General features: G+C 52.7%; 2 protein-coding genes across 3 annotated transcripts; both read right to left on the bottom strand.

The window, feature by feature from the left end:
• Positions 1 to 14341: 14341 nt before the first annotated feature.
• Positions 14342 to 33301, bottom strand: FBXL18 (F-box and leucine rich repeat protein 18; the record flags this gene model as incomplete). Its single annotated transcript, XM_084270906.1, is given in 7 exon segments — positions 14342 to 14515; positions 26152 to 26370; positions 29183 to 30723; positions 31599 to 31799; positions 33011 to 33183; positions 33186 to 33225; positions 33227 to 33301. Coding segments are annotated over 7 exon segments (2406 nt in total). The 3' UTR covers positions 14342 to 14358.
• A 5263-nt stretch (positions 33302 to 38564) lies between these two features.
• ACTB (actin beta) lies at positions 38565 to 43345 on the bottom strand. Of its 2 annotated transcripts, XM_084271099.1 has the most exons (6): positions 43254 to 43345; positions 41661 to 41789; positions 41119 to 41358; positions 40151 to 40589; positions 39631 to 39812; positions 38565 to 39301 (listed from the first exon to the last, which is right to left on the bottom strand). In XM_084271099.1, exons 2-6 carry the CDS (start codon positions 41781 to 41783, stop codon positions 39158 to 39160), a joined length of 1128 nt encoding a protein of 375 aa, XP_084127225.1. In that variant the 5' UTR covers positions 41784 to 41789; positions 43254 to 43345; the 3' UTR covers positions 38565 to 39157. The 2 variants fall into 2 exon arrangements, with proteins under 2 accessions (XP_084127225.1, XP_084127226.1); XM_084271100.1 differs by lacking the exons at positions 41661 to 41789; positions 43254 to 43345 and adding an exon at positions 40949 to 40995 and having other exon boundaries at positions 41119 to 41209.
• Between the last annotated feature and the right edge of the window lie 10951 nt (positions 43346 to 54296).

Here is a 54296-nt window from a genome sequence, read left to right as displayed (position 1 = left end):
AGGAATGCAGCAGCTCTGGCCCCAGGACCTGAAGGGCTTCTCCATCGGGGAGGAAAAATGAGGCCTCTGGAGATGCTGGTGTACCAGCCCCTGCCAAGGCTCCCAGCCTGGGGTGGGACAGCGAGGGTGCCCAGAGCTGCCTCATCACCCCTGTCCCTGCACGGCCCTGAGGAGCTGGGTGCACAGCAGAGCACCCTGAGACCAGCAGGATGGGAGAGGGAAGAAGAGTTTTTATACCAACCCCAGATACTTCCACCCCAGGTGATGGGCAAGGGTCAGGGAGGGAGACAGGGGAAAAGTGGGAGCTGGGATTCCAGAGAGACAGGAAGACAGACAAGAGGGAGGAAGATGAGCACGGCTGAGCCACCCATGGTTGTCAGCCCGTTTTGGGGGGGGTGGGGGCAGCAGGGAGGTTAGTGATCACCAGCTCTGAAACCAGGCAAACTATTTCCACATGCCAATAAAACCCCGAGCACGGAGAGTTCACAGGGCTCAGGGGGCCCCACGCTGCCTCTGGAACAAAACAAGAGAGCTGGGATGTCACCCAGGTAGGAGCTGGTGCGTGGAAGGGAGCACAGTGATGGCATCTGGCCTTTCCTTCCTCATCATCCTCCTCCCCTTCCTGCCTGCCACAGCTCATCCCTCCCACTCTGCATCAAAGGGATGCACGGAACAGCAACTGGGCAAGGATGGACCTTGCCTGCCACATGGCTCTGAGAGCCCAGCACCTCAAACATCTCCCCTGCAGCTCTGGTCGGCTTCCACATCCCTTCACAGAGGCTGTGACAGCCCCAGCTCACCCCGCGCTGCCACGGGGACGTTCTCCAAGCCACAGCCGAGAGATCCACTCCCACCTGTGTCCCACCACACAGTGACCTTGGCTGAGCCTTCAGCTCCCTCACGGCTTAGTCAGGGCAGCCGTGAAGCCCAGTGTGGTGGCCGGGGCCCTGCCAGAGGAAAGCAGCTGCCTCCTGAGCCGCTGTAAATCACCGCATCCAGCCCCGGCTCCCTGGCTGTAAATCTGCCGGAGCAGGAACCGAAGCAGCTTATCAGCAGAGGCCACATCCCGCCCCAGCCCAGCTCGGCCCTCGTGCTGGCCATGTGGGTGTCCCCCCCTCCCCGCCCTCCGACACCTCCCCAGGAAGCGGATGCCCGGTGAATATTAACAGCGGCGGCGGCGCTGGCAGCCCGTGAGCCCCGCAGCGAACACCCTGCGTGTGCCCCGCAGCGACCACCCTGCGTGTGCCCCACAGCGACCACCCCGCGTGTGCCCAGCAGTGACCACCCCGCGTGTGCCCCGCAGCGAACACCCCGCGTGTGCCCCACAGCGAACACCCCGCGTGTGCCCAGCAGTGACCACCCTGCGTGGGCCCCGCAGCAACCACCCTGCGTGTCCCCAGCTCCCCCCCACCTCCCACGCCCGGGGACATCAGCACATCCACAGAGCTGCCTCCCAGAGCTGAGCCCTGCGGGGAGACGGGGGGATGCCAGGGATGGGTGGCAGCTCCAGGACATGAACTGAGCGAACCCTCGGCACGTCCCTGAGCCCTCAGCATGCCTGTGCTGCCCCCCAGACCCGGGGTCGTGTCTGTCCCCACACCTACATACCCCTGGCCTGCAGACAGAGCTGGATTCCCGTGCTTGGCCCAGTGCAGGGTCCATGCTGTAAGCCCACCTGCCAACGCAGCTCCATGCAGACCCAGGGACCGCTGCCTCCCATCGCTCAGGGGCTGGACTGCACGCTGTGTGTTGGCCATCGGGAGCAGCTGGCTCTTACTGCAGACATCCAGTGGCCATGGGAAGGTGGTACAGACCCAGAAGGTCCATACAGACCCTCCTTGGTGAGGGAGGTGTGCAGAAGATCCAACCACCCCCAGCCCAGAGCGTCGGAGGCGGCACCTGAAGGACCTGGAGGATTTGGGTAGGTGGCGTTAGCAAGACATGGGTGGTGTCAGAGCACAGGAGGGTAAATCGTGTCCCCATCTCTGGGAGAGGGGACAGCAACTCAAGGGAGACATGAAACACCGCTGGGCCAATGCCAGTAGCAAACTGAAGCTCTAAAACCCATTTAGAGAGACACAGTCTAAAGCAAAACTGTACATGGGACCCTCACTTTGCCCCCTGCACCCAAGGAGAGTAAGATTGCATTGGATTTCTCCAGCATCACTTGGATTTCTTGAAGGAGGAAGATCAGCCCTGGGATCACAGCTAACCCTGACACAAAAGAAATGCCTGTGGCAGCTGCAGGAGGAGAGATGGCTTCCCCTGGGAACTGTGGCCCTGAGCAGCAGCATCACACTGAAGAAGTGGCCACCAGCAGCACGATGGGAAAGGCAACACATTTGGCAAGGACAAATTTTGGGTCTAAGGTGGCAGGCTGCATGGAAAATAGTGAGGCAGAGGTGGACCCAGGTGTGTGGGGACATCTCAGTGGAGCTGAGAGCCACTGGTGAGTGAAAAGGGAAATGGAATTTTAAGTCTGAGAAGCGGTTTCTGCAGAGGCAGAGGAACACCAGCACTGGCAGGCCAGGCAATGGGGGAACTTCACCCAAAAGGTACCTAATCCAAGGGGAGCGATACCTTGAGAAGGACAGAGGACCTCATCCAGGACAGTGTTGATCCAAGGAGGAGGGTACTAATTGGTGTAACTTAAGGGTGGGAGTTTGAAGTCTGCTCCCAACCACTGGAGCAGGGAGACGCTGGCACAACCCTGCATAGGAAAGGCAGGTGAAACACCCAGCTGCTCAAAACAGAGCAGGATCCATTCCCTGACACAGTCACCAGCAATAACAGGAGATGACAGTCAAACCAGAGCTGTAACCCTGCTGTAAATGAAGAGAGACACGTCCTGATTAAAAGAACTGGGCACCTAGTTAAAGCCTGATTGCAATAGGCTGCTCACACATTTGCTGACCAGCTGAGCCGTGCTCCTGCAGAGCTTGTAGGGCAGGGGTAGGATTACACTGGAAATGGGAACATTCCTCAAAATCATACTCCCTGATCCTGAGGGAGTCAGTCACCCTCCCCATGGAAAACGAGCCCGCAGAAGCCAACGGGACAGGGAAGAAAATGGTACCAAGAGGTTTGGAGTTTGGAGGAACCACTGCAAAGCACGTCCTAGGGTGGGAAGAAATGCTACCCTGGGGTTCAAAAGGATAAAGCCTGGTGCAAACATCAGAGCTTCTACAGGAGGCTGGTGAAAGCCCATCCTGCTCCCACCCCTCTCCATGGTCCTCACTTCCCACCCAGACCAGCTTAGTGATGTGTTGTACCCAACATCTGCAACCCAGGGAAGAGCTGGGAGGCTGGAGACAGAAAAAGCCCCTTTGTCACGCTTGGGACTGTTGGCTACCATCATGGACATGGCTTGAGGAACTCAACCAGGCTGCTCCAAGCCCACAGGCTTCTGTGAGAAAAGCTCCTGCCCCAGAAAGGGCCTCAGGAAGCCACCCAGTTCCATCCACACCATGGCAGGGCCTGATGCCCCCCAGGCTTTGCCAGCCGGGAAGCGCTGGCACAAAGCCGTGCTGGGCAGAGCTGTCCTGCATGGCCACTGCCCCCCATGAGGGACTGGAAACCACAGCATTAAACTGGGTGTTCCCAGCACCCCTGGTAGCACAGGACCTGCTTGGAAGGGTTGTTCCAGCCTGGAGGCCAGATTTACCAGAAACAAATCCAAGCAGAGCAGCAGCAGCCACGGGGCTGTTTGTACCTTCTGCCAGGAAACGTTGGGGCCTCCAGCACCAGAGGGGCAACAACTCATTTCTTCCTCTCTCCTTCCTTTTCCCTAGTAAATGAAGAGTAACAATAGTGAGCTCTCCTTGGCTTTATCCTCCCTCACCAGAGCAGATTCAATTAGCAGCTTCCCTGGGTGGCAGAGGTGGGATTTACTCCCAGAATGGGATGCGTTAAGGTGGGGGGGCAGCTGGAAATCCCCCTCCCCTCCTCTTTTCCACCTCACTTCCTCATTAACAGGTTTGGGAGCACAGCCTGAGGCTTGGTTAAAGCAGCCTGAATACACGCTCACCTTCCTTTTCATTGCAAGGTGGGTACCATCACCCATCCAGGGGATGCTCTCGAAGTCCAAGCATCCCCCAAAACCCTGGCAGTACCCATGAGCTGGGCACAAGCTGCTTCATTGCTGGAGTTAGCAGCTGGTGATGCTGACAAAGCACCCCAAAACACCCCAGGCCCAAAGTGATACAGGTGGGAAGCTGGAACCTTTACAGGTCCTGGATGGAAAGGGTGAGTCCACAGTGCAGGATGGGGCTGCAACCTCGTGACACCCGAAGTACCCAGCGAGCATCCGCACCCCAGCACCGCGCTCCACACAGGGGCAGCCATCAGCCCACCCAGAGGGCCCAAACCCACCAGCCACCCCATTTCCACCCACCTTATCACCCTCCTGATGCTCTGGGGAAGGTTTTCACACCACTCCCCAGAGCTGAGCTCTCAGCAGAGCTGCGGTGTCCACACAGAGACCGGGTAGGAGAGCTCATGATGCTCCACAGCGAGCCCTCGGCATCCCAGGATTTCGATTTGATTCCCTTCTAAAGGGGCTGTCTGTGCTCCAGAACAGCTTGTTTGTGTAATTGCCAGAAAAAAAAATTAAAAAAAAGAAGAAAAAAAGCCCCAAACCCAGCCTGCCACAACGAGTAATTAGCTGCTCCTGCCTCGGCCCCTGTAAACAAATGTATTTGTAACCAATTTGCAAGCACTTTGCATAAGGGGCCCAGAACACTCGTGCCTGTTTGATGCATTTTGACATTAATTTGATAATAGCAGCTTAACAAGGAGCCCAGGCTCCCCTGCTATAAACACACTGCACTTCCACTTCCTTTTATCTGCACAGGGAGAGGAGGTGGTTGTTCCCCCAGCTGCTGTAACCGCCAGCCCAGCCTGGCAGGAACACCCTTTGTGTCCTTTGGTGTGTCCAAGGCTTTTTTGGGTGGGTTTTTTAGTCCTTCCCTTCCCTCCTCCTGGAGAAAGTAAAAGGGTTTATTAGTTGTATTTTTAATTCCTGCTCATTGGGGGAAAGGAGAGGAGAGGACATCAGTGGGACTCAGATAATGCAGCTTCCAGGAGACAGGGATGAGAGATGTGTTTGTTCTGAAAGACTTCTCCATCCAGCCATGCTTCGTAGGGGAGAGAAAGTTCTGCTCCTCTTTTTCAACCATGTGGCTCTCCCACTCCATGCAAACCCTTAGTGACACACCAGGAAGCAAATTCTAGCTTGTTGGAATGGGAATGGGATACTGGAGTCTACTCTGATGCCAACCAGGAAGCCACCCTGGCCCCAGCCCCAAAGGGTGGCACTACAGGACCACCCCACTCCCAAGCTCTGCTGGATGGGACAGGTCACGTTACCACAAGAACCACCCCATCCCACAGGGGCAGCACAAAAAAGGGCTGAGCCACAGGAACCAAACCAAGGTTACAGCTTGTCTATGCCCTGACAACACCATTCCTCCTCTCCTTTTCACTGCCCCAAGACTTCCCACCTATCCTGAGGTCAGAACCTTGCTCACACCCAGGGTCTCAACTCATCCTCCACCTCTGTCTCGCCTGTCAGCCCTCAGGGAGAGGCCATCTCTGGGGGCTTGGAAGCAGCAAGCACAAAATTAGTACCTTAGAAATCATTGGCTGTGTCCTGTGGTCACAGATGAAGCCTCTGAGAGATGAAGGAATTTGGCCTCTCTCCTCCATAGTCCCTTCTCCCCTGCCTCCACCTTGGAGCCAATGATGCACAAACTGTTCCCAAACGGATCCAGGGACTGAGAAACAGACCTGAAGGATCCCTCCTCATGCTATCCCAGGCCTAGAGACCTCCCAGACAAGGTCCCAGCAGGGGGAAGAACAAGTGTTCACAGCAGTAGGCTCAAAGCAAAGGTCTGGGAGGTGTTTGAGACAGCAGCTCTGCAGACCTGACCCTCTGAGATGCTCTCCACCAAGATGCACCAGATGCTGAAGAGCAGCTGGTATGATATAAGAGTTGTGGAAAACTGATCAGCTGGACCAGCAGCACCCATCCAGGCTTCCTGCTTTGACCTGCAGTGCTCCAGTGCCCAGCAGCAAGAGACTCTGCAAAGTGAGGAGAGGACCGGATCTCCAGGCAGGAGAGAACTGGATCATCTGCCCCATTTAAGTGTCCTCCCCAAACCCTGTAGGACAGTTATCCCCCAGCTCCTTTCCACAGCTAGAGATACTGTTAAAGATCCTTCACCCCTACCTCCTTGACTAATCTCCAGGACTTCTTCACACCCTAAGCACATCAGCCCCCATGATGATGCTCCTCCCTGCAGAGCTGCTGCCTTCCCAGCAGGCTGATATATGTGACCCAGTGAGCCCAGTTAAACCAGGCAGCAAAAAGCCAGTTGGGCAGAAAATGGAGGCAGAGAGGTGGGGAAGGGAGCAGGGGACAAGGGACAGCCACTGCCCTGCACTGCAGCACTTCAGAGGGGGGATCATTAATGGCCCAGAGCTGCACGTACAAGGTCTCCGGTCCCGTTCACTCAGCAGGCAGAGGCAGGCACAGCCTTGTTCTCCACCAGCACGTCCCACCCTCCCCCCTTCACACAGAGGGGTCTGGAGAGCAACAAGGATTTGGGAACTGTCTTCTGCACACCCACATGCTGCCATGAGCCCAGAGCCCTCTGACAGGCCAGGGACTATGGAGCATCCCTGGAGGTGTGGGGCTCCAGCCCCACAGCCCCATCAGGAGGTGGGCAGGAGAGAGCACACCCACAGACAAGCCAGCAGCCTTCCCAATCTTCTTTTTCCTTCCCTGTAAACATGCCCTGGGTTGCCATGATCTCATCTGAGGAGCTCGCCCAGAAGTGCCTCTTGCCTCCTCTCCCTGACCCTCTCCTCATAGAGATCAATACTTCATTTGCCCAAACAATGGCTGTACAGGTGAGGGCAGAACCAGGAACGCACCCAGACAGCCAAGCAGTCCCAGATCTCTCCCCCACCAAGCTGAGCTCTCCACCACTCAACCCTTTCTGGACCTCTGCTCCAGTTCCCCCCTTCCTAGAAACCACGTCACGTTCCTCCTTCCCAACAGATAAGCTGCAGAGGGCATCAGATCAGTACCCAACGGGAAGGGGGTTGCTCTGCCTGGGCCTTCCCAAGGTTTCCTCCCACTGGTACCCTATCAACTGCGGCCCTTTCAGCCCTTTCCCCCTTTGGGATGGTTAATGCCAAAACCCAAGGCAAGCCCCAGTGATAAGTCAGAGGCTTTGCAGAGTCCAAAAGCACATTCTTTCCTCAGCCTCCTCCCTGCTTATCTCTTTCCTCCCTCCCCCAAAAGCACGTTTAGATAAAAGTTATTGGAACAATAAAATCCATAACTTAAACACAAGCACAAGAGAGATGCAGGGAGGGTCTCTGCTCCGTGCCCTGCTGAGCAGACCTGCCAGAACAGGGAAAAAAAAACAGTGCCCATAATCCCCTCTGAAATAGAGCCTTGGGTCACTGTGGGGAGAGGCTGCAGCACACACAGCTCTCTGTCAGTCCCACCACAAGTCACACACAGACTCACCTGTTCAAAACTGACCACGCAGCAGTTTTGAGTGATCTCCTAGTGCTTTGCTTACCTGGGCTAAGCTGATTTAAGCACACAGGTACCTGAGTCGTGCTGCTTTCCATCCATCTGTTCCCAAAGCCCAGCTTCTCCCTGTATCACTATCCTGCACCTTTGAAACAGCAACAGACAGCTCAACAGGACACGTGTTTTGCCCAGCACTGACCACCCTTTGCACATGAGCAAGCCCCAGGGCCAGTGCTGCCCCAGCTGTGCTGTGCACAGGGCTGTGGTCCAGCACATCCATCCCACTCCCCTCCACCCCTTCTGTATTTGGTGGCAAAGCCCTTTCAGTCACCATGGCAGAGCCCCAGAGCCAAGGACCCTGTGGCTGCCAGGGGGGGTTAATGCCTGTGCAGTGTTCTCCACCACGGCAGCTCCCCCCTTCCCCAGCCTCAGACACCCCAGCCCAGCTACACTCATGGTGGCATTCGCAGGGTTTTGGCTGCCCCAGCTCATGTTTAACCAGACCCTCGATTCCTTCAGGTGATCACAGCAGAGGAGCAGGTCCAAGCAGTGCAGGTCCAGACCACTGCCCGAGGCGCAGAGAGGTCGGAGCAAGGCTGGGGGTGCAGCCTGCGGTTCCTCAGAGTGACAATTCTTCTGCATGTCGCTTTGGTTCACTTACCTACAACCCTGGGAGAGCAGTGGTGTCATCCCACAGCATGATGGCTCGGGCAGTGAGTGCTTGGGCATTTCCTAAGGACAGAGTAGCTCCTCCTTTAAAGTGCAGCTGAGCCTGCAAGCACCAAGGTGCTCAGAGTGGCACCCACCAAGGGCGGACAAAGCAGGGAAAGGGCTGTAAATCCCATTAGCACATCTGCAGCCCCCAGTCCAGACTGGGGACCCTCCCAGGCACGTCCCTGCCCATACACACCTGGCTGCAGCAGCAAGCCTCACACTGCTCATAGTTAGGATGCGACACCAAAGCGTGTCTCCAAGGAGGATGGCTCCAGGCTTTGGGTTTAAGAGGAAAAGAGAAGTGTGAGGCAAGGAGAGAGGCCGGGTTCCAACTCAGTTTCACTCTTTATTGGAAGTTTCACATGCCACCAGCATATATGAAAGTTGCACATTCAGAATTCGACTCACTACTAGAACAAAGGGCCAGATGCAAACACAAGTGTCAGATGAGCGCAGAGATGGAGAAGCCCAAACAGAGGAGCTGTCAGTACGTGTGACAGGGCTGTGCCACATCCCAATGGTGCTTTGGATGCCAGAGAGAACCCCCAGTTTTGGGGCTGCCTCTCCTGGCCATCTCCAGGATGCTGGCTGTGGCCTGGGCCTTCTCCCCCATGGCAGCACTGATCTCTCAACAGGCCAAACAAGGCTTGGTAACATCTCTACCAGAAACAAGGGCGTTGGGAGACCAACTGTCCTGAATCCCCCTTTCCATGGATGCCAGCCACTTTTACAACAAGAAACAATTTCCACCCGCTGTTTATAGGCAGAAACAACAGAAATGGGGACTCTTACACTGACATTTTATTTTCAAAGAAACTTTTGCTAGAAAAACATTTTCCCCAGCAGCCTTGGGCAGGGAGTTGCAGCTTCCACTTCAAAGGACAAACTTCAAAACCAAATCCAGTGTCCTAATGGTTTTGTGCTACATTACTTAATTGTCATACAGCTAATTAGCAATGCCTGATTTCACATTCTCTGTACATAGATGAAGTTCACAAAAGAAGGGGCTACTTAAAACAATAAATAAAACAAGGCACCAGGCAGCCAGGCTCCGACAACATTAACATAAAACGTTACACTTTACCATTTAAAAAACTGAAATAAAACCCCCCATCATGATTAAACCTATATTGATCTGTCCTCCTTCAGATCTCAGAGCTTTGAATCTCCACAAGTGAAGGGGGGGGGAACGCAACGCAGGAAGCGGGGGCTTAGCGTGCGCGGCTGTGGATGTATTTTGCCAGCAAAGATCTTTAAAATTCTAATTATTTCCCTATCACCAAGTCAGCTGGGGATCGATAGGTGGTACAAACCGACCCCCTTCCTCCAGTGTCAGGGGGAAATTAAAAAAAAAAAAGGGGGGGGGAGGGCAAAACAAGAGCATCAGAGGTCAATGCCACAAAACAATAGATATTGATGTCTCCATTCATTTCAAACAGCGGAAAGGTCAATGCCTCCCTTGCTTCGTGTTTTATGGCTGAAATCCTGCTGCTAACAGCAACAATGTTAGTAGTCAGCCCTCATCCATCCTGTTTTATTATTATGATTATTCCTAACCAGGTTCTAAGCAGGTTAGCCATTTTGAAAATGTGATGAAAGCTGGGAAGCAGCGGCAGGGGGCAGGGCGGGAGGAGAAGAGGGGAAGCTGAACTGGAAGTTAATGGGAAGGATGGTTTCCATCAGGTTCCGACCCTGCCCGTTCCTCCACCTGTGCTCTGGTTTGTCCCTTGCTGCCCCCTAAAAAAATGAAAAGGGCCTGAGGCAACATCCCTTCACTATTAATCATTATTCCCTGTACAACATCCCAGTTGGTTTCTATGGAAATGATTCTCCTGCTGGAGTAGCCAGGCTGCCTCATCAGAGGCAGGAGAGCTGCAGTGGCTGGACAGAGGTTGGGCTCTGCAGCACCCAGCACCACTCCCGATCCCTGCGCACAGGGGTGAGGAGCTTTGGACAAACTCTGCTGGGACCAGCCAGGGAGGGGGTTGCATCTGCCCTACACAGACAAAACAATCCACCTGCTCCAAGCAACTCCACAGATGGAAAAGCCCCAGTTCTGTGGCCGTGGGGGATTATCCCGTCCTAAAAAAGGGCTGTTGGGAGAAAGCACCCAGTGCTGCACAGTGTACAGTCCTGTTCCTGTGCGTGCCCCAGGACTTTCTCTGAAGATCAGGAAGTGGAAGGGACAGCTCCTACTCTGCTCCCAGGAGTCTCACATCCCTCAACAGAGGAAGGGTAGCCATGTAACTGAAGAGAACAGGGTCCCTGCTTTGCTACCCTCAGCCTGCATCAGCAGCCCCAGCCCCAGCCCTGCCCTCTCCTCCACAGGAGCAGAGCCTTGCCTGGAGGGGCAGAGTGTTTTGCACCCCCACAAGCTCCCTTGCACAGGGCAGGTGAGCCTTCCTCCCTTTCTGCAAGTGGGGAAACTGAGGCCAAGTCTCACAGTGCATGTCTGACTCCCAGTTCAAGGTCCACACCACACTCCTGCCCTGCCTCCTCCTTTCAGTCTCATCTCCCCCTTCCTGCCAAACCACCTCTCCAACAAGCAAGCAACTACAATCCAAGCTCTCCTGAAGGGAAAGGCTGTTGCCACACAGCCCTCTTTCCAACCTGGCAGTGGATACACTGCTGTTTTCTGAAGAAACAATGAAATCAGCTTTGCAAAACAGCTGAGGAAGCAATCCTTTAACCTTCAGTCCTTCTAAGAAACCTACGGTAACACTGATGACTCCCACACCAAAACCACTGTCACTTTTCAGGTCCAGATCCCTCCCAGCCCACAGGAACCAAACCCCACTTTGCTAAACAAGACTCTGGACGTCAGCAGAGCAGCAGCCAACTTCTGACTTTACACACTAACCGCACTTGTTCCAGAATATCCTCCTCCCAAAGCAGCACAGACACCTTGCTGGCGGTCAGGGCAATGATTTCTTTTGCAGTGCCCAAAGATGGGAGGTCTGATGTGAAGCATGGCAAGAAACAGGCTGTCAGGGACTGGGAATCCCACAGAGGCAGCAGCCCCTGTGAGAAGGGCACCTTCTGTAATTGAATTCATTTATTTTAGACTACGGACAGTGGCATCAGCAGGCTCAGGGATCACCTCATTAGATGCTCACAGGTAGCAGGAAGGAGATTTCTGAGAAGGGGACAGGGAAAAGGAGAGGGAATTTCATATTAAATAAAAGCCAGGAACAAAACACCCCTCTCTCCATTCTCCTCTAATGCTGCACGCTGGAGTCTCAGCACTGAGTGGGCTCTCAGTCCCATATATTGCTCTGTTCAGAACATATGGTGCTATGTTTAATAGCCCAGCTCTGCCAATTGGGGACTATTAGGGTGGGTTCTTTTCCCAGTGTAAATGTTGCAGAATATAAATTGTAATTAACACCGATGCCAAAATAGCACTTAGAGAAAATAAGCACATTATTAACATCTGGTGAATCCTGCCTGGAGTGCAGCAGCAGTGGAAATTCTCACTCACCATAAGAGGATGTGTAGTAGAGATACCGAGCATTGGCCCGGAGTTGGGGCATCGGGGATGGAAGGAGGTTTTAGCTTTTTATTGCTATTTGTGGTGCTATCTTTATTACCTGTGGGTGACCTTTCCTAGCCCTGATTATAACTGGTAGTGTTCACATCAGGACTCCTGATCCGCTTGTGTGAATACAGATGTCTAAACATCCTACTCCAGGCAACGGAATAATGGGGTTATAAACCATGCCTGATTGCCTGCCCCGACCCAGCAAGACACGAGGCAGATGGGTACTGCTTTGCCAAGTGAAAAGCCTAAGCACAGCGTGTTTTGGCAGGGACCTCTAACCCCCAAGAGCAAAGGGGTAACACCACTGTTAAGCTACAGGTGTTTGCTGTGTACCGCTGGCCTCCAGCACAGGTTTTTCTGTGGGAGAGGAACAGTCGGAGCTGGTGGTTCTGCCAAGCTCCTGCCAGTGGCACAGAGTAAATGGGGAAGGGGAAGCCCTGCTGGGGGTGGGAACAGCTCCTACAGGGTGTATCAAGCATCAGGATCCCTACAAGGACAGGACACTAAGCATTAGAGCTGGGTCTATGCCCTCAGCCTTCCCTGAGCCTGCCCTGAGGCTAGAGGCGCAAGGAGGAGAGAACAGCTTTGCTAAGGCTGAGAACAGCTCCCTGCCTAACCCTACTCTAGGAAAGAAACACAGACAACAACTAGGCAGAGCTGAAGTGGCTCAAACTGGACAGAGCAGTGGCTCATCTTTCTGCCAAAAAGTACATCTGATTTGCTGAAGTGAGGGAGAAGGAGAGAAGAAAGATGTTGGGAGAGGGAGAGAGGGATTCAAGCAGGCGAGCAGTATGACAAGACACAGAAAGAACGACCTCCCCGGGACATGAGGAGAGAAAACAGTGGCAGAGTGCCAAGAACAGGGCACCAGCTCCTCACACTCACCCACATGGTCTCTAACCCAGGGCAGAGTCTGGAATACTTGGGAAGCACTGGCAGCTCAGCTGCAGCCCTTCCCGGAGGGAAGCCTCCCAACTGGAAACTGGCTGCAATCAGAGACTGTTCCTGGAACCCTGTCCTGAGTGAGGAAGGGAGAGAACCTCAAGGGAGATAGTAAAAGCACACAGGGGTTAGTTGTAGCAATGCACAGGCTTCTGATAGCAAAACTGTAATGTTAATCTGCTTGTTAACACCATAACTTATCTGAGCCCAAGGGTTACCAGAGTCTGACTCAAGATTTACGCCAGCTAGACAGATTTCCAGACAGGTTCACACCTGATTGATAGGAAAATCAGAAGGGAAAGTCCTCCAAAGCTGTGAGATGTGTTTTGTTCTCATATTTAGCCCATCAGACCAGGCTTCCTACGAACTGATCACAGAACAGCATTGGGGAAATGGCATCTTGTGTAGAAAACACTGACAAGGAGATGGGGAAATCATCTTTGGATGGCACTGGGCCTCCCTAGATCAGCACATTAGGGAGCATTTAGGTAAAATTAAGACAGCTCTGGTTGAGAGCTGCCTTGCAGAAAGAAGATGGACCCAGTGTGCTACCACAAAAAAATTCCAGGAGAAGGGAAATCCAACTGTCACCCACAAACATAGCTCCAGGAATTTGTAACTCTGCTTTTGGTACAGCTGTCTGATGCTTTCAAAAGTGCTCAGTAAATAAGGCAGTATGAAAGTGATCCAGACCACTACTGATGCCTGAGGAAGTTCTGTGGAGCAGAGAAGCTGACTGAAATCACACTGTGAAAATACTTCATAACATCTCTAAAATTAGCATGAGCTCAAGGCATGGGATCTAAGGACAGAACTGGAACACTACATTCCCATCTACACTGCAAGACAGACTGAATTTAAATCAGATCTGAGCCTCAACTTAGTCACTGTAGGCACCATCTACCCTAGGACAAGGTTTTCCAACAGAGCTGAGAACATCTTCCACCAGACCAATGGAAACAGCATCAGCAACAACATCCATGGTTGAGATGCTAATGACCTTAAATTTGTTACTCAAAAATTAAAAAAAATCCTTGTGGTAACTCTCAATCAAAAAAAAAAAACACCCTTTAAATAGCTGTGATTGCACGTGTGTGACCACAAACCGTATTGGTAACATAGAAAAGATGTGATGCACTTCAACAGAGCAACACATTTTTCTGCCTCTTAGCTGGCTTAGGCTTTCTACTTTGCCAAAAATACTGAAGCAAAGAATGATTTCCACCAATATCACAAAGCACACTGCCAAAGTACACAGGGGCCCTTAGGAAATACACCAGGCGACACAGGGGAAACAGCATCATTAAGTCAGTTTCTCTTACCTTTAACTTCAGTAAAATAACAAAGCATTTCATATTAACTGCAAGGAAATACTCAGCAGATTCCAGAAGCCTTTGAGACAGGATTTTCAGATGCAAGCAATATCCAATAGATGTTTCCCCACTGCAAAGAACCAGCTTGCCTTTTTTTTTTAATTTATTTTGCAATTGCACCTATGTCAAGTGATTGTGCAGAATCCAGTGAGGTGGCCAGGAGCTGAAGGTGGAGAATCCAGGCCAACAAGAAGCTGTTTCAGGTGTTCATGCTGACCGTCCTTTCCACGCTGTGACAGTCACCACCACAGGTTGGGAGGTTCCTCAGCCACTCTGCTTTTAAACAAGGTAATTTCATCCAGGTGCCGCATGGGGACGTCTCTGATGACCTCTGTCAAGTCCTCATGAAGCAGAGGGAAAATGACGACGTTTAAAGCAGGACGCTCTGCCTGGAAACTAAAATCAGACACAGGTTATCAGGTGAGGAGAAACACGAGTTCTCTGGTGCAGGGGAAGGGGATTGCACGGATACAGATCATGCAGGGATGTTCAGAGGAGGCAGGAGGGGCAGCTGGATGTCCCACTCTCCTGTGTGGAAGCAGGGAGTGGAGGTTGGGCGTACGTCCCTTTTCAGTGAGTCTGTTGAGCTGAGAAGCTCAAATTCAGTCTAAGAGGGGAAGGGAGCAGTAAGTTTTTAAAAGATAAAATCACAACATACAGGTATTCTTAGAGGACCAGAGATCCTGAGAGCTCTGCCCAAACTGGGCAAGGTGCTGAGATAACATTTAAACCACCTACAAACCAGCAGCAAGTTGCAGAGCCATTAAGAAAATCAGGGCAGAGCATTGCCAGGCATTCCCTCGGGGATGAGGCTGGGATTATCACTTCAGGCTGGGCTGTTCAGCATGCAGAGCCTACACTCAGCAATTAGAGCACAAGCCAGTTTAGAAAGCTCAGATCTGCAGATAAGCATTTAAGTGTGCATGAACACACACACACACACACACACACACACACACACACACTGCTGCCTCCTTCTTAATCCAAGTTGCAGAAAACCTGTCTTGGCACCACAGGAATTTACCACAAGCATCCCTGTCAGCTGCTTGAATTTGGGGTACCAGTTTCTGATCAACAGCCTCAGCCTCTTGGTCCCCTCTTAGGGAAACCTGCATCCTCCTCCTGCTCTCCCAGGTCTCCATGCAAACACCCCATCACAGGTTCTGCCTTCCAGCACAAATCCCACACCTAAGCCAGTGAGAGCCCTGAGAGGACAATGTGAGAGAGGAGCAGAAGGGTTGTAGCTACAGAGCAGAGGAAGAGAACAGCAAAAGTTAAGGGCATTTACACAGTGTAAAAAGAGCCACAGAAAAAGAGTCCAAGCCCCCATCAGCAAGTACTCTACATGATAGCAGCCTGGTGAGTAAGGGAATGTGGGGAAGAGCAATAGCATTACTCAGTGTAGCATAACAAGAGCTCAGTCTTTAAAAACTGAGAGGTAAAGGGAAGTTATGCTACAGCTTAAGAGTTACACCCTGAAGATTAAAAGACTTGTGACTATTAGCCCCATGCCACCAAGATGCTTCCTCTGAACCCTGTGACTGTTCATTATCACTCTAAAGGATGCAGAGTCAAACTGGCAGCATCAGTCCCTTGGGGCTGAACCAAGTCGTGCTGGGTCAAAAGAGGAGTTCACTGCTCAACCAACCTCTCATGCAGATGTGTGTGTCCAGAAAATTCCCAGCTCATCTCTAGCCCTGAAACAGCCAGATTTGTGTAAGACAAAGAGGGAATAGCTGGAGATTCGGCTGCTGGAAACACATGAAAATCCTCTGGTAGCTGAAGAAAAGGCCATGAGACTCTGGCATTTCCCAGGGAGACAGAAAGGATGTTCCCATCCATAAATGACTTGGAGTAGGGCTGCCAAAATCGTAGCAGAGGAACTCCCATTCTGAGGCTAGTTGCTCAGTCCTGGTGAGCTGAATTAATTTGCCTGAACCGAAGTAGCTGCAGGAGTAAAGATTGCCAGGGACAAAACCACCCAGGGCAATTTTATATCTTTCTGCATCACAGACCTGCCCTTCATGCCTGATGCCTGAAGGGCCATCAGAAAAGGACACCACCGCTCCTTGAGTGGATCTGGGGGCTTGTGTAGGAGCTGAGCAGTTTCCTACTTCCACAGCGCTGCCCACAAGAAATCAACCAGCGAATAATCACTGATCTGGGAGGCAGCTGGTAAAGTCTGCAGTGAAATTACATAAAATACAACAAATCTCTCTTTGATAGTCCCTCCTCTGCCTCTGCTCTTCACGTTTCTTATCCAACACCACAGTCCTGCAGAGAAAATCATGTTAATAGAACAAGTTTACTGAAGTTCAGCTAGAAAGAAACAGCCATCTCCCCAAGGCAAAGAAACCTCTGCTTCTTTCTTTGTATATAGACTCTCCCAAATTAGATCTGCATGCTGCCTTCTCACCATATACAAAATTGTAGTTTATAAGCAGCCTTTACATGTAGCTATAAAAAATGAGAACCTAGACAGGTTTACATGACAATCTGCCACCAAGACAACTGAAAAACCCCACAGTAAGCATACCTTCCAAAGAGGCTGGATTTATGTGAGAGGTTTGAACTTGATCTTAAAAAAAAAATTAAAAAAAAAAAAAGAAGAAAAAAAAAAGAAAGCTTTGTAATTTTCTTTCCCCCTCAACAGGAAACTGTATGTTACTGCAAACCTTGTAAATTCCATACCCCAGCAAGTTGACACCGGAGAATTCTTTCCATGTACAATTTGTGTGATTTAAGGAAAAAAAAAAATCAAATGCACATGGCTCACTATTATTCTCTGCTAAATGTGCGTGCAAAGCCTCTCCTCTAACTGCCTGTTAAAAAACACCCTGATTTTAACGAGCAGCTGTCATAATGTTAAACTGGGATTAGCAGTTCCCAAAAGCAGACTCCCTCTGCAATGCTTGCTCCTTTAGTCCTTCCCCGGAAGGCAATTCCTTTCTTCATCCACCTGTCCAGGTGGGCTAGATTAAGTGAGAAGCACTTAGAGCACTAGTTTGAAAGGCCCCAGGCATGGGGAGGAGATAACAAGAAGGGGAAGAGATTGAGTTAATGAGTTGCAGAATAGCTCCTGTAATCTTCTTGACGGTTCTTTCCTCATTCCACACCTGGATGGACTTCAAACTGGATCTACCTCTGCAAGCACATGGCTTGTAAAATTAAAACCCGAAGGACAGAGGAGGATGTCGACCTGGGGAGACAAAAGAGCTGCAGTTTCAGACATGAAACCCTGCTTTTTTTTCCAAGGCAAAGCCGCCAAGGATATGTTTGCTTGCTCTCTCCTACAAAACCTCCAGACTAAACTCATCATGATTAATTAAATGAAAGCAAGTTTTCTAGGCAACTGACTAGCAGCCCCTTAAAAACATACCCTTTAATCAGAAACAACCACCAGGATAACAAAGAAAAGACCCCTCCACGCATATTTTCCACCACAGCCTCTGGTCCAGCAGACTCAACACCAAACCAACAACCACCCAGCAGGAACTTTTACAAGGAGATCTCTGAAGTGTCCTCATTTGGATGTGGACACATAGTGGGCCTGGCTTCAGCAGCTGGCTGAAATCATCCACAGAGCTGGAAAACGGAGAGCAGAGCACACACTGTGTCACAAATTCCTCCTGGTGGTAGCTGAGGTGTAACCTTGCTCGACAGCTACATCTTGAACAGGCTGTGGGTGGCCGAAAGGGTTAATGCTGATTTGCTACTTGCCTCCAAAATAATCCCAGAACAGGTGTGGACTGGACACAGTAAGGTTATTTTCAAGTGAACAGCTTGGTAAATAGCCTAACACTACAGTCTCAATTACTTCCAAACAGCGTGGCAGGATCCAATATGTAGGTCAGGGACAAAGTCAAAAAGAGAGAGAAAAAGTCTAAAAGCAAGGCTGCACTTTGATCAGGTTTCCTCGATTTTAGCAAGACAAAAGAGTCACTCCCTGGAATGCAGTTATCTCCTGGCAAACACTCTCAGTGTGTGTTTTCAGCCATACCTCTCTAGAGAGGCCAGTCCCCAGGACTCCACCTGCTGATAGAGCTAAAGGGCAGCCCAAAGCCGCAGGAGAATCTCACCAGCCAGCCTGTAAGGATGGATGCTGCCCCACTGTGACTCTGCACTGCAGACCCCAGAAGATGACAACTCAAACTTACCTTCTCTTACCAGTCAGGAAAGAATAAGGCTGCATTTGGGACTAAAGAACGTATTTCCCCCGACATTTCCAGAGAGACCCAAGAAAAGCCTATTCCCAAATCCAGATGTTTCAGCACATCCCACTGCACAAAAGCTGGCAAGCAGGAGGAAGGGCACACGAGGTGGTATAATTAAGCACTGGCAACAACAGTAGTACACACCAGATAAAAGAGGAAATACAGTGTATCAGGAGTGGATCAGGGCCAGGATTTTTCACTCCACAAACTGAGAATGAGTTTATGGGAAATAAGGCTTTAGAGGGGGAAATCGAGGGAAGAAACCAGGAGAAGCTTGATTTGAGGGAACAGAGCACGGTGGGCACAGAGCAGATGTGGACTCCAGTCTGCAGGACTCTCACAAATGCAAATCAATCTCTGCAGCAGTCACACACCTTCTCCCCCTCTATTTAGACTTCCCTCACAGGCTGCTGAGCTGTTTCTGGAGAAAAGCAAGTCTTCCAAGAGAAGGGAATTCAGAGTGCCTTGCTTTTTGCCAGGTACACAAGCTCCGTTACCCACATGCACAAAACCCCTGTTAATCCTCTGCCAGGAACAGCACAAGTTTGTTTTCACTAGAAGGTTTGCTCACATCTGAAAGTTCAAATGTGGCATCTGTCTTGAAAGCTCAGGCCAGCGTACCTGAGCCAGGCTGGAAACTCCCATCCCTGAAGCATGGCATGGTGGAACAGAGGAAGTGCCAGGAGAAGTGGGAGCAGCTGACAAGTGGCATGACCCAACAGACATACACACACTTTTCTCATCTTTTCAGGAAGATCAGACATACACTTAAAATTTGTTCCACTGGCCGTGCCCTGAACTCAGTACCAGGGAACTGCAAAAGCCCTCCTCCTGTACAGCGACTGCCAAGAGCATAAAAGTGAAGCTTCTCCAGAGCACCTTCCAGCCATGCTAAAGAAACTGCGGGTAGAAGACCCCCAGACCCTTTCCCTCCATGAGCAGGGAGGACTTCTTTTCCCTACTCATCCCCAAGAAGTCTCTCACGAGGGGTCCAAAGCCTTCGTGCACTGACTCTAAAGAACACCCATTCCCTATGCCCATTCTGACTCCCAGCCCTGCCAGAGTACCAGTGCCCAGCAGACTTCACCTTTCAATCTCAGAAACAGAATTCAAAACTTCCCTGGGAAGTGTTGTGATTCCTCAGGTTGCTCTTAGCTCCACACAATAACTATTTCCTCCATCAAGTATTTTACTTTAAGGGTGTCTTCCATCTTCTCAAATCTACACAGACAAACTACAAACAGGCATTCTCCTCAGGCCTGCAATTTCCCCTCACCTTAAATCCCATCATCACATTCCCTCCCATCTTAAAGGGGTGCAGATGGGCCTTGAAGTCATTTGCACACAACACACTCCCGTTGCCTTCAATGCAGCATCACATCACAGGGAAGGAGCAATACACATCAGACTCATCCCCAGCGTAGGCAAATTACACCTCAGAACTGTGGTTTCCCTCTGTAAGGCATGAATGACACTGCACTGCTTCTCCCTGGAGCTGAGGTTTCTATCAAACATGCTTGCAGACTGAGGTTCTTACATTATTTTGCCAGCTGAACTCCACATCAGTCAAATGTGACCGGACAATTAGAGGGGGAGGGAATAAGAACCCAAAGAGCGATGCCAGAGCGCCCAGGACACGTCCTAGGGGAGTGCTCTGCCAGAGCAAGCTGAAAGTTATTTCCTAATCTCTTCCACAAATTAAAAAGCTACTGCAATAACTGCTCAATTAGATTTATTTTACTATGGAAATGCTTTAAAGCTGCAGTTAATGCTTCCGTTCAGCCTTTTACACCCTCATGAAGAGAAAGCACGACAGCACTATTCCAATATTTTTTCTCAGCCAAGAGAGGGAGGAGGACACTGCTTGAAACCCATTTAATGTACAAACCAATCCTACATGCCAAGGAAGGTTTCAGGACTGAATTCCCTTCAAAACACATGAGCTAGCAGTTAGAACAAGACAGTTGGTCAGCCACAGGAATGCATTTAAGAAAAGGATATGTTGTTACCCCCCAAAAAAAATGTCAATATATTAATATGCCAAATCAGGGATGGTCCCACAAAGCATTGCCAGCTTGTAAAGTATTTGAACCCACCCATAAAGAACATCCCTGGAAGAAGTAAAGGTGTCCGGGCCACACCTCAAGCACAATCAGCCTTTGCCAAGCCAGCCAACGAATTCTTGGGTAACACAAGCTGACAAGGATGCAGTTTGTTATTCAGTCTGTGACAGAATGATTCAGGGGTTTCTAAGAGCAGGAAATGAAACAGACAATGAAAGCTGGAACAGGATGCTAATGATTCACTACACCAGCCTAGCGATACATTAAGTCTTCTGCAATCAGACGCAGGGCCTGAGCCCACAACATGCTTAGGCTAGCGGAGTGGGATTGGCAGCTACCCTGCTGGCTCTGGGATCCAGGAAAGCCAGCAGTGCACTGAGAGGGGCTTTTTCAAGGTCAGAAGGAAGAGAAGGTGGTAAAAGGATGAAAAACCAGCTTGAAAATCTCAAATAAGCCCTGGGTAGTAATACCTGCTTTCTGCAGTGTCAGTGCAATTGCACGGGTCAGGTGGGCAGTGCAGGAGGGATGCTGGATGACCCTGTGGAATTCAAAGATGATCTTGTACTCACTTACTGCCCTCACAGCCCCTTCCCACCCCATCTAACAGTTGAAAAGGGTTACCCAAAAAGGCTTCTCTGAGGATGAGCCCACAATGAGAATCCAGGCAAGAGGAATATTGCAGGGATATCCAGGGAAATAGCAACAAGGGAGGAGGAAAGCTTAGCTCTGAGGTGAGCAAAAATTCATTTGTGTAGTTCAGTCCTGTGCTAAATGCTCACTCAGCACTTTCCAAATACTTGGTTTCACCTCCATGCTCCCACCTGGAAGCACTATTTCTGCAACTGAATCCCAGGAGGGTGCCACAGCCACATAGGGCCACTGGAATCAGCAGTTTAAGAGAAGGTAAGATCCAGCCAAGAGTTTCATGTTAAAAAAAAAAAAAAAGGACAATAATAGGCAGGGGAAAATTTAGGTAATGCTACAAAGCTTGAACAGTAAGATATAATTCAGCCTGAAATAGCTGTTCCTGGAAAGTGGCAGGAGTCCTATTGTGAAACCATCTTTAAACTAAGCCTTGCTCCTACCTGACATGGGCAGAAAGAAGGTTAAATTAGTGTTTCTTTCTCTGGGTCTTGGATCCCAAGAACAGGCAGATTGTCCAAAACAGTAAAGTCCTCTGCACTTTCCAGCACTGGTTAGCCCTCACAGTCACCTGAGTTGCACACTCACTCTGCAAAGCCATTTACTGGAGCCAGGTAGTCAGCATGGCCAAGGGAACTGGGCCAGACAGCTTGAGCTGGGACTGGTGGGTCTCACTCTCCACCCTGCAGCTCTTGAGGGATGCTGCACCAGGACCCTCACACCTTTTCCCAACAGCTATCAGACCCCAAGAGATGAAAATGGTGCTATCAGGAGACGTGAGCAGCTGAATCCAGGTACCCATCCACCTCCCCAAAACACACTTCAGCTGCACCACAACCTTTCACTTCCTGACCACGCTCTCTACCGTGGCTTAACTTAGATTGCATTTTTATAAATCACAGCTCACCACTATGCCATGACACTTTCCCCCCATGCACAAAGAATCCCTGATGACATCATGCTCTCAGAGATTTTTGTTGTTTTGCTTTGGTGTTTTGGTGGGATTTTACTGCTGCTTTCTTGATCTTTCCCAAAGTGTTTTTTTCAAGGACTTTTCACAGGCTTGCATTGTCTGGTGTTGTGAAGTCCTTGAAGCTATTACAATGATAGAAGCTGTCCTTAAAGCTTAAGCTAAACCTGACAAAATTCTAAAGGAACAGGCTGGAAAATAAAATCTGTCCTTGAAGCCAAGGAGATATTTGCCAAAGCATTTCCCATCTCCTGTTCTCTGCTGGTGAGTGTCACCAGGAAAGCAACTTATCCTGCACATTTGTGAAGTGCCCACTAACCACACCGTGCAGCTGCACAACCCTGAAGTCACCCAAATTCCTTGGCCGCAAGATTTCTGGGGCAGAGAAATACAGGCGCATATATAGGGTTATTTAGCATGCAGCACGTCAGTAAGCAGTGGGACACCTTCCGTAGGTCACAGCTCCATCTACTGACTGTTTCACAAAATAACCGTGGAAGTATAGAGGGAAAGAGGTTCGAAGCACACCACGTCCCCCTCGGACACGACTCGGGACACATCAGCTCTCTGCAAGCACTTAAAAGGAATCCCAGCACCGCGATTCAGCCCAAAAACAAGCAGCAAATCTCCCTTTTCTGCAAAGCAGCTTCTTTGCACCACAACAGGTCCCAGGTCACGCTTGAGCCTGCAAGGACAGGTCCCCCAGATTGTGGTATTTCAGTGTTTCTGAAGTGAGTGCTGCAGTGGTTTGAACAGAAGAGTTATTTACACAAAGGCAACACGTGCTTGGAGCTAAGCACTTGGCAAAGTTGGGGTCCAAGCATAAAAGGGAAAACATTGTGTTTGACAGATCTGCTCCCATCTGAAGCGTAGCAGCAGCTGAGCACCATGTGATAGGAAAGAAAACGTCGTTTTACAGAGAAACTGAGACTAGACCACTGTCACATGTGAAATCTGAGGAAGATCAGGGAAGTCGATATGGATCACTCAAGCCACATCTCCCACTCTAACCACTAAGCCCTTCTTATGTGCACAGAGTATCTCCCTAACCATAAAGGAGACTGCCCCTCCCATCCACATAGAAGAAAAAAGAATAAAGAAAAACACTGCAATGATTTATCTGCCCAGAGGGAAACAGTCTTCTCTAAAGCTCAGAGGAGACCTTGCCCTTGCAAGCCTCTTGTTTGCTGATGAGGGCTCCAGATGAGTGCTGTTCTGCTTACTGTGTTTCATTGCAAAAGAGGCAGAACTGAATCAGAGGCTTTTAATGACTTAAATACGTAAAGCAATCTGTCCCAAACAGCAGCAAACTTCAACCAGAACACTGCACACAAGAAAGCTGGTCACCACAGGGCCTGGTTTTGAGCTGTCACAAGACCAACAGACATGAGAACAACTCTTTTTTTAAGCCAGCAGATCAGAAATACATAATATTATCTTTATTTTTACGGTCAGAGGGAAGAGTTTGAGAATTGGTTCAGGCTTTAAGCCATCAGTGTGATGCAGAAGATGTAACACCCAAGCTCCTGTCACCACACCCTGTACACACCATCTTCCAGTACAACTCAGCAGTTGAAACACGTCTATTCTCCACAAATCAGTCCCAGCCTCTTCCACGATCCAGAACTTCATGTACATCCACATCTGAAAAAGGACTGCACTCCAGTAGCTTGCATTTCCAAACTCTCCCAGCTCTCCTGCCCACAGCAAACCACTGGTGCATATCCAGCTCCAGGCTTTTCCAGTTCCCGCTTGCATTTCTGTTTTCAGAGGCACTGGGAGAACTGATGTCAATTTGGCCCCATCCCCCCTGTTCAAAACTACCAATCACTTGGTCTTGTTTAAGCTGAGAGCAGCCATCTCCATAGCTCTAAAATAAGAACTAGCCCTTAATAGGGCCAGGGGAACACAGATCGATTCCCCCAGCTCAAGAAAAGGAGCTAACAAAGAAAGGCCTCCCCTGCCCTCACCTCCTCCTTCCCACCCACTCTCCATGTTTTACACACATACACAGCACCTGCACACATTCAAAAAGAAACTAACAACAAAAAAAGATAAATCACCTTATTTCAGTCTGCCACAAGGATACACAACTTCAAACTTGCTGCCCAATGGGCTCTTCCAATTAAAAACTTGGATTAAAGGGACACTAGCACCACATTTTGAGAGGAAGCTGTGCTGTGTGAATTCGAGCCTTACCTACAGGTTTAAGCAGGGAACTGGCTCACACACAGATTTTACTGCATGTTGCTTTGCCCTTGGAGGAGCAGACAAAAAAGCAGTCAAGGGAAAGTCAATTCCTGACCTCATCTGAGGGCACATTTGCACGAGGATGAAAATGGGATCACTGGAGAAGTCACATGGTTAAAGACTCACTGATGGCTTGTGGAAGACTCCAGGCTTTGCTTACACATCATTGTCTGTATTTTGTTCCTTCCATTTTATTACTAGAGGCAGTTGCATGAGAACGGGATCTTTGTTGCTTAGGAGAGCATCTGCTCCCACTGCTTATCCTCCTCCTGAAGTCATAATCTTACGTGACATCAAAATCGTTTCCAGAGCCACCAATTACAATGTCATAGAGGATTATGACTTCAGGTGTAGAACTTGCAGTGGGAGCAGATGCTCTCTTCGGAAAAAAAAAAAGGAAAAAAAACCCATATACTTCAAAAATCCCTTTTTCATACACGTCTCTATTAATAAAATACAAAAGAAGAAGAATAGTATGACAGCCAGAACTGTTGCTAAATATAAAAATAGTTTTTAACATTTCCACAAGGCATCAGCTGCTCTTTGGAAAGTTCCCAAGGTTTAAATTATTAAGAGGTACAGAATGTAGAGAGAATCTGTCCATGACAGAGGAAAAAAAGAGGGAGAAAAGACTGCAGAACAGCAGATTTCTGCTCAGTAAGCGGACATTAAGATGTTGGCCAGCGCTGCAACGGCATCTCAGAGGGGAGAGCAAAATAAAAAATGGGAACTGCAGGTCCTTGGTTCTTCCTAAGGAACCCTGAAGCGATACTGAAATCCACTGAGAAACCTTTGTTACAGATAGGAAGCCCTGTGAAAACCAAACTCAAAGAATCCTTGTCACATCAGAAGGAATTTGCTTAGATGTTTCCAACAATCGCTATCCCAGAAGGACACAGAGCCTTTCAGAGGCTGTAACAAACAACCTCATGTGCAGTTGGGTAGGTAGCTAATACAGTCATAGGCTCTTCTGGATTCGATCCGCGGAAACAAGCCAAGTGTAATAAGTCAGGATGAAGCTGGAGAAAAGCTGGGGAGGGGGGGGAGGAGGAGCACCCTTTAGGATGCAGTAATAATGCCGTGTGATTTGAAATTTTTATTACAGCTTCACAGGGCAAAGCAACAGTAGGTGACAAAGAAAACAGACTGAAGGCAGAGAAAAGCCCTTCTAGGAAAAAAATAATAATAATAATAATAATGGAAAGTCTGTTGCATGGGAAATATTTTGTAAGATGACTGCCACTACTAGAAGATTTCAAAATGCCAAGTGTAATTAAAAGCTCTCTTTTCAGATGCAGTTCACGGCTCACACACAAACGTTTCCCACCACGTGAGCCTCAGAACACTGCAAGGGGCCAAGCAAAACGCGTGCAAAGGCAGTTTGTGCTGATTCTCTCCCCATGCACCCCCCTCCAAAAGAAAAACCCTTCACAACAACCCTTTAAAGGCTTTGAATTGTGCTGCCAGGGGATTATCAGTAAGTGACATTTACAACTGATTAGAGGATGGAGAATTATCTTAGTCACTTGTGGGAAAGGAGGAAAGCTTCAAGGTCAAATCTCTCAGCTCTTAAAATGTCGGCAGATGTTTTGTTTACATGAAAAGTGTCATTTGATTTATGATGGAGCTTTACATCCAGAACTTCAACTCTGCCAACGGAACTGCAGAGAACATGGGTGGGAACGGAATCAAAAATTCATATAATACCTTCAAATATTTCACTGATTCACTCCTATTAAAATAAGAGGCTAGTCCACATGCCAAGTGGTTACACAGTACCTATTAGCTTCTTGGAACAAGTGCTCCAAGCCATATAAACCTTGGCAAGCAAGGAAAGAGAGATGAATCTTCAACAGCTCCCGAAATCCCACATCAACCCCTTTCCGCACTCACCTCCGGACAATAGATTGCTGGAGATTTTTGCAAACAGTAAGAGATTCTCCCATAAACATGTGGCACATGATGACCTCAAGGCAGTTGGCCATAAATGACATCACTGCGTCAGACTGCAGAGTCCCACTCCGGGAGACGATGCAAAGCCGCTGGAGAGAGGAGCAGTGACTCAGTGCCTGGAAGAACTGGGCGCCCGCACAGAAGTACGGCTGTTCCAGCCTGCAAGAGCAAACAAAAACAAGTCAATGGGCAATTCATGCTTCAGGCCACTCTCAGACAAGAGGGAAGGCAGCACATTCATGGGGGGCTGGCAAATGGAGCAACCAGTGTGTGTACCCCACACACACACACTGCCTGGTTCACTCATGATAACCTGCTACCTGCCTGTGCCAGTGGTATGGCACAACAAACCCAACACAGTGAGCTCAGGGCTCCTGCTTGCTGGTTGCTCCTGAACAGTGTGTGCTGAAGGACAAGGACACAAACAGGCAGAAAGGCCCTAAACCGCATGATTTCAGCATCACAGGGAGCAACCCTGGTTCTGCAAGTTCTGCACAAAGCATGTTGGGTGAGATGAGCCTCAGATCTGACCAGCAGATCCAGTCTGGTCTTTAGATGAGCACAGCCTGGCTTTTGCTACCTACCATCCACTGAGCAGGTGATGGGGATTTAGGGACTTCACACTCTGGTGTGCCAAACACTGATCAAACTGGTCATCTTCTGTTTATTGCCCAGAGAGAAGCATGAAAAATTCACAATGCACACATGGTGATGCAGAACATGGGCCTCTGAGCCAACAGTGACCACAACCAGCCCTCCAAAAGATCAAAGCCTTTGCTCTCCCATGGCAAGGGAAACCACCATCAATCCAACCTTTACCTTAGCCCAGAGAAGACAGACAGGATTTTCTATCATGGCTATCTGCAATCTTACATCACAACCCACAGTAGGACACCAAAATGTCATGGTGAAGACACCATGACACCTGACCAATAAGGGGTCCATGTTTTAACCAGCAACATAACTGGATGACTCCCTCCCAGAAACCAGTCTGCAGGAAGCAGAACCTGCTCCGGGCCAGTGTCACCTGGAGTCTGAATCAGCTTAGTACAGATTTACTACAGAGCCTCAGAGCACTTGGGAATCCCAGTCATTGGGTCAGCAAGGCCAAGAGCTCCAAGAAGGTTAATCCACTGGGTGATAACAAGCTGTCGGACCTGATCTGATCTGGATAATCTCTGTGTAGGACTTTGTAATACCTGGGGTATCTCAGCAACTTAATCCTGTTAATTGATAAATCATGGTTTAGAGCCTCAGTCTGCAACTGCTGGCCAGGTAACATTGCTGGAAGAGATCCTAACAGCTCATGAGGGCTTTGGGCCATTGCTTAATATTAAGGAAATGGGAAGTCTGTCCAACTTCTCAACAGTGTTACTGGTCCATTATCAGTTTAGGACAAAAAGCACAAAAGCCCCCACAACCTCACAGCAGGTTCCTAGGTTAATCTCTGTGAAACGACAGCCATGCTTGCAGTACTGCCTTTCACTCGCTAGATGACAATGTTGCTCTGGAATAGCCCCTCAAACCAGTTTCTCGGCCTAGAAAACGGGGAGAGGAAAAAAAGGGTAGAAGCAGCAGAGAATGAGTCAGATGAAAATAAAACTACACATTGAGGAGGAAGTGGTAACCATTAAAATCCTCATAAGCCTATATAAACCCTTAGACTTTACTCAAGAAAGAACAGCAATGGCTTACATTGAAACACCTGGCTGTTACAAGGAGACACCCTTGTTTGTCCTTTATTCAGGGCTCTACGCTGCCTCCCATCTTCATTGCTCTTGGCCTCCATTTCAAAGTCTCTGCAAACCATCAGGCCTAGACTGAGAGAAACAATGCTGCTCTGCACACCCAAACCTCCTGCCCCACACCCCACTTCTTCCATGGCTACACAGTCTCTCAAAGGTTAGAGATACATTCACCTGACCCAAGACATTAAGGAGCTGAATTCCCAACAGCTGCCAAACCTTGGCTTAGAGACCACCACAGTCCCTGTCTGTTATAAATGGGAAGTTGTGGACATGCAGAACCCTCCTGAGGTGTTCTAGCCACCCTGGCTCCCTTTGCTATCGCAACAGATCAGGAACACACACACAAACATCAGCCTCAGCTGACGAGCAGTAATTTTAGTCACGCTCACAGTGTTTATGATCAAAAGAGTCACCTTGCTGTTACTACTGTTAGGTGTTTGAGAACCATTTGTGAACTGAGGGTGAGAATGGGGCTGACAGGTCTAAGCAGTTTTACCAACACAGACTGCCAAGGAAAAAGTAAAGGGGGGGAAAAAGGATCTTTCTCAAGTAATAACATTTGTGCTCATATAGACTGCTACAGGGAGCAGTCCCAGTTCACAGCCTTTGCTTCCCTAAGTACATTTTGGCTACTGTGAAGCAACTTTATGCATCATTTAGGATCAGATCCTACCAAGAAAGGAACATCAACAGGACAAACTAGTCCTGGAACATTTTCAATATACTATCAAGAAAAGAAAGGGAAACAAAAGACAAGATTTTTATACAAACCAAAGGCAGAAAAAATACCTCATTGGGAAACCCGAGAGCTCTACGTTATCTAGACACTGGAGGAGTCCCTTCCTTTCCTGAAACCTAAGAGATACACGTGTACACAAAGCCAAAAGTCAGCAGAGGCATGTAGTATTTAACCTAGCCCTGACAGGCTGCTAACTCCAAAATATGCAACATCCACTCTTCCTTATCTAAAAGGAAGGCAGTTGCAGCATAGACACATTTTGCTCTTAGAACACTGGTTAAAGGGCATATCCTGAGTCCTCAAGGACAACACAAGATGCCTTCCCGTTCTCCACAAGTCAGGAAGGAAAACACCCAGTTTTCAAGCCATTGCAGCTACTTTTGACCAGGACAGGAACACTTGCAGTGTTAACACTAGCCACAACAAACCACACGTTTCTGGAGATCCACAAATATGACAGAGATGTTCAGCAGCAGCCCCTCACCTGAGATCTCTCAAACACTTGCAGTGTTTCAGCATGTCCATGAGAGCAGACATATAGACCACTTTCCCCATCATGCCCAGGTTGGCCAGCGAAAGAGTCCGCAAGTGCTGGCACTGCAATCCAATGTTAATTAGCCCAGAGCCAGTAAGAATATTTGGCAGTTGTGCTAAGGTCAGGCTCTGCAAGTAAGTCAACTGGCTAATGGCAGCCACATCTGCATCCCCCACACTTTGTGCCCGGACACAAGGAGGCAGCGAGTTCCGAATTGCTGGCTCATTGCGGGGCATGGCAGAGGAAAAACTGGACCCAATGACTTCCAAGGTTTCCAAGAATCGGAGGCTTCCCATCAGCGCCCAAAATACTGAAGACTCTATCTTCTGGTTTGCCTGGTCTGCTAAGTTCCTTGGGTATGTCTGTATCCCAATCCGCACTTTCCTTCCAAGTGTTTGTGGCACCAGATTAGACGCCATGGGAGGCTTCTCCACATTTGCAGCAACATCTGTGATGGAGCAAACCGGTAGTGCTAAAGAGAGCAGGTGCTTTAGCCTGGACAGGAGCTGGCACAAGTGATTCCCTATGCTTTCTGAGCTGTGGTGATGAGCTGCAGAGAGGTTGAGGTGTCTCAAGTTGCAGCAAGACACTACCAGGCTTTCCAGAATGCTACTGTCAATGTCATCTTCTGCTTTTCGAAACAAGGACTCTGGAGCCAGGCAGTGAACGCAGCCGCTGAGATTCAAACTGGTCAAGCTTTTAAGATCCTTCCCACCATTAATGACCCGCTGGATCAGGTGCCCACCAGATAAGGTGCATCGGCTAAAGCTGAAGTAGAAAGGGTTGTTGAACTTCAAGTGTTGCAGGAGCCCAGAGCCATTAATCCAGGCCTTGGGCAATTGTAAAGCATCCAGACGTACATTTCGAGCCATAGAGTCCAGGAGGTTTTTAGTGGCTCCTGTCTCTGCAAAGCTACCAGGGGCAGAAATCAGGAAGGCGTGAAGGTTCTCAGGTGTCCGATCACTCAGCACTGCCAAGTACAGCCTCACCACCTCCTGATTCACGTAGCCAGGAGCCAGCCTGGCGTAGAAGACGCGGAGGTTCTGGTAATGGGGCACATTGCTCTCACCTACCATTAGCTGCCCAGAGAGCATAAAACCTTCTCGAGAGCGATCGAGAATCTCAAAATAGAGCAGCAGTTTCTCAAGGCTAGTGCAGCACGGAACAACACCATATGAGGGCGTGTAAAGGGTTTGCTTCAGTTCCGAGACACGGCTAAGAGTGGCTTTGCACTCACTGCTTAGCTGACTGGCATCGAACCCGGGGTTTACATCTATCGCCAGGGAGCGCAGGTGCTGGAGCGTGGACAGCATCTTTGAGAGGCGGAGAGAGGTGACGTGGCACCCAGACAAGTTCAGTTTTACCAGGTTCTTGCATCGCGTTACGTGATCGATAGTGCCGCTGGGCAGCCAATAGCACCCAGCCATGTTCAGCTGGTAAATCTCTTTTCCGATATCCCTCATCAGCTGCTTCACTTTGTCTTTGTTTACCTGTACTCAAACAAAACCACATTCAATGAGACATACGGCAATGGTGTGTACTGACTCAGTTTCCCATCTGAAGATGGGGATAAGAGCAATTAGCACTTAGGTTACATGGCTCATTCAAACTTTTTGGGGTGCTTGCACAGTCTAAGAACTATTATAAGGCCCATAGCTGGCTTGGTCTGCCATGCTTTGGCTTCTTAGGATCACACTTCTCTTAGCTTCCCAGGCTGTGCAGTTCTGCGTTACTGACTGCAAGGCCAAGCCTGTCCAGCTGTTCCAGACCATCTCCATTTTCTAACAGCAAGGCTATTTCAGCAGAACTAGCTATCTAAGGAAACTCAGGCTGAAAGAATGTTTGCATTCTCCTTCATCCCATTTCCTCTTTTGGAAACATCGAAGAGGCTTCCCCTTGCCTGCCCTTGGTGACACAGTCCTCATAAAACATATCACCCTTCAATCCTGAGCTTTATTTTTGTTCTAACACATACACAGTTTCTGGCTCAGCTGACTTCGTGCCTCACAGCAACATGCACAAGAACTTTTTTTGTACAACACCACGAAAAAATGTACTTTAAGAAAATGGTAACTTTACACAACCACAGCTACAAATGGAAAGTCACTTTCCATTTTAGCTTCCAGCAACACAGAGAAGTCACTTTCACTGATGGTATTTTATATAACTAAGGGAGCACAGAGCTGTTCTAACAAAGCATTCTGGAAAACAAATGCTTTTATAAAACAGTTTATTGTTTATTTGACTTCAGCATTCAAGAGCAGTTCATTTATGCAGGCACACCGGAAAGTTCTATTTCTTGGTATTTTTTCACAAGTCAGATTTGTCTTCATAGCTAACAGAAGCAGCAAGCTACTCTCCCCACCTTATAGTCTTTCTGAAGTAAAACCGTATGCGTTAGGCTCTTGTCGAGGCAAAGCGTTGCGAGCTTCCTGCAGGTTCTCCTGACGTTCAGGACAAGGTCTGTGCAAGGGACGTAGCTGAGGATGTGCAGGAGGATCTCATCTGAGAACTCCATCAAGTTGACACCATTACTTTCCTCCTCGCTCTCCCTACTTACAGTCTCCTGTGGGGAGGAAAAACAAAAGAAAAAAGAAAAAGAGAAAAAAAGCTACCAGCTCAGAAGCTTCAGCAAACCTTTTGAGAGCAGATACCTCAAGTCTCATGAGGATTTATCAACTGAGACAAAACAGAAACACTTGAACCTAAGTACTTCCATCTGCATGAAGAAATCAAAAGCTTTCCCTTGTAAGACAATATGGGGGTAGCACAAACCTTCATATGAAGCCACAGTGCCTCCAGTCACTCTTTCACTGCTAGCTACTTTAGAATGAGGGTAAGAAAAACATTCACATTCATTCCACTTCTGCTGCTTTGCAATTGGGAAAGCAACTGTCCCTGACTCTTTAGAAATAATACGAAGTCTCTTTCTACATCTTTCCTTAAAGTACCATCTATTTTGCCAACCTTAAGAATTATATAAGCATATATATATACACACACACACAAACAAAACCACGGTCCAGCATCAGATCACCCATTGCTCTTTTGCAGCATGCTTACACCTGAGCTGTATGAAACCATAGGCCTGACAGCTGGGCTCCAAGGGGGACACGAGAGCCCCTCTGCTTCTCCACCCCACGCTCCCTTCCTTCAACACTGGGGTGATAAGAGGCATCCCAGCAATCACACCCCAAGCCCACCTGATCAGGTGACAGGGTGCACAGAGCCCTGTGTAGGGCAGGGATCTGGCACAGCACCCAGCCCGCCCCACAGCAAGGATGCTGGTTCCAGAGCGCAGCTGGGACTCAGCACCATCTTTAATAAAGCTCGGATTGGCGTTACCGCTATGGCGTTCCCTAAGGGAATGTGGGGAGCTGGTCCCACCTCACAGCCCCTGTAACCCTCTCCCCCACCCCCAAATTCGTTGCCCGTACCCAGCCCCGTCAGAAGCTGGCAGGACCGCCTCAGGAACCGAACCCCCAGGGCCTTCCCGCGCCGGCAAGCGGCCCGGGCCGAGCCCCGAGGGAAGAGGGGCCGCCAGCACTCCCCGGCCTGGCCGCCGCCATTTGCGCCCCCTCCTCACCCCCAGGGCCGGCTCCAGCCCCTCTCGCTTCGCCCCCATCCCTGATGGACCCAGCTCATCCCAACCCCAGACCCGGGATACGGCGGCAGAGACCAAGCCCCCGCTACAGCTCCAGTTAACGGCCGCCCGGGTGTCGGGGCGGAGGGATAAGCGGAGTGCGAGAAGAACCCCCCCTCTCCGCCCCAGCTCACCTCTCCAGAGCGGAACATGGCGGCGGCCGCGCGGTCCCGCCGCCGCCGCCACCTCCCCCGGACACCGCTCAAACCGGCCGCGTCCCGGCCTGGCTCCTCGCCGGCCCGGCCGCCGCACGATTCTTCCGGCGCTGCCATGACCCGACTTCCGCAGCTCGCCACACCCCGCCTCTCCCTCGGCCGCCCTGCGCATCCATCTTGAGCGTGGCCCGTGGCCGGGCGGGAAGCGCCTAGCTGCTGTCCGGCGCCATCTTGAAAGCGGCGCCGCCATGATGGGAGTGGCGGGGCCATGTCGGGAGGCGTGCGAGCCGTCCCTGGCAGCCCGTCTGACTCTGAGGCCTCTTTCACCTTGAGGGCGGCAGCTCCCTGCGGAGGCGAAAGCAGAGTCGCTCCGCAGGCAGCAGCCCAGCTCCATCGCCTCTCCCCCAGTGCCACCAGTGCTGAGGCATCAGGGCTGGTGGGAGCCAGGCAGAGGGTCCGCCCAGCCTCCTCCACCCTCAGCCACCCTGGCAGCTGACTCACGCCAAGCCCAGAGCTGCTGGTTCCAAAAAATGTAAATCCACCCCGTGAAGAAGAGCCGTGGGGCACAGCAGTGACTCAGCGGGAGGCAGAAGCCCCACCGGGTTGGCAGGACACCCCAGCTGAGCTGTTCCGCAGCCCCAGGCACTCTCTGGGTTAGCACCCTGGTTCTCCAGGGAGGCAGCAGAGCACCTGATTTGAGAGAACAATCCTCTCCCAGCTCATGAGGAGCTGGAATCAAAACCCATTAGCACCAAACAGGTTGATGCTAACAAAGAGACTGGTGATACCACCCCCTTATATAAACCCATCAGCCCCAGGTTCACTGGTCATTGATGATGCCAACGATTGTCAGCTGGGCTTTAACCAAGATGTGAGCTTTGGCTGCAGGTGTGAGGTGCCATCCTTCCCTTCAGTGATGCATAAGGGCTATGCAGAAGTCATCCAGGGCTGCTCTGAGCACAGTCATTGCACACAGCAACGTCCAAGGGGAGCCGCTGGCTCAGCACTGTTAATATTAGCTCCTCATCCCGAATCTCAAGTACAGACAGGACTGGAGTGCTGGTATTTCCAGTTACGTGAATGCTTCGGGAATTTTGTTCATAGAAGATGTGTTTTAAAGATGACCCACAAAGGAAGATGAATAGGTTGCTGCTTTCTTCCTGCTTGATTGTTGCCATTTAAGGCCATGAATTAGATTAGGGGTAATTTGGGGGTTTCGCTTAGAAATATCAAGTATCTCAAGTCTTGATTACCTATTTTGCTTCCAGGCCTGTGAGAAGGCTCTGGAGTTGAAGAGGAACACCCCCCTCCCCTTAGCCCTTAGATGAGGGAGAGCCTCAGTAAGAGAATCTGTACCTGCTTTGTTTGTCATGTGCTGCAGTTAAATAGAAAGTAATGACAAATTAAATCCGGAGGGCCTTCAGTCAAGACTGACTTGTTTGACATCTGGGAAAAATACCAACTTACCATATTTGCAGTCATCAGGGAAAGCAGAGCCCGGGATGGAGGAGACCTGCATTTCCAATGCAAATGGTAAATAAAATCACCAGCAGGACTCATGAGCTGAGTAAAAGCCCTGCCCAGAGAGCCAGACCGGCTGGAGCAGCCTGCAGTAGGACAAGCCACAGGTTCCCTCCAGCCCTGGGGCGTACGTGGACCAGACAGCAGTTGACAACCCTGAATAAGAGCTGGCAACAGAGATAGGTATAAGAACCTCCCGGGAAGAAACCAGGCTCACAGCAGTTTGTAACAGGAACTGCACTTGGACCCACGATCCACCAAATAAATAAGCAATGTGGTGGTGTAGATAAGACCTGGAGGTTGAATACGACACAGTGGTGGGACATCAGATGGCGGCAAAAGAGGAAGGAAACAAACAGTTACAGCGAACTTTGGCTTTTCTTTTGATGGTCGCTGGAAGGTGGCTAGACAGTGAGAGGAGAAACCTTCCCTTACTGCCAGAGAAACCCTCCCTCACTTCAGGAATGCTCTTCTCAGTGCGGGTATTTTGGAGCCTTCTGTGAAGATGCATTTGGTTCATGGCTGGGACATCTCAGGGCAGATTTTGGTCATCTTATAGCTAACACACAGTTTTCTTAGCCCAAAGAAGGCAGGCACATACCAAGCCATCCCAGTTCAGGATGGGAAACAAACAAATTAATGCCAGCATCAAAATAGTTTGCTCTGTGTAAGACAAAATCTCTTAACCATTCAAAGCCAAACTGACCTGGGGATTTAACATTTTTCCCTCTGGAAAGTCTTGGGTCATTTCTGTCCTCTGATTCTTCTTAGGACTGATACAGTCTGGACCTCTCATCGTTTTGTCTTCATGATTAAGGCCCAACACTACAGTGTCCAGGGTACCTGGTAAGCTTGGGTGAAGCGGTAGCTACCCTGCTGCAAGTGATTTTCAGTACTTGATAGGGTTTAGTACCATAAGACCTGCCAAAGGAGATTATGGATGGGTATAATACAAGTCAGGGCAGGCTCCAGGTCAGCAATCCCTCTGCAAAGACCAACTTCAAAGACCAGCACACTCATCCTGCCCCAAGCACACCTGACACCCACAGTCCCCCGCCCCCCCCCCCCCCCCCCGAACTGATCCCCCAAAAAGCCCATTTTCTGGAGCTGACGATCTGCACGCTCAGAGGGGACTTCTGCAAGGAGGCCGGTTTTGTTTGAATGCTCTGAGGTTTCCTGGGACTTTTGTGTGCAGCCAGCTGGCACCTCTCCTGAAGCAGCACACGCTCGCTAACGAGAGAACAGGAACCCCCCCAAGCCAGGGACCGTTTCTGGTCAACACTGCCTGACACAACTAAAGAGACAATGAGGCCCTTCAGGGCTAAATCCCAAGAGCTGCAACCGTCTCCTTTGCCAAGGACATCACTAATTCCTGGCGGTGGCTTGATTCCATAAGCGGCTCAGTGAGGTGACTTTCCAGGTCACCAGCTAATTGCAGGTGAAGTGCCAGTGACTGTCTGGAACAGGAGCGAAAGTTGGGAGCTCTGAGGGAACAAAGGGAATAAAACGCGCTTGCTCAGCTCCCTTTGGCTGCTCCAGCACCCCCAGGCAGCTGAAGGGAGGCAAGAAAGGGCTGGGTGGCTTGCAAAGATCTGCAGCTGAGTCCCACTGTCTCTGCAGCCTGAGAAATCCTGGTACATCACCTGAGACAGATGGGGGGTACATTTTAAACCTCCTGGTCCCTGCACGACCCCTGGCTATTTGTGTGCTGGAGAGGAGGAGGTGGTAGCCAGGCCACTGCTTATTCCCTACACATCTTCTCCATTGAGCCTTGTCCATGGCTGATGGCTTCAAGAGCTGGGAGATGGCTAAACTCCTCTCCCACCTTTCCTGTGACAGGCCCCTCAGCATGTCCCCACCTCTGTGAAACAGCAAGGGGCAAACCAAGCCCTCCAAAACACAATGACAGAAAAGTTGTGGTTAAAAAAAATCCCCTCTTCCAGTGCCTGTCATTCCTGGGAGGAAACCAGCCCAGGCTCCCCCCTGCTCCCCCCCAGAGTTGGGAGCAGTGAGTAATGATTGCAGGTTTCCCTGCCCAGCACCACATTCTTTTCTTCAGCATGTAATGGCCCAGAGGAGGAATAAACTGAGCCTTGCTGGAGCAGCCTGCAGAGTAGCTGTGCACGCCATGGCCTCACAACAGGGAGGCATCAGGAAGGGTTGTGAAAGGCTCAGCCTTCTTTTATTGAGGGGCTGGTTGCCTGGAATGGAAAGTGAAATAGGAAGAGAGGAGGAGTGTTAGCTAGCAGAAAGCCTCACCTGCTGCTCTCTGGAGCATGGAAATCAGCCCAGCTCCCCTGCACCCCATGGCTCTGCCCCAGCCCGTCGCTCACCCTGTCTGTCCCTGTGGCCTCACCTTTGCCTGCCTGAGCTGCTCTCAGCTCCCGGCGTTTTGCTGCTCTGTAGTTTCTCCCTCACTGCCTCCATCATCTCTTCTGTTCTTTGTGTCTCAACGTGTTTTTCCACAGCGCTCAGTGACCATTTCAGGGAGGGCTGAAGAAAGGCGCTCCATTTCCTTATTGCCATCATCTCTTCTTGCCTCCTGGCCCTTTCCCTGCCCTGCTCCCACCAGCTCCTTCCCCAGGACCTGCCACCGCCTCCCCCTCACCTCATTTCCCCAGGACCTCAGGTTACAAGCCAAGTTTAGGCCTTGATCCAACCTGTTCCACCTCCCCTGTTGCTAACTGGTGCTTCCAGTACCTCATCTGCCCAGCCCAGTGTCTGCACCTACAGCCCTGCCAGGCTCCTACTGCACCCGGGAGGGAGGCTGAGGAAATGAAGGGCTGAAACCAGCAGGTCCACCCTGAGAGCAACAGGATGCCAGAGCAGGATCAGGCCAGGCAGAGGATTAAAGAGCCAATGGAGCCTGTTCCCCACCTTTCATCTGCTGTAAAGCATGACACAATCACAGCCATTAGCTCTTCAAAGACAGGTAGGTTGGAGGAGCCTTGGGAAGCCAGCACACCTGTGAGCAAGGCTTCCAGCTCTGGTCTGCCCAAGTTGGCAATGAGCAGCTTCGCTTGGCTTTGCGCTCCCTGGTCCCTGACCTGGCAGCCTCTGTCCTCTGTCTCCTTCCTTCCATAGGAGTTGCTCCAGCATCTCACCAGCTTTGCTGTGCCCACAGGGTCTCAGCTCCCAGCACAGCTTTACGAGGGTCCCCATTGTGGCTGCTCCTTTCCATGGAGTTGGAGACCTTGATCCATCAGACAGGATCAGAGCTTCCAAGCAGGCTCAGAAGCCCAGAGGATGGGGACAGAACCAAGCAGCCCCACAAAACTTTATCCTGGCACATGCTGGGCTAAAAATACATATGGGCGCTGCCTGCAGCAAGTCCTAGAGCTGTGGGAGCCACCCACCCTGCAAGAGCAGCCTCCTCCCTCACACACCCTTTTCCCAGCCCCACCCCTGCCCAGCCATGTGTAACAGCCACCCCACGCTCAAGTCCATTTTTTCCACTTCACAAGACTTTCTCTTGCTTTCACCTGGAAGCTGCTCCACCCTGAATGAAACCTGCCTGCCAGCATGTGAGCTTCCCAGCCTGAACCCCAGCTTTCCTTCCTGGGGAAGCCAGCAGCAGGACAAGCGACTCAGGCAAGATGCAGGAAGATGAAGCACCACAGCCAGAGGAGAAGCCAGCTGCTTCAGCAGTTTGGTGAACCACCTCCCGACTTGCTTTCCTCAGATCAAAACCAACCATCCTGCAAAAGATCCACACGCAAAGCAGTATTTCCAACATGCAGCTGGATCCCCAGTAAGCCCAGCTCCTCCAGCAGCTCCTGTTGCACACAGCAGCAGTTCCCCAGGGAGCTCCAGCCCCAGGCAGCCTTGGGGACCTGCAAGTTTGGCAGGCTCAGCTCTTCCCTGCTCTATCACCATCGGCCATCTGGCTTGCACAGCAGCACCCACCCCCAGCCCCAACCTGCATAGCCTGGCAAGGCCAGATCAGAGCCCGCAGCATAACCGTCACAGAGCAGCAGGGAAGAAAATGAACACCCAACACCAGTCAAGCCTCTATGGTGTGCACTTTTATTTCAACTGGTCTTAAGTCAGTGTACAGGTAGCCCCTCCCCTCCCCCATACTGGCACTTCTACACCCTGTGGGGGGAACTGTAAAGCCTTCACATCTATCAACCGGGGAACACAGCCCGCTTGCTTGACAAATCAAAGAGAAAAAAGTATCAAGTGTGTTTTGTTTTTAAGGCGGAAAGATACAAAAAGACACTTGTCGGGTAACATAATTTACAGACAAGCAATTTTCACCTAACACCAGTTAACTGGCATCGGCTTCCTCCGAGCTGGGCTGCTGCCTCCACAGAGGCGAGTAACTTCCTGTAACAATGCATTTAACAATATTTGGAATGACTATTAAAAAAAAAAGAAACAAATGTACAATCAAAGTCCTCAGATGCATTGTAGAACTTTGGGGGCATTCGCTCCAACATGTTTCATTTTAAGACTGCTGCTGACACCTTCACCGTTCCAGTTTTTTTATCCTGAGTCAAGCGCCAAAAAAAAACAAATAAAGCCATGCCAATCTCGTCTGGTTTATGCGCATTTATGGGTTTCATTTCGTCACAAGGGTGTGGGTGTTGGTAACAGTCCGGTTTAGAAGCATTTGCGGTGGACAATGGAGGGTCCGGATTCATCGTACTCCTGCTTGCTGATCCACATCTGCTGGAAGGTGGACAGGGAGGCCAGGATGGAGCCTCCGATCCAGACAGAGTACTTGCGCTCAGGTGGAGCAATGATCTGCAGGGAAGAGGAGGAATCGGTCAGGCACACAGCAGCACATTACACCCCGCTGCCCACGCAGGGCCTTGTGAGGCACAGCTGCCCAACTCCCTTATCCAGCCTGGGCCAAGATGCCACAAACAGCCTTGAGACAACACCTCCCACCCCCACAGCCGGTATTTACACTAACCCCATTATCCATACAGCTGGGGGATGCCACCTGTCCAGAGCAAGGCCATAAAGGCCAAACCAGACACACAGAAGCATGGTTCCCATCTTCTCTAAGAGCCCTGTCCCCCCACCCCACATTTCAGCTTTATGAAGAAGTTTCCCTGACTCCATCCTACCTTGATTTTCATTGTGCTGGGTGCCAGGGCTGTGATCTCCTTCTGCATCCTGTCAGCAATGCCAGGGTACATTGTGGTACCACCAGACAGCACTGTGTTGGCATACAGGTCCTTACGGATATCCACATCACACTTCATGATGGAGTTGAAGGTAGTTTCATGGATACCACAGGACTCCATACCTGTGAGGAAGAAGCAGTCTCAGGTTAATAAGGGCTCAAAAAACAGCCAAGGAAGCCTTAAGAGCTACCAAGTGGCAACCACAACACCAGCAGCCCCTTCAGTAGGTACATGCTACAAAAGCCATGTCTCTGACAGGCTCAGCCTCCTAATCTACTGTCCCAAGTCCCTCAACACAGAATCAGGCTGTGTAGAAAGTGAGGCCAACTGCTGGGTCATTACAGACCTTGCTATGGACCAGCAATTAATACAGTAACTGGCTGCCATGGTCTCTAGGTCACCCTTTACAGAAAGAAAGGGACATGGGGGCAATAGGGCATCTTCCACAAGTTTGACTTACCCAAGAAAGATGGCTGGAAGAGGGCCTCAGGGCACCTGAACCTCTCATTGCCAATGGTGATGACCTGGCCATCAGGGAGTTCATAGCTCTTCTCCAGGGAAGAGCTAGAGGCAGCTGTGGCCATCTCCTGCTCAAAATCCAGGGCAACATAGCACAGCTTCTCCTTGATGTCACGCACAATTTCCCTCTCGGCTGTGGTGGTGAAGCTGTAGCCTCTCTCTGTCAGGATCTTCATGAGGTAGTCCGTCAGGTCACGGCCAGCCAGATCCAGACGGAGGATGGCATGGGGGAGGGCGTAGCCTTCATAGATGGGCACAGTGTGGGTAACACCATCACCAGAGTCCATCACAATACCAGTGGTACGACCAGAGGCATACAGGGACAACACAGCCTGGATGGCTACATACATGGCTGGGGTGTTGAAGGTCTCGAACATGATCTAGGGAGAGGAAAAGAAGGTTGAGTCAGCAAAAGCTAGGGTTCTCACCAACAGGTCTACACAAAGTCCATGCAATTCTGTTTTAACTTTGGTCCCTAGATAAGAGAAAGACTTCACTCCCCCTTGAAGTCCATGCTTATCTGCCTGGTCTCCACCCACACCTGCCAGGTCAAAGCCTAAGCAGGGACGCTGCCACCACCAGAGACCCATCCACATGTCACAGCAAGGAACAAAAACGCCAACTACAGTACAGTCACTCAAGGCTGGTAAATGGATTAGTGTCTCTAGTCAGAAACAGCAGTTAGACAAGTTGCTAGTTCAGTCTCAAGAGAAAGCCAGCTTAGAAGAGCAAACAAAACCTGTCAAGGTCCAGCAAAGAGGAGACTCAGGTCAGGAAAGGAAAACCCTGTAAAGATGGCAAAAAGGGAGAAGAGTGGTGAAGGAGGAGAGAGGACAACATGGAAGAGGAGAGCAGAGCTGGCCTGCAGCAACATCTGCTGTAGCTCCAAGGCCCAGTGTTTTTACACACCTGTGTCATCTTCTCTCTGTTGGCTTTGGGGTTCAGGGGAGCCTCTGTGAGAAGCACAGGGTGCTCTTCAGGGGCTACTCTCAGCTCATTGTAGAAGGTGTGGTGCCAGATCTTCTCCATGTCATCCCAGTTGGTGACAATACCGTGTTCAATGGGGTACTTCAGGGTCAGGATACCTCTTTTGCTCTGGGCTTCATCACCAACATAGCTGTCTTTCTGGCCCATACCAACCATCACACCCTGTGCAATGAAGAACACGCAGTGAGTACAGCTGAAGGGCAAGTCCCACCGGGTGGGTAACATGCTTTCCCCAAAACCACATCCCCAACCACTGTCCCTCTGCCACTCCCACTCAATTAGAGGAAGGCTTCAGCCGAGTGCTTCTATAGGCACCACGCAGAAGCTTTGCAGGAGATCCACTCCCCACCCAGCTGACCTGCAGCCCCGCTGTTAAATCCCACTAAAAGGGCTTCTCCGAGCTCACTGCCTCCGAAGGAAGCGCTGCCACCGAGAACTCGCCCCTGTGCACCCCAGCCGCCTACCTGATGCCTGGGGCGACCCACGATGGATGGGAAGACGGCGCGGGGGGCGTCGTCCCCAGCGAAACCGGCCTTGCACATACCGGAACCATTGTCAACAACGAGCGCAGCAATATCATCATCCATGGCTGGCTGCGGGAGAGAAGAAAGAAGGGGACGTCAGCGCCGCCGATCCCGCACCGCCGGGTCCCCGCAGCCGCAGGTAGGGAAGGGAAGGCGATGCGAGGCCTCCCCCTCCCTTCCCCACCCATTTCCTTCCTGCCCACACCGCTTCGCCCGGCGCCCGCTAGAGGGTGCGGCGCCTTCCCGGCTCCGGCGCCGCTCGGATGCGGGACAAAGGAAGTCCCTGCGCCCTCTCGCATTATTACCATAAAAGGCAATGGATGGAGCGCGCCGCGCCGGCCTCACCCGCCGCCAGCCTTCAGGGGGACGCCGGCGGCCACTCCCCCCGCCTCCCCTCCCGCCACGCCCCAGCGCCCCGCCGCGACCAGCCAGCGGGGGCTCCGCGCCTCCGCCGCCGGGCTCCGCGCAGCCCCCGCGGGTCACGCACCAGGGTTCGCCCCCGGCCAAAGAGCGAGAGCGGCTCGGGAGAGGCGGGGCCGGCCCGAGAAGCGGCCTCAAAGGGACGTCGCCAGGCGGGGCGAGCGCTAAGGCAGCTCGCCCGGCTCGTTAGCCAAGCGTGACCGGGGCTCTGCCCCGTCCAACGGCGGCAGCGCGGGCGGGATTAAAGCCAGCGGCTTACGCAATTGCCGCCCGCACCGAAAAGGGCGAGTTCAGCTCCGGCGCCTCCGACAGCGCCGGTTTAATCCCGGTTGCCGAAAGGGTGGGGGTAGAGTGGGGGGCAGCCGCCAGTACATGTGCCAGCCCCGCACGGGGCAGCCTGGGAAGTGTAGTCGCCGCCCGGAACTGGCAGAGACTGCCTGCGGCTGCTGCCCGGGGACACAGGGGGCTTCTCCTCTTCTTCTCCCCCCTCCTGCTCCCCCCGCCTTTGCATGCGGCTTTTGTTCCGATGTAACACCCTCAGGAAGGGGTGCCGCCCCCCTTCCCCTCCAAGGAACAGCACCGGGGCTGCGTCCATGTGGCTCGGGCGGAGGGTGGGGGGTGAGAGGCAGACAGACAACGCCCCCAGGCCCAGACGCTCCGCGGGTCCTCTACACCACCACACCCTCCTCCGACAGCTGGGAGGGAGGGGGCCAGCGCCAAGTAGACAAAGCCCCGCGCCCCACTCCCCACCCCCCGCCACTCCCCGGGACACAATAGCCGAGCTGCCCGCTCCCCCCGGCCCCACGCAGAGCCGACAACAATCCTCTTAGGAGGCGGATTAGCCCCGCATTAGGCGGAGGAGCAACCCCCCCATTTCACGCAAGCTGCACCCCGGAACCATCATTAAACCGCGATTCCCCTTCTACCCCCACCCCTCAAAGCATCGCAGCGCACGGCGGGCCGTGTCCCCCACCACCCGTTACCCCCCCACCCCATCAGACAAAGGGCGCCGCGGGAGCGGGCACGCCACCGCCCAACGCACTGAATCCACCAAGCACCAACCCCCTGCGGGCGGTGGGGCGCGGGTAGGAGCCCCCCCGGTGCCGCTCTCACCTTCGGGGAGTTGCGCGGTCGGAGCCGGGGTTGGCGGCGCGAGGCAGGCGGCGGGAGCGAGGCGCACGCGCGCAGAAGACAGGCAGAGCTCGCAGCGGCGCCCGCCCGCCCGCCCGCCCCGACTTTTATCAGGCCGCCGCCGCCGCCGCCTCGCCATAAAAGGAAACTTTCGAAGAGCGACGCGCCCATTGGCTCCCGCCGCGCCTCCCCGCCTCGCGCCTCGCCACGCCCCCCACCCGGCGCGCGCGCCGCTTAGCCTCGCCCCGCCCGGCGCGCGCGGCAGTGCCCCCCCCCCCCGCCCGCCCTGTAGAGGGGGGGGGGAAATATGGGGGGGCAAGAGGGGGAGTAGGGGGGAGTATAGCACATTCACATCAGGGTGTGGTGCGGGGAGGGGGTGATGTGTGTGCAGCCCCCCCAGTTTCGCCCAGGGAAGGGGGCTGTTTGCCACCGTGCTCGTCGCCCCCCACCCCACCACTCCCGGGGGTCGCGGTGGTCCCGCCACCCCCGCGCAGCCCACGCCCCCCGAGGGGAACCCCGCGACCCTCGCACAAAGCCCCGCGGCCAGCTCGCCCCCGGGGGCTGCGGGAGTCGGGCGGCAGCTGCGGCCCCCCGGGAGGGGATGGGGGTACCGCGGGGGGCGACGCGATGCGGGACCCCTGGGGGAGGGGGTGGGCTGCAGCCTGCCCCTGCCTGCAGCGCCTCCCATCGCCTGCGCCTTCCCCACCCTCCCCCCAATAATGGGCACGGGGCAAACACTGGCGACCCCCGGTGGGTCCCAGCCCGGAGCGGGCTGCGGGGCCAAGTTCACTGCTGATGTCAGCAGGGCAGCGGCGGCACGGCTCCTGCCAGCCCGATGCCAGGCCTTCGGCCCTTGAACCCGCCCGGGGAACGCAGTGAGAGGCCGTGCGGGCACGGCAGCAGCGATACCCGGGAAAGGGAAACGCTCCGCGGGCGCTGAGTCAAGTGGGGGACCCTGATCCTTGCTCCCCATCCTGCCCCGGGGCAGCAGGGAGCAGTGATTTGGTCAGATCCGGGCAATATTTGTTCCTTTCCTCTTTGGTCCAAAGCTTGCCGGGGCGGGGGACGTGGCTGCTCCCGCCCAGGCTGCCTCTGCAATTCCCTCTCTGGCTGTTAGGACCAAATATCGATTGGCAATAAAGGTGAGGGCAGCGTCCGCGGAGCTGCAGGCAGCAGCAAGGAGGGGGCTTTGCATCTCCAGAGCGCTGTGCAAACGCACGCTGATTAATCAAGTTAATTAAGCAGCCCTGTAAGTAAAGTAGCAGCAGCCACTCGCAATCTGTTGCCGGTTGGAAGCACGCAGGCTTTGGCATGGGGACCTTGAGTGTCTAATCTCAGTGGTTGGGAAACAGCAGTGACGGGGGAAGAAATAAAATTCCCTGGAAAATAAAAAGCTAAAACTGCCTGTTTTTCCATGGGACACCCCTTGCCTGGCATTGTGGTGGGGAGAAACAGCTCTACCGTCAGGGTCTTGCAACCTACACCAGCGAGTTCTTTGTCACCAGGGAGCTGCAGAGATTGCAGTGAGGATGAGGATGGGGCCGGGAGGATGGCGTCCCTCCACAGCGTAGGGTCTGGCCAAGAAGGGAGATGCTCAGGTGTTACCCCCCAACCCAGCATTGCTCCCTGCTGTGGGACAAAGAAAGGACGAGAGCAGCGGGAGGAACCTGCAGAGACCTGCTGAGATGGAGATTTGCAGCTACCTGGAGGTGGTTTATGGGAGGAGATGGGATGCCGGGCATGGATGGGAGCATGAGAAGCAGCCCTTTTCCATAGGACAGCATCCCCTTGTCCAGGAACACCTTGTCCCAGAGCTGGTGGAGGTGACCCGGCAACCCAGCACCATGGCTGATCCCCAGATGAGTGCTTTGGAGGGGAGGCCTCATCCCTGAAGGCTGAGGTGGCCATGGTGATGGACCTGCCCTGCCAGGCTACTGTGTGACTGTGTCATCCCATCCATGATGGAGATGGCCATGGTGATGGAGCAGGTACCCCAGCACCACAGGACTGTCCCAGTGGGAAGCCCTCAGTGGAAGGAGACCCAGCCTGGGCAATCTGGGGTTTCTGTGGGTCCGTGCTGGAGCAGCGCTGCCTTTGCACAGTCCGTTCCCTGCCACCTCAGGTGGATCATGCAAGATCTCTGTATTACAGCTTCCCTTACAGTAAAATGGGAGTCACTGCTGTTAATTACCTCCCTCACGGGGAATTAATTAATGTTTGCGCTCCACTTTGAAAAGGCTGATTATTAATTAGAAGATTATACGTCAAATAAGGGGAGCCACAAGGCACGGGTACAGCTGATGGCCCTTGTGGGTGTAAAGTGTGGCCCATGGACATGCTGATAAGTGGTCTGCGGAACACAGCGGTGGGAAGACATCCCATGATAGCACTGGGGGCATTAGTTTGGGATGGGAAACATCAGTGGGATGTCGGGACAAGGTGGGGAGGCTGCCACAGCTGTTGGGGACTTGGCTTGGTCAGCTGGATGGGGCGTGCATCAGAAGGATGGGATGCTTTGCTCTGGTGAGCGGGTCGGGTGGAGTGGGGCTAGGGAACCACGGATGAGAGATAGCCCATTAAGCAGGGAGGGGAATTAACAGGCAATTAGTGTCTCTTGATTGTTGGACTGAATCAGAAAGCAATCAATCCGCCAGCATCCGGCAGGCAGTAACCCCGGCCCCACTCCTGGCTTTCAGGGGCAATGGGATTTGGCCTCAGTGGGGATGGCAGGATGTGGCCCACAGCACACAACCTGGTGCCACCACTTCCTTCCAGCTTGTGAAGACGCTTTGACAGCAAAGCCAGCAGCCCGTCACCATGCTCACCACCCAGAGCGTGCACAGTGTGACAGACCAAGCCGGCTCCGCTGCCCAGGGCTCAGGCCTCACCTCCTGCCTCCTCCTGTGCTGTTGCAAGACTCGAGAGAAGAGGAACTGAGCAAAGAGCTCCCCAGCTATTGTGTTACCCTTGGGCAGATATCGCAGGGCCACGAGTTTCCCTGTTGCTTCACTTCTCCCTGCTTGTCCTTGGGGCTCGGCTCGCCCCAGCTCTGGACAAAACTATCCGGGGGAGGATCCTCCTGCCCTTCACCGGCTGATACGGCCAGGCTTGAATTGCTGTGCTTGTGGGACAACACGTGAGCTCTCCCTTCCACTCGCTCCTTCCAGCCCTTTCCCTGTAGCAGAAGACCTTTGCTCACATGGGGACAGCATCTGCTGCACATTTGGGGAGAGGAAAGTCAAGGGGAGGAAATAATCCCAGCAGCTTTTGGGGCTAGCTTGAACTGCTCACCCCCTTCAGCTCCTCCATCACCACCCTTGCCACATGCTGGGGCCTCTGCTCTCTCCCTCTTGCTGTTGTGACAATGAGAAAAAAGGTGGAAACTTCTGAAACCAGCCCAGATGCTTTAAATCACCCTGCTGCAAAGATGGCAGAGGGTTTTTTCGGAGTGCTGCCTTTCCCCTCCCACTCCCCAGAGGGAAGAGGGAAAGGCGCTGGCCACATCCCCTATTTTGCAGGCACAAGGACACCATCCCAGCACCTTCCTCTTTTTCAATTCACTCCTCGCAGCATCAGCTCCTGCGAGAATTTGCAGGAGGTAAAAATCTAAGCTTGGACCCAGGCCTATCTCTCCCTCAGATGTTTGGGGGCCTCCCCCCCTGCCCTCACCTCTCCCTTTTTACAGGGACATGTTCAGCATTAAAACCCGAAGCAAAACTGCCCCTGACACGTTCCTGCCTCATTTCATTGCATGCCTGATGCCAGCTCATCTACAACGAGCTGCAGACTCTCCTCACCCTCTTCAAGCATCGCTCCCCACTCTCACACATCCCTCCCTGAGGCTCCTGCTCCTTTCTATTGATCCTGGAGCTCTCTCCGATTTATCAGTGCCTGTAGCTGGATACATGAGACCCTTCCCCTCTGCAGACCTCCATGTGCTAGAAGGGACTGTTCTCCCCTGAACCGCTGTGCCTGCAGTGCATCAAGCATCTAACCCCATCCACAACAGAGGTGAATCCTTGTGTTGTGTCTGGAAAACTGTTATCAATTCCCTGCTCTCCATCCCCAGGCTGCCAACAGACATCCGGTGCTGGGTTTTGCTGAGGCTGTTGGAAAAGGTGCAGCCCTGCCCAGGTAGCAGAGGTGGTCGATGGGCACACGTGCCTGGTTTACAGCCTGCTGTCCCTGATAAAAGGACTTTGCTGGAAGGGTTGAAGCGCTGAGCAGTGGTTTTTCTCCTCCCCACCACCATTCCCCCAGCTCCCCTCACTGCCCCCATCTCTCTGTGCCCCCATTCCTTCCCCAGCCCCTCTGTTGCACACCCTGTGCATAGAGATTTCCAGATCGTGGTGCTGGCCCCATGGTCCCCCAGCCCACACAGGCAGCAGGAGACATTGGGTTTTGTTCCCAGCCTTGCAGGCAGTCAGGAAAGCATCTGGACATGATGCTGCTGGGGGAACCAGCCGGTGCTGGGGCTGGGCATCATCTGCCCAGCTCCACCTCGGCCCCCAGCAGCCGTGCCGCCCTCTCACCCTGAGCTGGCTCGGCCAGAGCAGAGCAGAGCCCTCCCTTCCCCCACCGGTTAAACGTGCTGCTGGTGCAGTCTGGGTTGACCTTGACAGCAGGAGCTGATGAGGCCCAAGCCTTGAATTGTTTTCAGCCCAAGGTCGTTCCCCAGCACAGCACAATTACAGCGTGCAGCCAGACCCCCAGGGCGATGCCAGCCAGGCTCCCAGCCTCAACCTTCCTGGCACCCCGTGCTTCTCTGGTGGCAACTGGAGAGGTACGAGCTGAGCCCTACGCTGGCCTTGTCCCCCAATGGAGGGTTTCCCCATAGGGACTGAGAGCAGCGGGGCAGCCCTGCCCCTCCAGCCAGGCCCCATGTCAGCTTCAGGGGACATTTCCTCCAGCTAAAAACAGAAGGGGAAGAGAAAAAGCTGATGCTCCTTGGGCCTTCTCTGCAAGCCTCAGCCCTGTGGCTCCTGCTCTCCCCACGCACATCGCTTCCCACACACCACGGAATGACCCCTCTGCAGTGATGCAGCCCTGTGGGGACTTTCCCCCCACAAAGATGCTCCCCAGGGCTGGGTTACCTGGCTCACCAAAAGGTTCCTGCATGTGTTAGGCAGCGCTATGGCAAGCTGTGCCATGTATTTTCAACTGCTTCTTAATTACTTTGAGGATTGATTTTTCTCAGCTGCTAACGATAAGGGCAGGGAGGCAGCTGGATGGAGTTTTCCGCTGGTACAGTACCTAGGAAATGAAACACATCCCGGGCTACCCAAGCATGCCTGGAAATTCCCTTTGATCTCTGTTCTGCTAATGGCACTCTCCATTTGGGGGGGCTTCAAGCCTTTGGCAGAGGTGATCTGTCCCACCTTGGAAGGGAAGAGCGCTGGCTTTATTTTGGGTGTGGGAAGCGGGGAGCAGAGAGCAGGGATGCCCACAGCCCCCAGTCAGGAGGGATTCTCCACCCCCCCCCTCCCCATGCCAGGTAATACAAAGCACTGCTGACTGCAGGTGATTCCACTTTGGGGTTGGGAGGGTACCATTCCCATTTATCTGCATCAATGGGGGTCACATTGGCTTAATGGTTAAATGGAAGAGGGGGGGTGTGAGACAGCCGTGCAGTGCTGCTGTGGCAGCCCTAAGCCCCCACAGATGGGAACCCCTCACCCCTCTGATGGCCCCAGAGCTGCACCTAGCTCCTCCACCCACAGACACAGGGATGCTTGGGGAAGGGTGGGGTTCACTCATTCCTAGAAGGAGGGATGCAGCAGCACACATCCCAGACCCATCCCTGCCTGGGCTGGGCCTTGGCTCTGATTCCACAGCCAGTGCTGAGCCCTGACACAGGCAGCTCGCCCTGTCTTGGGAGGCAGGGATGGAGGAGTGGGACCTGCTATTGACAATACACCATCTGCTCCCTGTGCCCCTCTGGGTTAAAATACACCCTCTGGGGTGCTCTGGCACGTGGGGAGCACTCAGCCCTTTCACCAGAGCCACCAGAAACAAAACCCAGCTGCCATCCATCTCCCCCACCCTGGCTCTCTGCGAGGTGTGGGGGGTGTAGGTGAGGAGGACCAGTGCCAGGCAGAGTGGCCTTGTTCCTGGTCCCTACAGCAGGGACAACAGCAGGGCGATGCCACTCACAACAGGCAGAGTGGGGGAAGGAGAGAGCCCCTGTGCTCTGCAGGGCAATGCCGCTCTAAGCCAGCCCCTCTGGTCCAGCTCTTACCAAGATCTGCTGCGAACCTGGGGACGAGCCGGCGAGCTTGAGGCCGAATCATCCCTGCGATAGCACCCCAAGGTCACTGCACACAGACGGGGGATGAAAGGAAAGCACCACAGAGACACCGCGCCCCACGGCATTTTATTACCCTCTGTTGCCCCCTGAGTTTCCATCCCTCGCTCAGACGGTGGTTTTCCCTGTGCTTTGTTTGGCTCCCTTCACAAATTCCTGCTGGCAGGAGATAAGATCTCTGGAGAGAAAGACAAACAGAAGCTGTGGGTGCTGGGTGCTGTCACTCCCCTGACTCTTTCAGGTACGGTGCCACCAGCTCTGACCTGGGACTACCAAGGACACCGGGATGTTCGTCCCATCATGTGCTGGTCTGGGGGATGGAGACCTGCAAGCAGAAAGTGTGATGGGGTTCGGGTGGTTTTGTGAGTTGTCAGGTCCCTCCCACTCCCGAGGAGGAGGATGGCAGGGCCTCTGCTCTCTCCTGGCACCAAGGTCCCTTTGCCACCCTCCGGTGCCCTCTCTGCCATCCCATGCGGGCGATGTGTGCCTGGGTGGGTATGGAGCCCTTCAGGGGTGGTGGAGGTGTTCCTGGCTCTAAGAGTATTTGAAAAATGCACTTAAACCCCATTCAAACCTCGAGGACTCGCAGCTGCACTCACCAGAGAGATGGCAACACCCTGGAGACTCCTCCTGCCCTGGCCTGGGCACCCCCAAGGGACTCCACGCTGGCACAGGCAGGGTGCTGTGTGAACAAACTCCCATTCTCTCTCCCCTTAACAACAAGTGGAGACATCCACATTCCTGCCCTTTTCCCTTCCTCAGGCTGGAACCAGGTATGGTTGCAGAGGTGGCTTCCAAACCTCCTCCATCACTGGAGCACCACGGACAGCAGAGGAAGCTGAGCAGATAGAGGGGCCACCAAAGCCACGGTGGGGCTCAGGGGAGAAACAAACTGAGACGTGAAAGGTGGCTGCTGTCTCTACAGCTTTTCGGGCCAAGGAAGAGGCAGGGTAACACTCAGAAATCCAGGGAATGATTTCCCTGCAGGGACTTTGCAGATGACGACCCCTACCCGGAGGCCCCTTGGACTCAACACCCCTCCCCATGGCTGCGAGTGGCTGCACAGCACCTTCCACTCTTTGGGACCCCTTCTTCTTTTGCAAGACCTTGAGGGGCGTGGGACAGGATGACGCGAGCAAGAGGAAGGCAAAGCAACCAGCTGTGGTGCCCGGAATGAGGAAGCCCTGAGCATGGGGCAGCTCTGGCCCCACACAGCCTGGGCTCAGCCCTGGACACAGGGCAGGGGCATCCCTCCTTCAGCCCAGCATCATCCAGCCCTCGCTCAGTGCTGCTTACCCAGAGCCCCCTGCCCAGACCCTGCAGCCTCTGGGACCTGGAGGGGTCTTCACCTGCCCATCAAACACATCGCTCCACAGCCAAACCCAGACCCCTGGGCTTCCTCCTCTGCCATGGAGCTCAGTGACAAAAGGAAACCTGGAAAAGGGGAGGCTGGGATGGCAAGACCCACCCCCCCCTCCTCACCTGCAAGCACCTACCCCTCGCTGGGCACACATTTTAATGAGTGCAGAGTGGCTGAGGGACCGACCCATGCCGCAGCTCTCAGCACAACTGCTGGCCCGGGGAAATAAACCTTAAATGGCAAAACCCAGCCCTGTCTCTGCTCACCAGCTGGAGAAAAAGGCAACGGAAACCGGAAACCAGAGAGCAGCCGAGGCCTGGGGCCTGTCACCACCTCTGTCGCTTCTGAAACCCTGAATTCCCCAGGAATCCAGCTTAGACGTGCTCCCTTCCCTCCTTTGCCCCCCCGTGGGATGGGCACCCCGCATCATCCTGTGCTCCTGTGTTGTCCTGCGTCCTGATTCCCAGGGCAGGCACAGGGAGGGGAAAGGTCTCCATGTTTTCCTTCCCTTGTGCATCAGCTGGAGGAACAACAACAGGGAAAAAGCCCTCCCCCCACCCCAGCCCCCAGCTGCTGGCTTCGCACGTGAGCATCCGACAGGCGCCTGTGCTCACTTCCAAACTCACTCATGGTGCTGAGCAGTGAAAGCATTTCCAAGCTCCCCAATTCTCCACATAGTAGGCTGGGAAGGAACCTGGGTGCTCACTTGTATCCTGCGGGTTCTGAGGTGCTCCCTCGAGTCCAGCTGCCCATAGGAGAGCCCCCAGTCTGCCTCAGCCACGCTCCTCTGCAGGGTTGATGTTCTCTGTTGGACTGTCTGAGGAGGGTGTGGGGAACGGTGGGTCTCACAGGGCAGGACAAGGCCTCCAGCATCATTCATTCCACCCCAGAAGTCACCAGTCCCACCTAACGAACCCTGTGCCCAGCGCGTCAGCGGCTCCCAACGTTTGGCTGGTGTTTGGCCATCCCATTTTTTGTGTGGAGCGGGTTTCTTGCGCTTGGTCTGATCACATCCTGACAGCGAGCGGGCAGCCAGCAAGCCGCTCCTGGCCAACGCTGGGACCCAATACTCCTTCACCCCACGGATTCACATCTCTGGGGTGGGCTGGGGTGGGCAGCGCCATCCCAGCACCAAGTCTTGCTGTGCTGTTATCTCTGCCCACAGGCTCATTACTGGTGACGTCTCATCACAGTGCTCAGGGGAGTTTGCACGCCCAAAAGCTGGTTCTGGCATTGCCCTTTCCTTCCTCATCTTCAGCTGGGAATGAGAACTGAGGCATAGGAGAAGGCCTGTCCACTGGGATACAGGCAGCGACTCCCAGGGGAAGGGCAGAGGGAGAAGGCTGCACACAGCAAAAGGAAAGAAGCCCAGTGAAGTTGTGATTATTTAAAAGCCACGTAGATGGTCACCTCCCCACAGCCCAGATGGGTTTCTCCTCTCGCCAGGACCAGTTTCAGAGCTCGACAGCCTGGTGGGGATGAAGCTTCCCCTGCCAGCCCTGCTCCATCACAGGGTCCCCACCCCGGCTGGCTGGGGGACAGGGAGTCGCAGCACCCACAGCCTCTGGATGTGGGAGCGTTTCCTCCTGGAGACACAGTATGGAAATGACATGGAAACTGGCTCTGGCTGGATTTAGTCCTGTCTGATTTCCTCCTCTGTGAGCTTCAACCCAGTCTTTTGAAATTGTTTCCACTCCTAAATAATAAGGGATGTTTCCAACATGGGATACGCTCTTCCTCATCAAACAGGGAAGCACTAGCCCATTCGTCTCCCTTTGCCCCAAAAGTCCCAAGGCTCCAGGACACAACCATCCCCATTTGGGAGAGATCTAACTCCTGTAATCCCAACCTCAACTTTAAACAACGGAAAGGGGCTGCAGGACACCAGCGGAGCCATCAATCCCTGCAGCCAGCCAGCACTCTGCTGTCCAGGGTGGTTGATTAAAGGGGATGCCACCACCAGTACTCAACTGCTGTCCCATCAATGCTTCCCATTGCTCAGTCTTGAGGCAAAATGGGGCTCTGAGGATGAAGACCCCACAGTCTGCATGGGAAGGGGTTCCTCACCTCTAGTCCGTGTCTGCCGCTGCCGGTTCAGCCCAGGATTTCTGCCATGGAGGACAAAGTAGCTCCATCCTCTCCACCGTGCCTGGTTGTGCCTCCTCTACCTTCTTTTCCCCAGGCAGATGAGGGGAAGGAGTGGTTCCCCAAGCTCTGGGGATGCTCAGCACATTTCCAAGGTAGGTGAGGCTTTTTTCTGGCCCATCACAGCTGGGTCTGCAGCTCAGCTCTCCCAGCCCACCTCCACCTTGCTTTACTTCTGATGGTTCCCACGCGGGGAGGTTGAGCTCGGTGACGAGAAGAAAAACAGAAAAGCTTTTTAAAACCCCTTCACCCCATCTTTTTTGAGCCTTGGAGAAGCTCAACCCCATTCTGCACGAGCTCCTGGTCCTGGGAGGACCTTATAGTCCCTCCAATGAAGGCAACAGAATCAACCCTATAAAGAAAAAAGACTCTGAGCCCCTTACCCATGGTTTTATTTCTGTGCTGGTGGCTGCCCGGAGCGGTCCTGCTGCTCACCGAGGATGGATGGCATTTTTTTTTCCCCCCCTGGGTTTCCTTGACCCGGGGTTGAGCCAGCCCTGCCCTCCAGCCAAACCAGGCTGCCAGCAGCTGGGCCGGGCGCCCGCGGGGACCGCAGGGACCGTCCTCCGTCGCGCTGTTCCCACAGTCCCGGCCTTCGAAGGTTTCACCTTCTCCGAGGCGGAGCGGTGCCTAATGACAAGCGAAGGATGGTGCCACACCTGCAGAAAGCCATTTTTGGAAGGACACCTGGGGAAGAAATGATTCCCATGCTGCTGCTCTGTAATTAGCATTAATTACTGGAGCTTGTGAAACCTACTCCTCATTTACTCCAGGCAGCACCTGACGGAAACTGGGAATCCTGGCTGGCTGAGTCAGCGGGGAGCCAGGGAGGGAGCGAAGGGCCCCCACAGGGTACAAGGCTGAGTCCCTGGGGTCCCTCCTTCCCCTCGCCCCCCAGCCCACAGGGACAGAATTTGGGCCAAGGGGCTGCAGGGCTGAGTAAGACCCCATTGGACAGCTGAGGGTCATCCAAGTCACAAGGTGCTGCGGTCCTTCCCCACCCTGGTGACAACCCAGAAGCTCCCAGGGCTGGGGTGGGGGGGTGTATGCTCTCATGTGCCCCCACTTTAAAGCATCGTTGCTCTCCCCAGGCATGGCAAAGCAGGAGGGCTGTCCCCAACAGCACAGCACCTGGGGAACTGCTCATTGCCTTCAACAACACCCCCAAGGTGTTATTATAGACAGGGAAAAAAAACACCCCAAAAGCCTGACCCCA

The sequence above is a fragment of the Gallinula chloropus genome (genome assembly GCF_964237585.1).
Source record: "Gallinula chloropus genome assembly, chromosome: 15".
In the NCBI taxonomy this organism is placed as follows: Eukaryota; Metazoa; Chordata; class Aves; order Gruiformes; family Rallidae; genus Gallinula; species Gallinula chloropus.
The sequence above is the reverse complement of the archived record's forward strand: the minus strand, read 5'-3'. Positions and strand labels throughout refer to the sequence as shown.

Excerpts from the sequence above, each read along its gene's own strand:
- ACTB (XM_084271099.1), bottom strand. The coding sequence starts at position 41,783 with ATGGATGATGATATTGCTGCGCTCGTTGTTGACAATGGTTCCGGTATG. Across the intron at positions 41,359-41,660 it reads TGGGTCGCCCCAGGCATCAG|GGTGTGATGGTTGGTATGGG; the intron begins GTAGGCGGCTGG and ends TTCATTGCACAG. Across the intron at positions 40,590-41,118 it reads ACAGAGAGAAGATGACACAG|ATCATGTTCGAGACCTTCAA; the intron begins GTGTGTAAAAAC and ends TCCTCTCCCTAG.